A 71118-nucleotide genomic window follows, 5' to 3' on the forward strand; every position below is an offset into this window, starting at 1 on the left:
TCTCACCTGGTGCACTGTGTCATCATCATGACAGCAGAGATGAATGAATGAATGAATGAATGAATGAATGAATGAATGAATGAATGAATGCCTTTATTTGTCATTACACAGCTGTACGACGAAATTAAATGCAACTCCCCTGTGGTACAAAATAGATAGATAAATAAACACACACACACACACACACACACACATACATATATACACATAGTCAAAATACAAATAGACACACATGTGCAGCACGATCAACCTATAGATAATGTCTGCGTAAGTGTAAAAATAAGTGTAATATCTATTATTGCACTAGGTAAGTAGTCTGCGTATCCCACTAACCCGAGTCCGCATATTATTTATTTATTTGTTTTGTATAAGTTTTGTTGCACAGCATCACGACATTATTGTGACCTTAAAGTTGGTTAAGAGTTCAGTTCTTTGGTGGCACTTGGGTAGAAACTGTTCCCGTGTCTGGAAGGACCCGTGCGTCCTCCGTGCGTCTCTGACGAGCGCGTGTGCTCGTGCGCGTGGTGGCGGAGCTTCCTGCGGAGCGCAGAGCTGCAGGCTATGTGAGCACGGCGGAGCTGGGAACCAGACGCCGCTGCTCGTGATTGGCTCAGCGCTCCAATCAGTGGCCAGCAGTGATTTTACGCACCGATCCCAGTGGATTGGCAGGAGAGCGCGTTTGTTCGCTTGTATGCGGAGCGGCGACAAAGCTTCCGACTTTCCCTCATCATGCGGATTTACGCTTAAAATTGGCGCCAGTCCTGACGTGAAACGGGAGAAGAGGGATTCAGAAAACAAGAGGAGGACGCTTCCATAAGCTCTCGCGTCATATGCCGGATGAAAGTGTGAGAGGATTAACAACAATTTAATGGATTTAAACGACTTTGTCAGACAAAAGGACGACTAACGGGGTTTCTGGACGAGAGATCGGGGCACTCCTCTGTTCCGGCGTGATGTTGGTTTGATTCATCCCTAGCCTGGCGGTTTGAATGAGGATGAGTCCCCTCCAAGATGTGCTGCTCCTGTGCGCCGCGCTGACGTGCTTCATCCAGCCCTCGTCTGCTCAGACCCAGGAAGGTAAAGCCACACTGAGGACACAGCCTGTGTCCTCGGCTGTAGTACCGTATCCCTCACAGCCAAAACTATCAGCTTTATTTAATCAACCCCCTCGTACAGGAACAGGGTAACCAGAAGCCGGTGCTCTGTGTTATCCGTGCGGGGGGCTTATCCAGAAGGAGTCTCGGTGCGAGGCAGCGCCGCTGAACCCTGCCTGGCGCGGTACAGTCGCGAAGCCCGCACACACATAACCAGTTCTGCACATGTAGAACTGGTTGTGAGTCAACTGCACCTCTCCCATGTTTGGGTGTGGGTGTGTGTGTGCGTGTGTCCGTGTGTGTCAATTGTATTAATGTGACTTCTGTGGTATTGGGCTGGTGCGCCTTTCACCATCTGCTGATAACACCGCTCAGAGAAAGAACACAATGCTCCACTTGTGTATGAAGTGACTTATTTCATGCTGCGGGGTAAGGAGGGGGGAGGGAGGGGGGAGACATGTGAATAAATCCGCGCTGTCGTTGCAGTGACTCACGGGTGTGCGTGTCGCGCCGGAGACGGGTGTTGTGATTCGAGTCCCAGAGTAACCGCGTGAACTTTGGCTCTAACGCGGCTGTTGTCACCCGCCAGGTGAGCAGGTGAATAAGGCGGTGCTCCGAGCTCGAGACAAACAGCGTCACGATCAGGTCACGTCGCTGGCGCCTGGCCGACAAACAGACTCCACAACGAGGAAGTCGCCACCATTAACAGACCTGCGCGTTCAAGCGAAGCTGCACAAAAAGGACACCTGTGCTGTTGACGCGCAGGGGTGTCGGTGGTACGACACGTGTCCTCCTCGCGGTTGCAGCGGGGATGCGTTATTGCGCCATTGTATCAACATTAAACGTTGTTTTATTAAAACTGATAACAGATTGAGTGCTCGTGTGGCGTGCACTGCGCCCTGCGGAGTTTATGGCCACTCGTTTGTCACGTGATTTGCTCGATGGCAGCCTGAAATGCAATGGTTAAAGTGATGCAACATGGTACAATTAGCAACTTTTTCCATAATTTGCTAAAGAACAAAAAAAATTTTTTTAAAAGTGGTGTTAGGTTTGAAATTGATTGATTTGGAAACGTGTTGCTAGATGTGAATACTACTTGGTGCCGTCAACCTCCGGTTTCTTTGGTTTTGTGTTGTTGGTTTTTACCATGGGTTACCAGTAAGAATGATTTGCAGCAGCCAGTCAGCAGAGAAGCGTTACAGGCATGCTTTGCTTCTGCACAACAAAAACTAGTTTTTGTGGAGCAGTTTTGGCACTGACACATTAGTACGAATAGATAAGGTTAACACAAAAAACCACAAAAAAAACCTAAGTTATGATAGACTTTTGGGGTTGCGGTGAAGCTGCCGGGGGTTAAACACACGTCCTTTCATACGACCCACATTCATGTGATTGCTTCAGATGTGACCTTGTGCACAGGATGATTTTTTTTTAACCACAATTTCTGTCTGCTTGGAAACTACATCACATTTAAAGGCAAATGTAAACATGTAAAAAATACTTTTAGTTGCATTTTTAGTTCAGTATTTTTTTCTCCGGAGTTGCTCAAGAATTTGTGGAAGGAACTATGAGCATGAGGATGGAGGAAGAGTTCGATTTTTGTCTGTCATGCTGTACTTGTGTAATGCCAGTGCAGCACTATAAGTTTACACTATATGTTACACTATATGTTACACTGTTGCACTATATGTTACACTATATGTTACACTTACACGAAGTTACACTATACGTTCCACTATATGTTATACTATATTACACTATACGTTACACCATATGTTACACTGTTGCACTATATGTTACACTGTTGCGCTATATGTTACACTATATGTTACACTGTTGCGCTATATGTTACACTATATGTTACACTTACACTAAGTTACACTATACGTTACACAATATGTTATACTATATTACACTATACGTTACACTATATGTCACACTATAGTTACACTATATGTCACACAATATGTTATATACATTACACAATATGTTAAACTATATGTTACACTATATGTTACACTATACGTTATACTGTATGTTACCCTACACATTACACTATGTTACACTATATGTTACACTATATGTCACACTATAGTTACAGTATATGTCACACTGTTGCGCTATATGGTACACTTACACTAAGTTACACTATACGTTACACTATATGTTATACTATATTACACTATACGTTACACGAAATGTCACACTATATGTCACATTATATGTTATATACATTACACTATATGTTAAACTATATGTTACACTATACATTATACTGTATGTTACCCTATACATTACACTACGTTACACTATATGTTACACTATAGTTACACTATATGTTATACTATATTACACTATACGTTGCACTATATGTCACACTGTGTGTTATATACATTACACTATATGTTAAACTATATGTTACACTATATGTTATACTATATGTTACCCTATACATTACACTATGTTACAATATACGTTATACTATATGTTACCCCACACATTACACTATATGTTACACTATACGTTATACTATACGGTACACTATACGGTATACTATATGTTACCCTATACATTGCACTATATGTTACACTATATGTTACACTATACGTTATACTATAATTACACTATACGTTACACTATACGTTACACTATACGGTGTTGATCGCTTCTATGATAGTGGCTGTAAAGGTGTGACAAAGTGATGTGTTTCTACTAACTAGTCCGCCAAAAAGCAAATATGTTGTCGCCCCTGTTGTGAAAGCATGTAGCATGATGTGAAAAAAACAGAAAATATGTTGTCGCCCCTGTTACGTGTGCATGTAGCATGATGTGAAGCAACCTGTGCTCTGTCCTTTGCATATTGACCTGAGTCTGTTCAACTAGAATTTCACGTCGCAGCTCTACACGAACACTGGTCTTAAACCAGTCAATGTGCCTTCACATGGAGATACTGTGGAGCACAGGTGCTTGGGTGTGTGTGTGTGTGTGTGTGTGTGTGTGTGTGTGTGTGTGTGTGTGTGTGTGTGTGTGTGTGTGTGCGTGCATGCTTAGTTGTGCAAGAGAGGTATGCATTAATCTTTGGGCCTCCTGTGCCAAGTTTCTGTTTACCTCTCTCATCGCCTCTGCTGCTGCACTGGACATGTTTATCTCCTCCTACCTCCGTTCTTTTGCCTTCTCCCTCGTCCTGTCTGTGGTCTCGAAGCCTCAAGTTAACAGCCGAAATAAAATGACCGCTAAAACCCAGTCTGTCCGCCTGCACTGTGTCATGCATCCTCTGTGTGTAACATTACACTCGAGTACAAGAGACAATAAAGCTGTTAGGCTGCGAGTTGCTGAATATGACAAAATAAGTCAGGTGAAAGTGGGCTCCAGGAGTATTTGTGTGGAGAGACCCCACTGTTTATGTCGAGGGTGAGAAGAAACACCCCGCAGAGACGGCTGAGATAGAGAAAGAGTGGAAGAAAGAGACTTGACTGCAGCAGGCACTTGCTCTGCACTCTTTCAAAATAGGGCCTTTGTGAGTGTATGTATATTGCCTCGATATCCTCCACCCCATTCCTCTTTTTCTCCTCTGCACCATCCATCTGCCAACACTGAAAGTACCTCTTTGAGCCAGACGACCCACCCGGCCTGTCGAGATTTTAAGCTCCTGCAGCTGCGACGTGTGTGTCATCTGTTTGTCTGCAGCTCTTTTCTCGGAGATAAGCGTGTGTGTGTGTGTGTGTGTGTGTGTGTGTGTTCCCACTTGTTGTGTTCAAGTCTGTACTGCTGACTGTGTGCTGTGGACCGTGCTCACATCAGCTTCCCGTGTAGCACTTTTAACATGTGTGTTGGTGGGCAGGGAGTCAGGAGTATTTCCCAACAGGCAGCTCCAGTGCGTCAGGGTGAAGGCCTCCACTGATAGCACCCAACTGCTCTGTGATCTAAACCTAGGTGGGGGGGGGGGGTAAAAACCTTCACCTTTGAGCGACACATACATCAACGTCGTCTCAGTCAAAAAGTTTCTAATGAGGCATCCGGGTAGCGTGGCGGTCTATCCCGTTGCCTACCAACACGGGGATCGTCGGTTCGAATCCCCGTGTTACCTCCGGCTTGGTCGGGAGTCCCTACAGACACAATTGGCTGTGTCTGCGGGTGGGAAGCCGGATGTGGCTATGTGTCCTGGTCGCTGCACTAGCGCCTCCTCTGGTCGGTCGGGGCGCCTGTTCAGGGGGCAGGGGGACCCAGATAGCAAAGAATCTTTGGCCCAAATATGGCCCACATGTGCAGTTATCTTATGGCTCACATCTGGCCTTGAATGACTCAGGGTGAGTGGGGCTGCCTCAACTCAGCCACACTCGGGCCACATCTGGGCCACATCTGGTCCACATAGTATGTGCTGTAACCCAAGTCAAACCCCGGTTCATCACATGTGGGCCATGTCTGGCCCACGCAACACTTGCCGTAACCCAAGTCAGGCCCGGATTATGACATCTGGGCCACGTCTGGCTCACACAACAGTTGCTAGTGCCGTAACTGTGCCGTAAGTACCAAAACTTGCCCCAGACTAGGCCCAAATTTGTCTGCTACCTGGGGAACTGAGGGGAATAGCGTGATCGTCCCACGCGCTATGTCCCCCTGGTGAAACTCCTCACTGTCAGGTGAAAAGAAGCGGCTGGTGACTCCGCATGTATCGGAGGAGGCATGTGGTAGCCTGCAGCCCTAAATAAATAAATAAAAGACATGTGAAACGTCACCAAAAAAGAGAGAGAGAGAGAGAGAGGGAGAGAAAAGTTGCTAACGAGTGAATGCTACAGAAAACCATTTCAAGAATGCCAAGAGCCCTGAAAGGTGCACTGTGGTATTGGTACCACCCTGACAGAGAGCATCCTGAGGGCCCCGGACACTTGAGGAAAAGCCTGTTTTTAGCAGGCACCACTGGGTACTTTGGAGACAGATCAGTACGCGTCTGTTCATACTGTTTCGTCCTGCGGCGGGTCACATACATTCTTTTCTCAGAAACGCAATAAAACGAGCGTTATCTTAACTTTATTGTGGTCAGGAATGCTCATTGTGCTTTTGTCAATCATTCCCTGACCGGACTGAACTGCTCTGGGTATTTATTCCCCTGTGAGGTGAACTAATGGCACTAGTTTATGCCTTTGTTTTTGACGCTGTTGTTCAGAGAAGGTTGACTCAGTTCATCTGGATACAGAGTTTATTGGCCGATACGTTTCATCGTTCATCTAAGTGATATCAGAGACTTAAGAGGTCACTTAGATGAGTGATGAAACGTCTCAATAAACACTGTATCCAACAAACCGCTGGTAAACATTGTATCCAGATGAACTGATTCAACCCTCTCTGATGTTCTGACCCGGATTCCTGAGCATGCGTCAAGATGCTGTTGTCGTTTACTTATTTCTGTTCGGACAGACGCCTCTGCGTGGAATTAGTGTACAATGCATGCATGTGTGTGTGTGTATAGGGTTGTGTACTGGCGAGAATCTGACGATACGATACGTATCACCATACAGGGGTTATGATTCGATATATCGCCGATATATCGTGAAAGGCGATATATTGCAGTTTCATAGGCCCGTGTTCCTCGTGCTCATGCTACTTCCTGTCTCAGTTTACGTCGTCGGGTTGGAGTGGACGAGTCAAATGGCTGAAAATAGATCACAACACTGCCGTCTAGCGGTCGTGGGGTTACACACAACACAAAATGTTTGTCACGAACCTTTACACAAACAACTAAAAATCCATATAGTGGTTTTGAGAATCGATACAGTGTCACAAAAGATAATATCGCGATACTCCCGTCTATCGATATCCCCCCCTTGTGTATACATGCGTGTGCGCGTGCGCGTTCACGGAAGCCCCAATTCCTGGACGACTCAGATAACCAACAGATCTTTCCTGTTCCCCCTGACGTTTGAATAGCAAACCAGCGTCTCCCAGTGGCAGTGAATGACCGGAGTCAAGTCAAGTCTGTAGAACAAGGCGCTGTGTGTGCTTGTCTCAGAGAGGCAGGACACAGTCCTTTCCTCGTCCCACACTGCCACACTGCTTTCACTGACGCTTCCTGAGCAGCACAGAGTGGTTTGCAGAAATCAGCATAAGCAGCATTTATAACGGTTGTCGCTGTTCCTTCGTAAGCAGCTTTAGTGTGATCATATTGTAGCGAAGGCGTGTGATTTGCACTTAATTTAAGTTGTGTGCGGAGTGTTGGACTTTCAATCTCTGTTTCTTGTCATTGTGCAAATCAGAATCAGAAAAAAACCCCCAGGGACATTGATGTGTCATTTCATCTCATGCACTTGCACAAATGAAATGAAATGACACATGGTTTCCCCCCAGCCCACAGCAGTGCAACACAAAGACAAAAACACACATCCAAAAACTGCAAGAACTACAAGAACACATATATACAAACTAACACATATTTTTTTTAAATCACTGTCCAGGAGAACGAACTCCAGCCAGCATGACTGTTGGAACTGCCGGTCTGCATGGGCTAGCAGTTAGCTTAGCAGTTAGCTTAGCCTGTGCACGTCCTGTCAGATAGCCCTCGGTGTTTCCTCTTCGGCCGCAGCTCCGGTCAGGGCCGTGGTCCGTGGGCCCACAGGACGCAGCAGACCAGGCTCCCACAGCCGACCCAACGCCAGCTCTCCCAGCCAGATACCTTCAACAACACCTCCCCACACTCCACACGACGACACTAAAATGTGTTGGATTACCCTTTATGAGCACTTATTAATGAGAACATTTCCCTCTTTCTCCTAGTGGTGGTTTGTTCGGGCACCCAGAACAGTCTGAGCGTGACGGGAAACTCCGAGATGGAGTACAAGTTAAAGAAGGAGATGTACACTGGCTGCGAGATCGTAATGGGTAACCTGGAGATCATCATGATGGAGCACTGGAGGGACTTCTCATTCCTCAAGGTAAGGACAAATGGAAACCACTGGGGTAGCAGGTTGAGAAAAAACATTACCCAGCAGTGCTGCATGTGTCTGCAGCAACCTGTCAATGAAAGAGTGTGTTACCAATTTGGACAGGGATATGTATGCATGTAGAATAACGGACGAGTCATTTCATAGCACAAAACTGCCAGAAGGAATTCCCCATTTGCTTCTTCAGACTTCCTGGTGGCACACAGAGATACCATCTACACCAAGCTTCTTATCACTGTCTCAAGTCAATAATGTCACTAGTGTGTGCACACCGAGCTTCCTTGCAGAACTAAACCTGCTCGCCATTACACACTGCAATCCAGTCACAATGACAAGCAACACAGTAAAAAATATCTATTCCCAGATTGGGATATTGATACCAGCTAATATATATTACCAACCCCAAGGCAAGGTGGGGTTACTGATACAATATACAATATATCAAGGTGGGGTTACCGATACAATATATCAAGGTAGGGTTACTGATACAATATATAATATATCAAGGTGGGGTTACCGATACAATATACAATATATCAAGGTGGGGTTACCGATACAATACACAATATATCAAGGTGGGGTTACCGATACAATACACAATATATCAAGGTGGGGTTACCGATACAATATATCAAGGTGGGGTTACTGATACAATATACAATATATCAAGGTGGGGCTACTGATACAATATTACCATCAACACCTGCGCTGGTGGTTCCTGTACTTCATAACTGTATAACTTTATTTATCGGGGCGGCACAGTGGCCCAACGGTTAGCACTGTTGCCTCACAACAAGAAGGTCCTGGGTTCGACCTCCAGGCCATCCCAGATGCTTTCTGTGTGGAGTTTGCATGTTCTCCCTGTGGGTTTCCTCCGGGTGCCCCGGTTTCCTCCCACCATCAAAAAGACATGCATGCTAGGGTTAATACCCCTGTCTGTGCCCCTGAGCAAGGCAATGGAAAGAATAACTGGAGCTGGTACCCGGGCGCTGCAGCTGCCCACTGCTCCTATATAATAGCATGGGTTACAGGCAGAGAACACATTTCATTGTAACCTACAATGTCAAATAAATTGGCTTTCTTTCTTCTATTGCTTTAATTCCCATCCATCCATCCATTATCCAAACCACTTATCCTGCTCTCAGGGTCACGGGGATGCTGCAGCCTATCCTAGCAGTCATTGGGCGGCAGGCCGGGAGGTACCCTGGACAGGCTGCCAGGCCATCACAGTTCTATAATAAGATCTCTTCTTAATCAAACATGAAAATATATCACGAATTGTGTCTTTCCTGCAGTCTATCAGAGAGGTGACGGGCTACATCCTGATCGCTGTGAACCAGTTCAGCCGTCTGCCCCTGGACCACCTGCGCGTCATCAGAGGTACAACGCTGTATGAAGGCCGCTTCGCCTTGGCTGTGCTTGTCAATTACCAGAAAGATGGGCGGTATGGCCTACAGGAGCTGGGCCTCACACACCTGACAGGTACGCACACAACCAGGCACACACACACACATCTACACATGCAGATCCACATGACTTACCACCCTGCACTTGATACAGGTAGACCGCATTCACCTGTTCTCACACAGCCGTGAATGTTAGACGTCCTACAGGTAAAACAGTCCTACAGGTAGAACAGTCCTACAGGTAGAACAGCCGTACAGGTAGAACAACCCTAGACGTAGAACAGTCCTACAGGTAGAACAGTCCTACAGGTAAAACAGCCCTACAGGTAGAACAGCCCTACAGGTAGAACAAACCTACAAGGTAAAACAGCCCTACAGGTAAAACAGCCCTACAGATAGAACAGTCCTATGGGTAGAACAGTCCTACAGGTAAAACAGCCCTAGACGTAGAAAAGTCCTACAGGTAAAACAGTCCTACAGGTAAAACAGCCCTACGGGTAAAACAGTCCTACAGGTAGAACAGCCCTAGACATAGAACAGCCCTACAGGTAAAACAGCCCTACAGGTAAAACAGTCCTACAGGTAGAACAGCCCTAGACGTAGAACAGTCCTACAGGTAGAACAGCCCTACAGGTAGAACAGCTCTAGACATAGAACAGCCCTACAGGAAAAACAGCGCTACAGGTAAAACAGTCCTACAGGTAGAACAGCCCTAGACGTAGAATAGCCCTACAGGTAGATCAGCCCTAGACGTAGAACAGTCCTACAGGTAGAACAGCCCTACAGATAAAACAGCCCTAGACGTAGAACAGTCCTACAGGTAGAACCGTCCTACAGGTAAAACAGCCCTACAGGTAGAACAGCTCTACAGGTAAAACAGCCCTACAGGTAGAACAGTCCTACAGGTAAAACAGTCCTACAGGTAGAACAGCCCTAGACGTAGAACAGTCCTACAGGTAGAACAGCCCTAGACGTAGAACAGTCCTACAGGTAGAACAGCCCTACAGGTAGAACAGCTCTAGACATAGAACAGCCCTACAGGAAAAACAGCGCTACAGGTAAAACAGTCCTACAGGTAGAACAGCCCTAGACGTAGAACAGCCCTACAGGTAGATCGGCCCTAGACGTAGAACAGTCATCAGAGGTACAACGCTGTATGAAGGCCGCTTCGCCTTGGCTATGCTTGTCAATTACCAGAAAGATGGGCGGTATGGCCTACAGGAGCTGGGCCTCACACACCTGACAGGTACGCACACAACCAGGCACACACACACACATCTACACATGACGATCCACATGACTTACCACCCTGCACTTGATACAGGTAGACCGCATTCACCTGTTCTCACACAGCCGTGAATGTTAGACGTCCTACAGGTAAAACAGTCCTACAGGTAGAACAGTCCTACAGGTAGAATAGCCCTGGATGTAGAACAGCCCTACAGGTAGAACAACCCTACAAGGTAAAACAGCCCTTCAGGTAGAACAGCCCTAGACGTAGAACAGTCCTACAGGTAGAACAGTCCTACAGGTAAAACAGCCCTACAGGTAGAACAGCCCTACAGGTAGAACAAACCTACAAGGTAAAACAGCCCTACAGGTAAAACAGCCCTACAGGTAGAACAGTCCTATGAGTAGAACAGTCCTACAGGTAAAACAGCCCTAGACGTAGAAAAGTCCTACAGGTAAAACAGTTCTACAGGTAAAACAGCCCTAGACGTAGAACAGTCCTACAGGTAGAACAGTCCTACAGGTAAAACAGCCCTAGATGTAGAACAGCCCTACAGGTAAAACAGCCCTACAGGTAAAACAGCCCTAGACGTAGAACAGTCCTACAGGTAAAACAGCCCTAGACGTAGAAAAGTCCTACAGGTAAAACAGTCCTACAGGTAAAACAGCCCTACAGGTAGAACAGTCCTACAGGTAAAACAGCCCTAGACGTAGAACAGTCCTACAGGTAGAACAGTCCTACAGGTAAAACAGCCCTAGACGTAGAACAGCCCGACAGGTAAAACAGCCCTACAGGTAAAACAGCCCTACAGGTAAAACAGTCCTACAGGTAGAACAGTCCTAGACGTAGAACAGTCCTACAGGTAGAACAGTCCTACAGGTAAAACAGCCCTAGACGTAGAACAGCCCTACCGGTAAAACAGCCCTAGACGTAGAACAGCCCTACAGGTAAAACAGCCCTACGGGTAAAACAGTCCTACAGGTAGAACAGCCCTAGACGTAGAACAGCCCTACAGGTAAAACAGCCCTACGGGTAAAACAGTCCTACAGGTAGAATAGCCCTGGATGTAGAACAGCTCTACAGGTAGAACAACCCTACAAGGTAAAACAGCCCTTCAGGTAGAACAGCCCTAGACGTAGAACAGTCCTACAGGTAGAACAGTCCTACAGGTAAAACAGCCCTACAGGTAGAACAGCCCTACAGGTAGAACAAACCTACAAGGTAAAACAGCCCTACAGGTAAAACAGCCCTACAGGTAGAACAGTCCTATGAGTAGAACAGTCCTACAGGTAAAACAGCCCTAGACGTAGAAAAGTCCTACAGGTAAAACAGTTCTACAGGTAAAACAGCCCTAGACGTAGAACAGTCCTACAGGTAGAACAGTCCTACAGGTAAAACAGCCCTAGATGTAGAACAGCCCTACAGGTAAAACAGCCCTACAGGTAAAACAGCCCTAGACGTAGAACAGTCCTACAGGTAAAACAGCCCTAGACGTAGAAAAGTCCTACAGGTAAAACAGTCCTACAGGTAAAACAGCCCTACAGGTAGAACAGTCCTACAGGTAAAACAGCCCTAGACGTAGAACAGTCCTACAGGTAGAACAGTCCTACAGGTAAAACAGCCCTAGACGTAGAACAGCCCGACAGGTAAAACAGCCCTACAGGTAAAACAGCCCTACAGGTAAAACAGTCCTACAGGTAGAACAGTCCTAGACGTAGAACAGTCCTACAGGTAGAACAGTCCTACAGGTAAAACAGCCCTAGACGTAGAACAGCCCTACCGGTAAAACAGCCCTAGACGTAGAACAGCCCTACAGGTAAAACAGCCCTACGGGTAAAACAGTCCTACAGGTAGAACAGCCCTAGACGTAGAACAGCCCTACAGGTAAAACAGCCCTACGGGTAAAACAGTCCTACAGGTAGAACAGCCCTAGACATAGAACAGCCCTACAGGTAAAACAGCCCTACAGGTAAAACAGTCCTACAGGTAGAACAGCCCTAGACGTAGAACAGTCCTACAGGTAGAACAGCCCTACAGGTAGAACAGCTCTAGACATAGAACAGCCCTACAGGAAAAACAGCGCTACAGGTAAAACAGTCCTACAGGTAGAACAGCCCTAGACGTAGAATAGCCCTACAGGTAGATCAGCCCTAGACGTAGACCAGTCCTACAGGTAGAACAGCCCTACAGATAAAACAGCCCTAGACGTAGAACAGTCCTACAGGTAGAACAGTCCTACAGGTAAAACAGCCCTACAGGTAGAACAGCTCTACAGGTAAAACAGCCCTACAGGTAGAACAGTCCTACAGGTAAAACAGTCCTACAGGTAGAACAGCCCTACAGGTAGAACAGTCCTACAGGTAAAACAGCCCTACAGGTAGAACAGTCCTAAGGGCCAGTCTGCTGTCATGTTAGTGACAACTGAACTGAATGACCAGGAATCAGTCTGACATGTTGGAGTCAATACACTCTGATATGAACTGCTGGAATGTGTGTAAGTGTGCATGTTGTGTGTGTGTGTGTGTGGGGGGGGTGTTGGTGCTGCCAGCCACACCCACGTAGCTCCACCGCACCTTCAGACCTGTCAGCTGCAGGAATGCTTTGATGTGCTGGGACGTCACGGTGGGAAGAAGCCGAGATGTGGCTCGTGTGCTCGGCTCTGTGCCGTCACTGCAACCTGAGCTGCACAACTGTTGTGTTACGCTCACATCTAGTAAACACAACACCACAGTTTCATAGTGTGACTCACAGGCTTGTTGTGACTCATATTGGGAATTACTATTAATCTGTGTGTGTGTGTGTGTGTGTGTGTGTGTGTGTGTGTGTGTGTGTGTGTGTGTGTGTGTGTGTGTGTGTGTGTGTGTGCTATTTGCAGAGATACTGGAAGGAGGGGTCCAGATTAAGCAAAACAAGTTCCTGAGCTTTGCTCCTCAGATCAACTGGCTGGACATAATGAAGGACCAGACGTCCGAGATCATCATCGACGACAACGGGCCTCAGGGTGAGTAAGACAGGACGAGTATTGCCATCGAAAAGGGCAGACACACAAAACATCTTGGCTACCAAAAGAGCAAAGGATATGTGGTCCCTGTCGGCAGGTGAGGTGGAGACAGAGATGCACTTCCTGCTAAATTGTGAGAAATTCCAGAACATAAGAGGAAAACACCAGGAGACATTTGAAAACCAGATTCAAATGTTCTACTGCTGGATGAGAAACTGTAATGTATGCAGCCATGCCAATATAGCATCACTGAAGTGAACTGAACTGGACTAAACTGAACTGAACTGGACTGGACTGAATTGAATTGAACTGGATATGAAGAGGCTTCACAGGAATGAGCAACTGTATAAACTCTGTATCCATCAACTGGCTATGCTTGCATGGGCAACAAATTTGCTTTGTTTTGTTCTTTATTTCGTGAAATAATTCAATGCATTTGATAATTATCTTATTTTCATGATCTCAGAGTCCTGTGATGAAAAATGTGGCGATGTTCCATGTTGGGGTCCTGGGAATGACACGTGTCAGATCTGTAAGTCCAATAAACATCCCTCCTCCGAATGAACAAAACTCGGATCAGTCAGTCAACACAGTATTGACCCCCCCCCATCTCTCTCGTTCTCTCTCCCTCTCTCTCTCTATCCCCCCCCCCCTCTTAGTGACCAAGAGTGTGTGCGCCCCCCAGTGTAACGGCCGCTGTTTTGGACGAAGCCCCAGTGAGTGCTGTCATATGGAGTGTGCAGGAGGCTGCAGTGGACCGCTAGACACAGACTGCTTTGTGAGTTTACAGCTGAAGTCACGGACACAAAAACATGCAGACAGACACGAACACGATGCACAGTCTGAAGAAAAGTCTTTGACTATGAGCTGTTCGGTTTATGCAGTGGGTGTGACTCTGTGCAGGTTTGCCGCAACTTCAACAACTCGGGCTCCTGTGTGCCCGTGTGTCCACAGACTCTGATCTACAACAAGCACACATTCAAACTGGAACCCAACCCTAGTGCCAAATACCAGTATGGATCCATCTGTGTGACCCAGTGCCCAAGTGAGTCCCTGTACAAGCAGCTTTACACACAACCCCACATTTACACAGTCACACCTCACACAGCTACAGGGAAGCTTATATATGTCCCACCGCTTCTCCGCGGTCGGGTCGCGATGGCAGCGAGCTAAGTAGGGCACTCCAGATGTCCCTCTCCCCAGCAACACCCTCGAGCTCCTCCTGCGGGATCCCAAGGCGTTCCCAGGCCAGACTGGGCACATAGTCCCTCCAGCGAGTTATGGGTCTACCCCGGGGTCTCCCCCTAGTTGGACGTGCCCAGTAAACCTCCAAAGGAAGGCGCCCAGGAGGCATCCTAATCAGATGCCCGATTACCTCAACTGGCTCCTTTCGACGGAAAGGAGCAGAGGCTCTACTCCGAGCTCCCTCCGTATGTCAGAGCTCCTCACCCGATCTCTAAGGCTGAGCCCAGACACCCTACGAAGGAAACTAATTTCAGCCGCTTGTACCCTTTCGGTCACTACCCAAAGCTCCCGACCATAGGTGAGGGTTGGAACGAAGATTGACTGGTAAATTGAGAGCTTTACCTTCCGCCTCAGCTCCCTCTGCACCACAACGGCCCGGTACAACGTCAATCTCCCGCTCCATCCTACCCTCACTCGTGAACAAGACCCCGAGATACTTGAACTCCTTCACTTGAGGCAACAACTCATCCCCAACCCGGAGGGAGCAATCCACCATGTTCCAGTAGAGAACCATGGCCTCAGACTTGGAGGTGCTGACTCTCATCCCAGCCATTTCACACTCGGCTGCAAACCGCCCCAGTGCGCGCTGGAGGTCGCGTTCTGATGAAGCCAACAAAACCACATCATCTGCGAAGAGCAGAGGTGCAATTCGGAGGTTCCCAAAACGGACACACTCCTCGCCTTGGCTGCACCTTGAGATCCTGTCCATGAATATCACAAACAGAATCGGAGACAAGGGACAACCTTGGCGGAGTCCGACACCCACCGAAAACGCGTTTGACTTTGTGCCGAGAATGCGGACACAGCTCTCACTTTGGTTATACAAGGACAGGATGGCTTGTAGCAACTGCCCCCCAGAGAATGCCCCAGTGTACATGGCTGTAAGCCTTCTTCAAGTCTAAAAAACACATTTAGACTGGGGGATCAAACTCCCATTCCCCCCTCAGCACTTCCGCAAGGGTAAAGAGTTCGTCCGTTGTTCCACGGCCAGGACGGAATCCGCATTGTTCCTCCTGGATCTGAGGTTCGACAATCGGTTGGAGCCTCCTTTCCATCACCCTAGAATAGACTTTTCTAGGAAGGCTAAACAGTGTGGTGCCCCGATAATTGGAGCTCACTCTCCGGTCCCCCATCCCTTATAAACATACATGCAGTCAGTTTAGACTGAAGGGGTCATTTAGTTGAGTGATGGAACGTACCCGTCATTAAACGTTCTGTCCAGATGAACTGATTCAACCTTCTTTTGTTTTCTTACCTGGATTACTGAGCATGCATCAAGACAGTGAAACGGAAGGTTTACAAGGTGATAGTGAGACCAGCTATGTTATATGGTTTGGAGACAGTGGCACTGATGAAAAGACAGGAGGTGGAGCTGGAGGTGGCAGCGTTGAAGATGCTAAGATTTTCATTGGGAGTGATGAAGAAGGACAGGATTAGGAACGAGTATATTAGAGGGACCGCTCAGGTTGGGTGGTTTGGAGACAAAGCAAGAGAGACAAGATTGAGATGGTTTGGACATGTGTGGAGGAGAGATGCTGGGTATATTGGGAGAAGGATGCTGAATATGGAGCTGCCAGGGAAGAGGAGAAGAGGAAGGCCAAAGAGGAGGTTTATGGATGTGGTGAGGGAGGACTATATTCATATGTCAAGGCATTCCTTAGTTACCCACTACATTTGCTTTTAACTTCATACATCAGAACATTGTTGAGATGAATTGAAAATGATCTGTGTAACTTCATATCAAGCTTTTGTCAACAATTATCACCTCTTTAAATTCAGTTTTTATAAAACTGCTTTCATATTCCCTTTATTTTTATGGGTATTTTTCGTTTTAAATGTCACTTTATCATAAAATAATAACCTCATCATCTCAGAGCTAGTCTTTATGCTGCGTCTTATGCTTTTCCTATTTCTTGTACTTTGTCAACGTTCCACAGCAAACTTTGTTGTAGATGGCAGCTCGTGTGTGAGCAGCTGCCCCTCTCATAAGACGGAAGTGGAGAAAGAAGGAGTGAAAAGATGTGAGCCGTGCGGAGGCCTTTGTCCAAAAGGTACTTGATGCAGAGGTCACTTCCCATTTCAATTAATGGTGACTTATTCGTTTCCTGTTGTGACCCATATTCCACTGCAAAGGAACCTAATAGTCCCCCAACTCACATCGAAACTGCTTCACCCATCTTCACTCTCCTCCTCCTCCTCCTCCTCCTCCCAGCTTGCCTTGGAACAGGATCTGCCAACAGGCAGACTGTAGATGCCCTGAACATCGACAGTTTCATCAACTGCACAAAGATCCAGGGCAGCCTTCACTTCCTGGTGACCGGGATCCAAGGGTGAGCAAGGCTGCGCGACCAGCATGACCCCATTTACAGCTGGCATTAACATCCGGTCTGTATTCAGGTGTCTTATCTGCATAATGGAGAACGCATGTTAATAAAAAGTGCGAACACACGCAGCACACGTTGACATGGCAGTGGGGTCAGATGTCGGTCAGTCAGCCAGGTGTAAATGCAATGCGTCCAGCGTGTCCGGATCTGTTCACACTGCGTGCCGAGTCCCTGTGCCAAAGTTTACACTCGAAGGGAATCCTGGTTAGTACCCCTTCCTCGGCAGAAGTAAAAACAAGTTGTACAATAGGCCTAGCATAAAGTCATCTTGACTCTACAACCGTCATGTGTCTTTTTTAAATGTGTCTGCTGACTTCCCACCACCCACCTGCGCAAGAGAGAGACGAATCAGAAACACTTTATTTGTCATTTCATGCACTTGCGCACATTAAATGGAACCAACCGTCGTTTCCTGCAGCCCACAGCAGTGCAGCACAAAGACAAAACACATATCCCAAAACTGCAAGAACACAAACATCCAAACTCACATATATAGCTAAAAAAAAAATAAAGAAATAAAATCACTGTCCAGGAGAACGAAAGCCAGCCAGGATGACTGTCAGAACTGCCGGTCTGCGAGGGGCTAGCAGTTAGCTTAGCCTGCCCCGCTTCCGCCTCCTCTCAGACCTCTTCGGGTGCAGCTCCAGGCAGGGGCCTTGGTCCCTGGGCCCACCAGACGCGGCACACCAAGCTCTCCCAGCCGATCCAGCGCCAGCTCTCCCAGCCATCAAACGAGGACGAACTTAGACGCAGACGTGGACAAACACACTGCATGGACGGTGCTGGGTGAGGCCGCCGCAAACGTGATTCACACCGCCATCTTCTTCCCACACCGGAAGCGGAAGAAGATGAAGATCCGATCCCAAAGAGGACATAACGCGGACAACAGGGATGCATATTAATTAAAAACCAGGTATAAATGTAAGGCGCGAGAGCGTATTGTTTACTATCAGATGAGACGTCCGGGTGCAGATCACATGTTAATGCCTGGTGGAACTGGTGTCCATGAGTCAGTACAGTAAGCAGTATTCCTTGAAGAAAGTGTTTAGCTTGTGGCTCTTTTGTTTCTCACAGTTATGAGTGTCCCCTCCACTAATACTCACTTTCTTTCATTATTTCTCTGTGTAAAGGGACGTTTACAAAAACATCCCGGCCCTGGACCCAGAGAAACTAAAAATCTTCAGAACTGTGCGGGAGATTACAGGTGTGCAACTATGTGTTGTTTCTTAGTTTTGCAATACTTCAGATTGAAAAACGGTGTCTTGCGTGGTTAGTGCAGCTGGAAAATGATGCATGTGGTTGCAGATATCCTCTGTATCCAGTCATGGCCAGCCAACGTGTCCGACCTGTCCGTCTTCTCCAACCTCCAAACCATTCAGGGCAGAACACTTTACAGGTGACTGATCACCTTTCGGGCTGTTTTTGTTCATTGTTACTCATATTTTCTTTCCCATAGTTTGTCTTATTAGCTTGTGTCACCTCTCTGTTTAACTCTTTAACGCAGGGGTGTCAAACTCCAGGCCTCGAGGGCCGCAGTGTCTGCAGGTATTTGTTGCAATCATGCACTGCACCACCCGATTAAACTAGTTCCTTTCCCTCCTTGATCCAGGAGGTGAGCTAATTAGTTAAATCAGGTGGTGTAGTGCACGGTTGCAACAAATACCTGCAGACACTGCGGCCCTCGAGGCCTGGAGTTTGACACCCCTGCTTTAATGTATGTTTAACTGCATTTTAGACTAGACCACTTGCATTAGTGTCATTGTCCTTACTGTTTTGCATCTCTTCACCCCCCCCCCCTCATACTTCCCTTTGTCACATTGCCTGGTTCTCCTTTCCATTTTCACCCCATTCAGAGGCGTGAGCTCTCGAAGGTAAAAGAAAATATTTGATTTCTTTGTGTCTGTCTTTCTTTGTCTCTCTCTGTGTAACATTTCACGCATCCGTTTTAATAAACACAGATAAAACGATTAACACATTTCCTCGTGCCAAATAAAATGCATGCTGCTTGTTATTAAGTGTTTGTATTTGGGGGTTCATCAGATGGTGGCGGGGGACACAATTGAAGGCAATATTGTTTGTTCAGGTTTACACGATCTCTTGCAAGGGTATTTATGCCTGTAATTGGGTTGGTCTGTCGTACTTTGAGCAGAATCATAATTATGGACACTGATTGGTCGCGGGCATTCCCTTCCCGATTAAACGCCCCCCATTCTGCCCGCTTTTAGGGGCTACTCTCTGCTGGTGATGAAGAGTCCCTCTCTGACCTCCCTGGGACTTCGCTCGCTGCGGAGGATCAACGACGGCGGCGTCTACATCACGGGGAACAAGCTGCTGTGCTACCACAACACCGTCAACTGGACCCGCCTCTTCAGCAGCAGCGGCTCCCGCCCCCAGCAGCGCCAGAAGATCATCGACGTCAAGAACAACCGCTCGCCGAACCGATGCGGTGAGAGACAGGCCGAGGGGGTGTTCAGACTGGCACTGGAGCGACGGGCCTTGTTAGGCTTGCTAGTGTAAACTACTAATAAGACACGTTAGTCCCAAGCTAACGGGTCTGATCCTGTAGCCGAGCGGTTAGTGATGTCGCCTTGTGGTGCAGTACATCCCGTATCGAATCCCGTACCGGGCAAGAAAATAACCGGTTACATTGGTGGCAGCGGTGGGATCCGGAAGTGTGCAGATCCTCAGAAGTCTCTTCGGGGCGCGGGAATAACAAAGCGCGAGGGCGCGCTTCCGGGGAGGGTGACGACTGTATACTACTAATAAGACACGTTAGTCCCTAGCTAACGAGTCTGACCCTTTAGTCGAGCGGTTAGTGATGTCGCCTTGTGGTGCAGTACACCCGTATCGAATCCCGCACCGGGCAAGAAAATAACCGGTGGGATCCGGAAGTGTGCAGATCCTCAGAAGTCTCTTCGGAGCGCGGGAGTAACAAAGCGCGAGGGCGCGCTTCCGGGGAGGGTGACGACTGTAAACTACTAATAAGACACGTTAGCCCCCTAGCTAACGGGTCTGACGCTTTAGCCGAGCGGTTAGCGATGTTGCCTTGTGGTGCAGTACACCCGTATCGAATCCCGCACCGGGCAAGAAAATAACCGTTTACACTAGATTAGCAACATGTGTTTCCGGTTTGCTTTTCAGGTCGTTGGTATTCACGTTCGACCATGTCTCTCTGAAGTTGAAATTGTTTAACATAGTATTACAGCTGTTAAAATGTTAATTTTTGGTGTCAGTTAGTTTCTTAACAGGCATTCTAACACATGCAACGCGTTAATATCTCAATTGGGTATTTATCTTGACAGGATATTGAGTTTAAAAACTGGCCGTCATTTTGACCGCTCATTGTCGTTTTAGGTAGGAGTGAAATCCCGGTCGTTCTAGTTTAGCTGGCTTGGTGTTAACTGTAATCTTCATCTGGTGTGTGTGTGTGTGTTGCAGTTGCAAAGGGCCGTGTTTGTGACCCCCTGTGCTCCTCTGATGGATGTTGGGGTCCTGGGCCGAACCAATGTCTGTCCTGCAAGAATTACAGCAGGGGGGGGACCTGTGTCCCGCAGTGCAAGTTCCTCACGGGGTCAGTTTTCAGAAAGCAACGACGGTCCACATGGAGTATGCTTGCTGCCTCGCTGAGTTTCACTGTAAACGTGTTGTTCTCTCTTTGTGTGTGCAGGGAGAGACGCGAGTTTGCTACTGTGAAAAGGGAGTGTATGCCCTGCCACGCAGAGTGTGAGGTTCAGGAGGGGAAGCCGACCTGCACTGGCCCGGTATGCTCCTCTCCAGCCTTTGGCTGGCTGAATACTACTACAATACTGATATAATAATACTAGAAACATCGACACACATTCTGGCGAGATGACACTAATGTTAAGCGCTGGAAGTCAGCTGCTGCCATCTAGTGGTGAATTGCTTCCACCCTGTCAGTTCACATTCGGCTCTACCGTTGAGACAGGACGGGAACAGAATGGTATGAGTGAAACAGTAGGGGGGGGGGGACGGAAGGAAAAGTTCTGTGGTATTCAACGCAGGGCCAGGAGCGGCCTGCACATGACTCCAGACACAAAGGACCAAACAAACTAAACTACATAAAGCTGCATCTCCTTCTCCACAGGGAGCCGATGAGTGTGTGGCATGTGCCAGTTTCAAGGACGGTCCACACTGTGTGTCCACGTGTCCAGAGGGAGTGATGGGAGGGGAGGGAGTTATCTTTAAGTACCCCAACAAACAACACCACTGTGAACCCTGCCACGTCAACTGTACCCAGGGGTAAGGGAGGAGGAAAGATGTGTGTGTGCGTGTGTGTCTGTGTTTGTTCACTTTCATACATGTCGTGAATGTCCCTACTGTCTGTGTCCTCTGTACAGGTGCGTTGGCCGTACATTACGGGACTGCATTGGGGACCCTCGAGGAGCCATCTCTAGGTACAGTTTTCTTTTTGAACTGAATCACTTTTAACTATTTCCTTTTCGGAGAACGATAGCCAGCGTCCCATGATAATAATCTAACTTCTCTGCTTTGTGCATGTCCAGCCAAACCACCACAGGCATCATACTGGGAGTGATTGTACTTCTGTTTGTTGGAGTCTCCGTTTTTGCGTTGTGCTTTTTGTACCGCCGCAATCTCGCCATCCGCCGCAAGCGAGCCATGAGGAGATATTTGGAGAGTGGCGAGGTCAGTCAGAGTCAGTGGTTAAAGTGTTGTGACGGTGCTGGTCTCACACCCGGTTTGTTTGAGCGTGCAGTCTGTGTGCCTTCAGAGCTTTGATCCTCTGGACCCTGCTGAGAAAGGGGAGAACGTTCACGCTCGCCTCCTGAAGCCCGCGGAGCTGCGCAAGACCAAGCTGCTTGGTACCGGAGTGTTCGGATCGGTCCACAAGGTAGCAACATCAGCAGCAGCAGCTGCTTGCACCATCGTCCTTTAGGACTCTGGTCACCAGTTCAACATATGTGTGTGTATCTCTGTTGAATAAACTGGTCTTTTTTCTCGCCACCTGAAAGGGTGTTTGGATTCCTGAAGGAGACACGCTGAAGATTCCCGTTGCCATAAAGACGATTCATGATCGCACTGGGCGGCAGACCTTCCATGAAGTTACAGATGTGAGACAACACAATTTGAGACCCAATGTCTCGTTGAACACCCGTTCGTCATCTGTCATATTCTCAGTTAAACCCTTTCCCCCCCTTAATTCTCACTGCAGCACATGTTGGCAATGGGGAGCTTGGACCATACCAATGTTGTCAGGATCTTGGGTATCTGTCCAGGCAGCAGCCTGCAACTTGTCAGCCAGCTCAGCAACCAGGGCTCCTTATTGGAGTACATCAGGCACCACAAGAACAAACTCAGCCCTCAGAGGCTGCTCAACTGGTGTGTGCAAATTGCAAAGGTACAAGGCCATTATTTTTTTATTTTTTTTAATTTGATGTGCGTGCATTCATTTTTCCATGCATGTGTCCTGCTTGTGTCATTCAAGGAGACAGCACAGACTTTCAACATGCATGTCTTTGACTTTCCCGACAGGGTATGTATTACTTGGAGGAACATAGGATGGTCCATAGAAACCTGGCTGCCAGAAATGTTCTCCTGAAGACGGATAACGTGGTCCAGATCTCAGGCTACGGCATTGCAGACCTGTTTTATCCCGACGAAAAGAAATATGTTTACAACGAGGTCAAGGTCTGTCATGTTCCAATAAAGATATAGTTATCTAAGGTTGCAGATACTTGCGTTAGAGGATCAAGGTCCATTAACAGAGGCTTGTCGTGGATTTTCCATTAAAAAAATACTGTGCGGAGGCTGCAGCTCTAGGCTAAAATTGTCTAGCCACCTAATTTTTATTTCTGTCTGCTCACATTCGTTGACCAATTTGCTGCCAGCATGAAAAATGGTTCATTTTCAGTGTTTTTGTAAATGCGATCAAGAGACACCAAATCATATTTATTATTTTATGTATTTTTCCCCCCATTTCTTCATTCTAGACACCAATAAAATGGATGGCACTAGAGAGCATCTTGTTTCGCAGATACACCCATCAGAGTGATGTCTGGAGTTACGGTGAGTTTTCTGCAGATGTTTGAAATGACATTTATCACACGAGCATCCCTCGTAAGATTTAAAAATTGCAGGAAACGGTGGGCTTGTGTGCTTTTGCGCAACTATATCAATCCCCTTGCTGTAGGTGTGACAATATGGGAGATGATGTCTTACGGGGCAGAGCCGTACGCAAACATGAGGTCACAGGAGGTACCTGATCTGTTGGAGAAGGGCGAACGTCTCTCCCAGCCTCACATCTGCACTATAGATGTCTACATGGTCATGGTCAAGTGTAAGTACCTGTACTGCTCTGTAGCTCAGTCTTATCTGCTCTGAAACAAAGTATAGCACCACTGAGATTGCATTAGTACACAATAACACCACCGCCTGACCTCATAATATTGAACCGTGAATTGATTCGATTCTGCTTCTGTTATTTTGAATTGCTTATTCAAAAACTCCATGACACTTGAGCATGTTGCAACCTGCAACAACAACTTTGTTTTGTAGAGCGCCTTTCAAGGAACCCAAGCATGCTTTACACTAGATAAGAAAAAAAAGAAGAAGATTAAAACAAAGCTCAAAAGACTAAACACCACAGGCCTTAGTAAAAAGGGAGGTTTTCAGTAGTATTTTAAAATTGTCCAAAGAAGCAGCGTTGCAGATCTCTGCTGGAATAGAGCTCCAGAGGGTGGGGGCTGCCACATTAAAGGCTTTATCCCCTTAAGTCTACAGGCTGGTGCGGGGGATGGAAAACAGGCCCGTTTCTGCGGACCGCAGATTCCGGGATGGAATATAGGGGTTGAGGAGGTCTGATAGGGACTGGGGGGTATGGGCATGGAGGGATTTATAGGTGAGGAGGAAGATTTTATAATAAATGCAGGATTTGACTGGGAGCCAGTGAAGGTGGACAAGGGTGGGAGTGATGTGTTGCCAGGGCTTAGTGCGGATGAGCACCCTGGCAGCTGAATTCTGCATGTACTGAAGCCTCCCTAGGGCTCTTCTAGGTATCCCAAACAGGACTCCATTGCAATAATCCAGACGGGAGTTGATGAAGGCATGGATGAGGTCTCTACCACGGAGTCTGAGAGTAATAGCCAGAGTCGGGAGGTGTTTTTGAGGTGAAAGAAAGCAGATTTGGTGACAGATTTGATGTGTGACTGGAATGAGAGGTTGGAGTCCATAATGACACAAAGGTTGTGGACTTCTGGGGATAGGCAGATGGAGCAGCCATCCACATGTAGGAGAAGATCTCCAACCTTCCAGAGCAGTGCCTTGGAAGCCAAAACTATGAGCTCAGTCTTATTGGTATTTAGCTTGAGTAGATTTGATTACATCCAGATTTTTATTTGGTGGAAGCAGTTAACAAGGGATTGTGGGGGGAGCTGAGACGATGGTCTAGTGCTGAGATAAAGCTGCATGTCATCAGCATAGTAATGGAAACTTAAACCTAAACTTAGAACTTAATGGAAACTTAAACTAGGACTCTTGACCTCCCTCCCCAGGTTGGATGATTGACGAGAATGTCCGCCCGACCTTTAAGGAGCTGGCCAGTGAGTTCACTAAAATGGCCAGAGACCCGACCCGCTATCTTGTGATCAGGGTAAGGCTGTCTCTGCCTATGTCAATATAGATGTAATTTAGCTATATAGAATCATGGATTGAGACCAGAAATTTGACATTTCACGACTGATTATATCTTTTTTCCACCAGGAGGACTGCGGCCCTCAAGAGTCTTCTCTAGATGAGCTTCACCAGAGAAGCACAGACCTGGTCGGGTTAGATGGTGAGCTGGAGGAGCAGGAGGTGGATGGGTTGAAGGACGGGACGAACCCACATGCCCTCTCTTGCCCTCAGTCCAGGAGCCTCTCTCACCTATCCAAGATGGACAGTCACAAAGTAGGAGGATGACACATTTTTAGAGAGGCCTATGCTCATAGTGTCCTTTCCTGAATTAATGTTGCTTTTTCATCTTTTCTTCTAAAGGTGGTCCTGACATCATCAAGCCTGGCTGGTTACCTGCCCATGACTCCAGGTGTTGATAGCCCAGGACAGGTTAGACTATTAGGCTATTGTGTGTTTTAATAGGGTTAGATCTCCAGCCACTGAGGCTGCACAAGCCAGTGCATCCTTAGTGCCGGTCCCAAGCCCAGACAAATGGGGAGGGTTGCGTCAGGAAGGGCATCCGGCGTAAAATCTTTGCCAAATCAAATATGCGGATCATAAATAAGACTTGCATACCGGATCGGTCGAGGCCCGGGTTACCAACGACCGCCACCGGTACTGTTAACCAGCAGGGTGTCGGTGGAAACTATGCTACTGTTGGGCGAAGGAGAAGGAGAGGGGGAAAGCATGTCCAGAGGCAGCTAGAGAGGAGGAAGAGTAGGCATGTGGAGGTGAGAGTTGGAACTTTGAATGTTGGCACTATGACTGGTAAAGGGAGAGAGCTGGCTGACATGATGGAAAGAAGAAAGGTAGGCATACTGTGTGTGCAAGAGACCAGGTGGAAGGGGAGTAAAGCCAGGAGTATCGGAGGTGGCTTCAAACTCTTCTACCATGGTGTGAATGGGAGGAGTAATGGGGTAGGGGTAATTCTGAAGGAAGAGTATGTCAAGAGCGTGTTGGAGGTGAAGAGAGTGTCAGACAGAGTGATGAGTATGAAGCTGGAAATTGAAGGTTTATTGCTGAATGTTATCAGCGCATATGCCCCGCAAGTTGGGTGTGAGATGGATGAAAAAGAAGAATTCTGAAGTGAGTTGGACGACATGGTGGAGAGGGTACCCAAGGAGGAGAGAGTGGTGATTGGAGCGGACTTCAATGGACATGTTGGTGAAGGGAACAGAGGTGATGAGGGGGTGATGGGAAGGTATGGAGTCAAGAAGAGAAATGTGGAAGGACAGATGGTGGTGGATTTTGCGAAAAGGATGGAAATGGCTGTGGTGAATACATATTTCAAGAAGAGGGAGGAACACAGGGTGACATACAAGAGTGGAGGAAAGTGCACACAGGTGGACTATATCTTATGTAGAAGGCGCCATCTAAAAGGGATTGGAGACTGCAAGGTGGTGACAGGGGAGAACGTAGCTAGGCAGCATCGGATGGTGGTCTGTAGGATGACTTTGGAGACCAAGAAGAGGAAGCGAGTGAAGACACAGCCGAAGATCAAATGGTGGAAGTTGAAGAAGGAAGACTGTTGTGTGGAGTTCAGGCAGGAGTTAAGACAGGCACTGGGTGGTAGTGAAGAGTTGCCAGATGGCTGGACAACCACTGCAGAAATAGTGAGGGAGACAGCTAGGAAGGTACTTGGTGTGTTATCAGGACAGAGGAAGGAAGACAAGGAGACTTGGCGGTGGAATGAGGAAGTACAGCAAATTATACAGAGGAAAAGGTTGGCAAAGAAGAAGTGGGATAGTAAGAGAGATGAAGAAAGTAGACAGGAGTACAAGGAGATGCAGCGTAAAGCAAAGAGAGAGGTGGCAAAGGCAAAGGAAAAGGCGTATGGTGAGTTGTATGACAGATTAGACACTAAGGAAGGAGAAAAGGACTTGTACCGATTGGCTAGACAGAGGGACCAAGCTGCAAAGGATGTGCAGCAAGTTAGGGCAATCAAGGATAGAGATGGAAATATGCTGACAAGCGAGGAGAGTGTGCTAAGAAAGTGGAAGGAATACTTTGAGGGGCTGATGAATGAAGAAAATGAGAGAGAGAGAAGGTTGGATGATGTAGGGATAGTGAATCAGGAAGTTCAGCGGATTAGCAAGGAGGAAGTGAGGGCAGCTATGAAGAGGATGAAGAGTGGAAAGGCAGTTGGTCCTGATGACATACCTGTGGAGGCATGGAGATGTTTAGGAGAGATGACAGTGGAGTTTTTAACTAGATTGTTTAACACAATGCTGGAAAGTGAGAGGGATGCCTGAGGAGTGGAGAAGAAGCATACTGGTACCGATTTTCAAGAACAAGGGTGATGTGCAGAACTGTAACAACTACAGAGGTATAAAGTTGATCAGCCACAGCATGAAGATTTGGGAAAGAGTAATAGAAGCTAGGTTAAGAGGAGAGGTGATGATCAGCGAGCAGCAGTATGGGTTCATGCCACGAAAGAGTACCACAGATGCGATGTTTGCTTTGAGAATGTTGATTGAGAAGTATAGAGAAGGCCAGAGAGAGTTGCATTGTGTCTTTGTAGATTTAGAGAAAGCTTATGACAGAGTGCCGAGAGAGGAGGTGTGGTATTGTATGAGGAAGTCAGGAGTTGCAGAGAAGTATGTAGGAGTGGTGCAGGATACGTATGAGGGCAGTGTGACAGGGGTGAGGTGTGCGGTTGGAATGACAGATGGGTTCAAGGTGGATTCAAGATTCAAAAAAGGACTGGTTGTTAAAATCCCTAGTGTTTACACTGCAACAGATTCAGTGGAGATCAAACTGGAGATGTCTGCCAAGGTGACATTGCCACCACCAGGACACATCATCAGTTGTGTACCTCAGCATCACAGGGTGTTTCGGCCTTTTATCACAAGACGCCCTCCGCTGAGGCAGGCCCACCACAGGTTGATCGGTCCTGGGTGTGTGACCTGTGGTTAGCTGTTCACCCTGGCAGCCCAGACGGCGTCTCTCCTTTTGAGCCAGATCCAGTGGCTAGTCCTCTCAGCAGTGTTGGCTAGCTCTTTGATCACTCTCCTGTGGGCCTGCCCCCTGACTCCTAGTTCCCTCAGGAGTTTTGCTGTGGAGCTGGCAACAAAGCCCCTACAACCCACCTCCACAGGGCGCACCTTCACCTTCCAGCCTCTGTCCTCTGCTTCGGCTGCTAGGTTGGCGTACCGCAGCTTCTTACGCTCGTACGCTTCATCGACTGCATCCTCCCAGGGGACTGTGAGCTCAATGATGTAAGCGAGCTGGTTAGAATTGGACCAGAGGACGAGGTCTGGTCGCAAGGTGGTTGTTGTGATCTCTGTCGGGAAGATGAGCTTCTGGCCTAAGTCCACTTGCATTTCCCAATCCCTGGCTGAGTTTAGTGAGCCTAAGTTGGGAAGTGAAGGGTTGGCCTTCAGTTTATCCCCCTCTCGGATGAAAGCTGGAAACCGCCGGGGCCCTTCCTGGTTGTTGAAGGGTTGGGCATTGATGGAAACCCTCTTGCAATCGAGTTCAGCTGCCAAGCACCTGAGCACCTGATTGTGTCACCAGGTGTATCTGCCTTGGGTAAGGCTGGTCTTGCAGCCAACCAAGATATGCCTGAGGGTTGCTGGGGCTGTACACAGGGAGCAAGATGGATTCTCTCCAAACCAGAGATCTAGATTTATGGGAGAGGGCAGGACATCATATGTGGCCTTGATGATGAAACTCAGCCTGTTTGATTCCATGCTCCAGAGCTCACTCCATGTGAGTTTCCTCTTTTCAACACCCTCCCACCTCATCCAGCGACCCTGTTTGGCTTGTGCTACGGCTTTAGCACATCTGGCTGCTTCTTCCTGTCGGCGGACCTCCTCAACCACCATAGTTCGCCGTTCGGTAGTAGTCGCCTTTTGCCAGGTAGGTGTTTTTATTCCCAGGCCAAGGCCGCCTCTGCCTTGTTGAACATGGCCTACTACGTCTCGGTGGCGGAGGGCAGATTTCCCCTCCAGTACAGCTGCAGCCGGGGTCCATTTCTTCCCTGTTGCTAGGGTTGGAGCAACTCCTCTCACTATTGGGTCTCAGGATTCTGTGAGGGACATGTCCAGCCTGGAGGTGGGATTACATTAGGATCGGCTCTGAGCCCTTTCTTGTTTGCAATGGTGATGGACAGGTTGACGGACAAGATCAGGCAGGAGTCTCCATGGACGATGATGTTCGCGGATGACATTGTGATCTGTAGTGAGAGTAGGGTGCAGGTTGAGGAGAGCCTGGAGAGGTGGAGGTATGCACTGGAGAGAAGAGGAATGAAAGTCAGTAGGAGCAAGACAGAATACCTATGCGTGAATGAGAGAGAGGACAGTGGAATGGTCAGGATGCAAGGAGTGGAGGTGACAAAGGCATTTGAGTTTAAATACTTGGGGTCAACTGTCCAAAGTAACAGGGAGTGCAGTAGAGAGGTGAAAAAGAGAGTGCAGGCAGGTTGGAGTGGGTGGAGAAGTGTGTCAGGAGTGATTTGCGACAGAAGGGTACCAGCAAGAGTTAAAGGGAAAGTTTACAAGATGGTTGTGAGACCAGCTATGTTATATGGTTTGGAGACAGTGGCACTGGCGAAAAGACAGGAGGCGGAGCTGGAGGTGGCAGAGTTGAAGATGCTAAGATTTTCACTGGGAGTAACGAAGAAGGACAGGATTAGGAACGATTATATTAGAGGGACCGCTCAGGTTGGACAGTTTGGAGACAAAGCAAGAGAGGCAAGATTGAGATGGCTTGGACATGTGTGGAGGAGAGATGCTGAGTATATTGGGAGAAGGATGCTGAATATGGAGCTGCCAGGGAAGAGGAGAAGAGGAAGGCCAAAGAGGAGGTTTATGGATGTGGTAAGAGAAGACATGCAGGTGGCTGGTGTGACAGAGGAAGACGCAGAAGACAGGAAGAAATGGAAACGGATGATCCGCTGTGGCGACCCCTAACGGGAGCAGCCGAAAGTAGTAGTAGTAGTAGATCTGGTGGGGCAGTAAGTCCCTGCACATTGAAAATCCTCAAACTGTGAGCGAACTGATTTACATCTGAATCAGTGAGGCCATATGTGATGATTTTGCCTAATTGGTATTTAAATTATGCATGCAGTTTAGTGTTCCCAAATTTCAATGACCACTGATAACAAACAAAGCAGAAATATTTGTTGTCCTTACAAAACATATCCAAACCAGCTTTCTGCACCCCAACCTGTTTGCACCCTAATATCATCTTCAGATACCATTTTTTACTGAACACAGTGCTGTTTGTGTTTACTTTGTGCAGGTGATGTGGCAGTCACGCTCACGGCTAAACTCGGCCCGGACGGTGTCTGAGAGCTCAGAAGGCCATGGCATGGTGGTGGAACTAGAACTGAATGAGGACCTCTCATTAGCTGGAAGTCTGAAGAGGAAACGTCATCGCACGGACAGCGCTTATATGTCACAGAGGGATAGCATGTCTGGCGAGCCTCCTGAAACTCCGTCTCCAGACATGGAGGATGAGGAAGACCAGAATGGATATGTGCTCCCTGGAGACAGCCCAGAACGAGGTAATATTGTTGATGGCATATCATGTGCATTTCTCTACCAGGCTTTCAGTCAGAAACAGTCTAGGACCCTTTTTCCACTCTCCCATTGCCTCAGCAAGAAAGGAAAACACTAAAGATGAGTGGACTGTCCATTCTCCTTATAAAAACACCATCATTATACCTTGCCCTAGCTGGTCTCTTGCCTAGAAAAGGGGGACATTTATAAGAAACCTAAAATGTTGTTGTTTTTTTTACTCAGAATTACTTATTAACCTTCAAGATGCATTGCTTTAGCACAAAGTAGAGTTCCACCTGTGCAAGAAATCAGAACTTTTCTTGCTAGACCAACACCTCACTGCTATTTGTAAAAGAGGTCTTGCTTTCCAGGATAATTGCAGAAACAATCAGTCTGTATGCAAATATGAGTTTTGAACCCTTACTAAATCTAGACAACTCTCAATTACTTTCTAGACACCATCCTGTCCACTTGTCGAGGCATTCGGTCACATGACAGGATGCGCAAGGCTCACTCATCAGAACTCTTGGGAGGTCCAGACAATGATGAATACGAGTACATGAACAAACAGACGTGCCGACCATCTCCCCCAACCAGGCAGGGCAGCACTCTCAAAGACAACACCCTGTGGCTGAAGATGAGTAAGAGGCAAGCTTCCTCACAAGTGACCGCAGGCTCAGGTGACACCACATGGTCTGCAGAGGATAGGGAAGGGTGCACAAGACACGAGGATTCAAATCCAGATCCAAAAGACCAGGACTCTCACAATGTTCAATATGAATACATGGACATAAGAGGCTGTGAAATAGAGGACTACGGTCCCCCAACGTATAACCCCCCTCACCAAGCATCAATGGTAAATGAACAAGCGGGAGTTAGAGGAGGAGAGGCAGAGGATGAAGAGGAGGAAGACTATGTGGAGGACAGTAACTATCAGTACACCAACAAACAGCCAAAGTTGCGGCAGGCTCTCCAAAGCAGGAAGGAGCAGAGGGTGCAGGGAAGGAGTAAGGGCGAAGCCTGCGAGTATGAAGAAATGGACTCCCTCGTAGGTGCAGGAGCTTGGGATGAGGCAGTTTACCAGAATGTTCAAGGGCAGGTGGAGGGGGCTACAGGGGGCACAGAGACACAGCAGTGTGAATTGGACCCCTATGTAAAGGTGCAAACCGGAGTTGGAATCAGGGAACCTCGGGGTGGAGACCAGTCTTTTGACAATCCAGGTTACTGGCACAGCAGGATGTTCCTTAAGACAAAGGCATGAAGAAAAATGTCCCAACAACCATGAAACAATGTTTCATTTAAAGCTATCATCTTCCCTTTGACATCTATTCAATGAAGGACCTTGGAAGGGCAAATGCAATCAAAGGCCATCTTAAGAATGTAGCCTATGACACAAAAACAACAACAATGCATTATTCTTTTAACACTGTCCTGTCTGTTACAGGTTGACATGTTATGTCTTTAGACATTACACCTCTTGGGTATCCTCTGTAATGAGGATGGCACTGAATGTTGGAAACAATATCAAATATGACCAGATTACAAGCTCTATTTTCAGTTTACTTATTGAAAAACGAACAAAATGTGTGTGTGTGTGTTATTTTTGTAAAAACAAACAATTTCTTCTTTCGGAGTTTGGATTTCCATGCGTTGAAATGTCTTCTAGTGATTACGGCTCATATCCAACATATTTTCCACACACTGGAATAAAAGATGTTTAATTTCTGTAAAGACCGATTAGGGTTTATATCCAACATATTTTCTGCACACTGGAATAAAAGAAGTTTAATTTCCCTAAAGACCATTTTTGTTTGATCCGTGCGGCGACAGATTAACCCATCTAATGCATGAAACGACAAGAATATGATCTTCTATATGAAATTGGGTTTTTTTGAAAAGTGCAGCATGCGGACTTTGATCACTGATTCGGGAAAGTCGGGTGTTTAGTGCAAGACAAACTCCACATCAACGTACGGCGGTTCCTGCCCTGGCGCGTCTTTCATGTTGCTGTGGTTTCTTATCAGAGCAGAGAACTGCAGTGGGCTAACGGTCCCATGCAGCCTGACCAAACAGCCTCCCTGACAGGTGAACAATGAAAGCTGGCGGAGGCGGCAGTCCCATGCAGCCTTACCCAACAGCCTCCCCTGAACGCTGGCGGAGGCGGCACATTCAAACACAATGCAACGTATTCAAATGAACAAGACCACGTGCCTCGTCTGGGTCGCGCGCACCCGCCGCATTTTGGCGGCTGTGGGAGCGTGACGCGCTCTGCGTCATGACGTGGAGGGGGTTTAGCGAGGCTGGAGGCCGCAAGCCGGAGCACATCGGGGGAGCCGAGGCGGGGGGGATGACCGAGCTGATTTAGGCGCTTCGCTTAAGGCGACCGTTGTGTAATTAAAGAAGAAGAAGCCCGCCGAGAAGATGTCCGACGAGGAGCAAGAGCAGACCGTTGCCGAGGACCTGGTCGTTACCAAGTACAAAATGGGGGGTGATATCGCCAACCGTAAGTAGCCGCCGGCGACTGTGGGTGAGGTGACCCGTTCTGCTGTGCTCGGCCTGCCTTGTGCTAAGCGGCGGAGCCATGTGCTTTGACACGCCAGTCACACGGCTTTAGCAGAAATACCGACCACGACTCCGATTTGATCCCAGCAAAGAGGGTGCAACCGGTCCAGGCTAGCTAGCTAGCCCACTGTTGTTACCTAACGCTTAGGAGCAGCGCAGCAAGGTTAATGATCAAACCCAGGGCTTCACCCCCCTACCCCCCTAGTTTAACGGTAACCTGACGCTAGCAGCCCCCTCAGCCCGACTAGCTAAGCTTGTGGCGTTAATTAACCCACGCCAGTTAACGAGTTGAGCGGTAACTAGCTTAGCGAATCGGCTGCCGGTGCGCAGTCAAACGGCCCGCCACACTGCAACTTCACCTTTTTTAAATTGTTTCTCTCCGGTCGAGGTTTGGACTTTTGTGGTTGACTCGGACATGAATGAAGTCTGTTAAGCTCGTGCGGCGGCGACCACAGTAGGTTAGAGACCCACCAGCGCCCCTTCGGATGTCAGGGAGCAGCAGGATCCGCTGACCCCAAGATGAGAGACGGACGGGTCTAACTACTGGGAACATGTGCTGGGTCACGTGTTGCCGGGTTCCGTTTTCTTGTTTTGTCATTGCACCTGTTCCCTCTGTGGATGACGCTGGAATGGAAGCTGATTATAAACGTTAGCTAGTCCTGCATGCTGATACTGCTGTGCCTGTGCAGACATGGTCCCATCTTACAGTCACTTTTTCTATCCTCTGGCCTAGAGTTGGGCATTATAATATTGGTATCGTGATATGAAACTACAAGTCATCTGGGATTTTGGTAATGGTAATGATACTTCACATGACTTAAATGTTTTCATTCCCTGGTTTGAACCCTGCATTACAGCAAAGTTATACAGTATTCTGAACGTATTGGACTGTTGTAGCTGAGTAAAACGAGCCGCTATACCTGCCTGGTCATCTCATCCACATGGCCAGTGTTGTAATGAGCATCCCTCAAAAATGTCTTGTGAGTTGGTAGCTTATGAAACCACCAGCAGTCACCCCCCCCCCCAAATATGTTCTCAACGTCAAAGTATCCAGTCAAAAGTGTAGTGATGCCCTACTCTGTCCGCTTTATAAGCCGACTGACGCCTCTGGGTCAAGTTTAGTATTGCATTATATTGTAAACATTGGGGTTTGTAATGTCAAGCCATAAAAAAAAAATCAGTCAAATTACCTACATGGTAATTTAGAAATTAGATGACCCTTCGTTTACCTAATTTCCTTTGAGAGCCCTCCTGGCCTCTAAACTTCTTAATCCTCTGCTGTGTCTCACTCATCGCCCAGAGGCTCTTCGCATGGTGGTGGAGGCAGCCAAGGCTGGGGTATCTGTGCTTGGCCTCTGTGAGAAGGGGGATGCTTACATCATGGCCGAGACTGGGAAGGTCTTCAAGAAGGAGAAGGAAATGAAAAAAGGTGAGGCCAGAGTCAGCTTGAGAAGTCATTAGTCAGGCAAATAATCAATTTGAAAACGGAGCTTTGCAATTATAAGGTGATTGTAATTAGTATATATTAGATCACTGTGTCTCCTGTGTGTAATTTAGGTCAGATCAGGTGACAGTGTTAAAAAGACCCTCGAGGCAGTTATGGGGCTCAATGTTGGAAGAGCTTTTGTGCCATCGCCCACATTTTAGATAAACTTTCACCAGAAAATTGACTTCATAATGTACTTGAGTGCTAAAGCATGACCGTGTATGGGGTATGAAATCAGAACATGTCATGATTATTTGAAGTGTCACAGCCTCTGTCTCGTTGGCAGGATGTCTTGCTAATACTGTGAATGATTTCCAAATGAAGATTTTGTGGTTCTCTTTTCCCTCTTTTAGGCATTGCCTTTCCCACCAGCGTCTCCGTCAATAACTGTGTTTGCCACTTCTCTCCCCTGAAGAGTGACCCTGACTACACACTTAAAGATGGTGATCTGGTAAAAATGTAGGCGCCACAATCTACTGTACCGTTCCCCTCTCCTCTGTATGTCGTGAGTCTCCCAAATGTGTTTTCCCCCTTCTCTCCTTATGCACTTAGTGTCGTGTCTTGTCTTCAGTGCTATATAGTATGTGGGGGCTGGTTTGCTCATTTATATGTATGGTGTTTATGCTGACTGCTTCTTTAGCAAGGTCTTGTCTGGCAGTCTCTCATGTGGCAAATGACAAGTAAGCTTGCAGGTGTTTCATTAAGTCTTTTTTCAGTACTTTTTTTTTTTTTTTTTGCTAACTTTTAACTGATTGATTGGATTTTAGCAGTGATGCATAGCCTTCTGCTAAATCCAATTCATCATGATTTGACAATGTAATGTTGTTTGCTGCCGAAGTTGGCTCATTTATCTTGGTTGTTGTTTTGCCACTTGTCCTCGTGTCTCTGACTCTTTTTCTGTTGTTTGTCCCGTGCCGTCATTGAATGTAGATTTTACAGTGTTATTTAAATTGTGTGGGGCAGCCGTTCATCAGGTTTATGTGGCCTTACATTTCACAAACCAAACGTCTCGCCTTCTCGACTGCTACAACAGGCTCCGTCTGCCTGTCGTCACAATCTCTAGCAATGGGATTTATAACAGGTGTAGACCCAGAGGTTACAGAACTTCACCTTCAAGTGTTTCCCTCTTTTTAACCACAGCGAAATCAATTGTTCATATTTGTCTCACTTTCTCTTATAATAGAGAGAAAGTTAGACAAATATTAACAACAGGAATACCAACACATCCTGTTGGAAGAATGAATGAATGAGATGCAGACCATAACTCTCTCTTATGATCTGCATCTTAAATGGTGTGATTTTTCTGAAGTGAAATTTGTTCATTTGCTCTCCGAGGATAATTTAATTGCCCAAATTGTACTCGGCCAATTACCCTATTTTCTGAGCCGACCCGGTCTTTGCTCCACCCCCTCTGCCATTCCGGGGAGGGCTGCAGACTACCACATGCCTCCTCTGATACATTTCTTTGGCTATATACCGCGTTACACCGTCTGTTAACGTGCACCACCTAGTACTGTCACGTTTATATTTAGACACTCGTCCGAAAGCTTCAGGAACAGCCAATAGCCTGGGTGCATAAGATGGCGTTGTTCGACTTCCGACGTACGAGTACTTGCACAAGAACTTCCGGTCTGGTTTGTTGAGAGAAGAGATGGTTTTGTTTTACACTCGCCGTTTGCAGGACCTCCCTAAAACCACGGTCAACGATGTACATCGCGTCGTGAGTGCTTCCTTGGTAGTTCAGACGAGCAAAAAAAGGAAAGGGGTTTAAGATGTATATTTCGAGCTACATTGGCAACTACTAGGGCGAGTAACGGCATCACTGGAACTACGCTAGCACTAGCTAACTTAAATTACCTTGCTACTTTGTTTCCATTTGGCAAAGGAAATTAAATGAAATGATACAAATCGGACGTACCTGGTGTAAAACCGAGTGTCGTCATCGGAACCTACAAATCGCCTTAGGCTGAATTTGGACTGTAGCTGGACGGTCTCTAGTTGTTTCTGGAGCACTTCTATTTGTTCCCTCAGTGACTCGTTTTGGGCCAGGGCATCGTCCAAAGCGGCAGGATTAGGAGCCACGCAATAGTCCTGCTCTTGCAGGCAGCTGCTGACATCCATCTCGTTATCAGAGGAGTCCGGAGCTGGCAGAGGGGCGACAGCAGGACGCTCCCACACACCTAGCCTGGGTGCGGGTTTGGAGTACTCATTCCACACAGAGTGTGGGGACAGCTCCCCTCTTGAGCCTCCTTAACACACCTGTAGCTGGCACGGCGAAAACACCCGGTTCAAAATACTGTAACGTAACATGCATGGATAAGTAGACACGTTGGCCGCTGGCTCGTGGGTCTGACCCTTTAGTCGAGCGGTTAGCGATGTCTCCTGCGGTGCGGGCGACACGGGTTCGCTTCCCGGCCGCGGCAGTTCCTGTGGCTGCGTTGTCCCCCGAATTCGCTACAATACCAACTACACACCTTTAGCGAAGATTCGGATTAAAAGAGAATTATAGCGCGCTGAATTCGCACACTTTGCCGCACAACGGTGCTCAGTGGAGCCTGACTTACGGCGTTGATACTTGAACGCCCCCCTTTGCCCAAGTTTTCGGACGGATAAGTTAGCAGCTAACTAATGATTCAGTAAGACGTAAGCATCCGGTTGTACAGGAAGTTCTCATGCAAACAGACACACCCGGAAGTTCCGCAGCGTGTCCCTAATGCGCCGAGCCTAGCGCCGGGATGGAACTGCGGCGGTGGCGCTTTCCAAGTTCGGTGAATTGGTTGGGGTGGTGGAGCCGTAGATTGTTTTTTTAAATGTGTGGTATCAGCGCTTTTTGACCGCCACCTTTTTGCTGCAAATCCGGCAAATGGCCTCCTCCAAGTTCTCGGGCTCTCCTTTGTCATCTGGCGTAAAACTGGCATGTACCCATAGCGGCTCCGCGACGACGTCCATGATGTTGACGTCAGCACATGCTCGTCCAAATGCAGTCGTCGAATATTCTGGAATAAGCGTCTCAAGATAAACGGTTTGTTGCCGCTAATTCACCACTCGCGTGCCACGGGCGCCACAAGATGACGTCATTAAAAGAGCGCCAGTCAAACAAGCAGTGGGAAACGGCGTGGAACTAGTGATGGAAACATTCTTCCAGCTGTTTTATACAAATGAATGGGAACGATTCAAACCATGATGCAAAATGATCGCGATCAGGCGATTATATAATATGTTTGACAGCCCTAGTCCAATATTTACATTTTACTTCATAGCTACATAAACGAAAGTTGGTGTAAGGATGTCACAGTGCTAAAGGAATCATGCAGCCCTCACTTAGAGACCTTTGTCATCGACTGTAAACCATTCTATTCACCGTGGGAATTTTCATCGATTATTCCGCTCGTTGTCTATCCCACCCCAGGCCCGTGTTAAAGAGGCGTTAAAACACCTGGCTGTTCAAATTACAAACATGGAGCACAAACATACAGACTCCCTACTCATTATCCTTGGGGATTTTAACAGAGAAAGCCTCAGCTCCAAACTGCCAAAAGACAGACGGCATGTTCAATGTCCCACCAGAGATAAAAACACTGTGGATTATTGCTACACAGTGTTAAAGGACGCCTGTCACTTTGTCCCCCCCTGTAGCCTCGGGCCTCTCTGATCACAGTCTGATTCATCTTATCCCAGCCTACAGGCAGAAACTGAAATCTGCAAAGCCTGCGGTTAAAACTGTGAGGAAATGTACCAGTAATTCAAAACTGGGGCTCCAGGCCTGCCTCGACTGCACCGACTGGAGTGTTTTTGAGGCCGCATCTACAGACCTGGATGAACATCTGACACCGTGACGTCTTACTTCGGCTTTTGTGAGGACATGTATGGGCCCACCAAAACTTTCGTACCTTCAACAACAATAAGCCCTGGTTCACAGCAAAACTCGGGCAGCTTCGTCAGGCGAAAGGGGAAGCCTAGAAGAGTGGAGGTGGGATCCGGTATAACAAAGCCAGAAATACGCTCACAAAGGAGATCAGAGGGGCAAAAAGGTGCTCCTCTGAAAAGTTGAAAAACAGGTTTTCTGCCAGCGACCCAGCATCAGTCTGGAGAAGTTCGAAAGACATTACCAACTACAGGAGACCACTGCCCCCCCCCCACACACACACACTGCAGGGAACCATCAATTGGCTGACGACCTAAATGGGTTTTACTGCAGGTTTGAAAAGCAAACTTTCACACCCCTCTCCAGTCACAACCAACTACACTCCCTGCCAGCCACTCTCCCTTCCCCACCAAACCCCAACCCACACTAAGGATCTGTGTTGAGGACATGTGCCAGCTCTTCCAGAGACAGAAGACCAGGAAGGCACCAGGCCCGGATGGCGTGTCACCCTCCTGTCTTAAAGTCTGTGCTGACCAGCTGGCCCCCATTTTCACACTGATCTTCAACAGATCACAGGAGCTGTGTGAAGTCCCCTCCTGCTTCAAGAGCTCCTCTATCATCCTGGTCCCCAAGATACCCCACATCACAGGATTAAATGACTACGGGCCTGTTGCCCTAACGTCTGTGGTCATGAGATCCTTCGAGAGACTGGTATTGGCTCACCTGAAGGAAATCGCAGGCCCCCTGCTTATCCCCCCGCAGTTTGCCTACCGAGCAAACAGGTCAGTGGAGGATGTAGTCAACATGGGATTGCACTACATCTTCCAACACCTCGACTGCCCAGGGATATAAGCAAGAGTCCTGTGTGTGGGCTTCAGCTCAGTGTTCAACACAATCGTCTCAGATATCCTCCACTCCAAACTCACCCGGCTCACTGTACCAGCCCCCATCTGCCAGTGGATTAAAAACTTCCTGACAGACAGGAGGCAGCTGGTGAGGCTGGGTGAAAAAAATCACATCCAGCATCCGAACAATCGGCACTGGCGCCCCCCAGGGATGTGCGCTCTCCCCTCTACTCTTCTCCCTCTACACAAATGACTGCACCCCAGGTGACCCGTCTGTTAAACTCTTGAAGTTTGCGGGCGACACAACCATGATTGGCCTAATCTGGGATGGTGATGAGTCTGCATTTAGAATGGGAGGTTGATCAGCTGACCCTCTGGTGCGGCCATAACAACCTGGAGCTGAACACGCTCAAAACTGTGGACATGACAGTGGACTTCAGGAGGAGTCCCCCAACACTGCCCCCCCCCCCCACGGTGTCTACGGGGAAAACCTACAGATTTCTGGGTTCCACAATATCCCAGGACCTCAGGTGGGCACCCAACATGGACACAGTCATCAAAAAGGCCCAGCTGAGGATGTACTTTCTCCGCCAGCTCAAGAAGTCAAACCTGCCTCAGGAACTGCTGATTCATTTCTACACTGCAATAATCCAGTCTGTCCTCTGCACATCCATCACTGTTTGGTTTGGGTTGGCCACTAAACAGGACAGGGACAGACTACAACAGACAGTTAAGTCTGCAGAGAAAATCACTGGTGCCAACCTGCCCTTCAGTCAGGACTTATACACCTCCAGACTCAGGAAACGGGCAGCCAATATCACTGCAGACCCGTCACATCCTGGTCACAACCTGTTCCAACTCCTCCCCTCTGGTAGGCGCTACAGAGCACTGTACCCCAAAACAACCAACTACTATAAAAACAGTTTTTTTCTGCAGGCTATCATTCAAATGAATGCTTAACACTGTCAATATATCCAACCATGTTGTATATACTGCACCGTGCATGTTGTATATACCGTGCTGTACATTGTACATATACTGGTACGTTCTGTCATGTACATCTACTTCAGGCATGTGTGTAAGTAACCTGCTAACATGTATTTCAGCATCTCTGATATATTCTCTGCACCATTGCACTTTATCACCTCTTATTTCTCCTGTATAAGTCAGTCCTTGTGTATATACTATGTGAAGACTGTTGTGTTGTAGTGTTGCTATTCTATGTTAAGTACACTGAGAGAGCCACAAAAGCGGAGTCACCTTCCAAGTATGTGGAAACCTAACTGGCCAATAAACCTGATTCTGAATATTGAAGAAAAAGCACGGCCGCTCCTGTGGTGCGCTGGTCAAGACGCATACTTCTGAAACACAACGCCCACAGTTTGAATCCGGCAGTTGACTTTCGTTGCATGCTGCCCCCTATCTCTCTTTCCCTTTATTTTTTTATCAGTCATATCTACACTGTCCCTATAATGAAGACACAAACTGCCCAAAAAATATAATTCTGAAAATATCTTAATATTTACTCCACTTCTGTCAGTGCTGGACCACTAGCTGCCACAGGACTGACACTAGATATGCCACACTCTTTACTAATATTTACTTCTCTAGCCATTTATAACAAATATTTGCTTTACTGCCAGATACACTAATGAAAAACAAGGTGAAATTGATGTGTAAATGTAACTGAGTAAACACAGGTTTAAAATAACTGAGCAAACATAAGTTTAGTGACATGTAGGCTGCTTGACGGATAAAAAAAATTAAAAGTCGGCCACATGTTTTCACATTTTTATTTACAAACTAAAAACATAGTACAAACGTATTTACGTGTTGGTAGGCAACAGAATAGAATTTTATCTTTTATGAAGTGTTGCTAAACTATACGTGTTACTAAACTTGTGTTTGCTCAGTTACGTTTTACGTAACGCAATTTTACTCTTGCAATAATAAAACGGGTGGCGCAGTGGTTGGTGTGATCACCTCACAGCAAGGAGGTCCTGGGTTCGAGCCTCGAGGTAGTCCAACCTTCGGGGTCGTCCTCTGTGTGGAGTTTGCATGTTCTCCCCGTGTCTGCGTGGGTTTCCTCCCACAGTCCAAAGGTCAGGTGCAGGTCAGGTGAATCGGCCGTACTAGATTGTCCCTAGCTGTGTGTTGGTTGGGGGGGGGGGGCACTGTGTTGGCCTTGTGGCCTGTCCAGGGTGTCTCCCTATCTGCCGCCCAATGACTGCTGGGATAGGCTCCAGCATCCCCATGACCCTGAGAGCAGGATAAGCGGTTTAGATAAAGGATGGATGGAATAATAAACGGAGGATGATGTTTACATGCCACAGTTTCACTCTTACAATAATAATCACACGGAGGACGCGTAAAGAGTGCATTTTTGTGCCTTTTTATTCAAAACGGGCGAAATCATAACCTCCTTGGTGGAGGTAGTTACATAAAATGAATGAAAAACGAAAGTAGAAGGTGGTTGCTCAACAACCATCCTAAATAAAGTACCAGTAAAGCACATCTTAACGTCTCTTATCACCTAAAACAGACTTACAAATAAAAAAGAACATCTTATTGTCTCAACATCTAAAACAGACTTATGAAAGAAAAAAAAGACTTGTGGCCGCTGACTTGTCTCGATAACAAACCTGGAAATTTGGCCTCGCCCTAGTGGTACTGGCAGGTAGTGGCACTGCAGGCTGGAGTCGCCCTAGTGGTACTGGCAGGTAGTGGCTCTGCAGGCTGGAGTCGCCCTAGTGGTACTGGCAGGTAGTGGCTCTGCAGGCTGGAGTCGCCCTAGTGGTACTGGCAGGTAGTGGCACTGCAGGCTGGAGTGCCTACTTAGCTTGCTGTCACCATGACCCGACCCCGGAGAAGCGGCTGGAGATGAATGAGTGAATGAATGAACAATAGTGCTTTAAAATATAAAAACTGACCAGAGAGAGGGAACACTCCGAAGACTAACACATGAGCTTCTTCTGCTCCTTCAGATTTATTTTTAAGTGTCTTATCATGTTTACGCATGTTGGAAGTAGCTTGGTGCGACTGCCTCGCCAGCCGCTGGCGCTGCAGACATCACGGGCAGCCACTGGGATGCGTTGGCATTCCTGTTGGAAGAGGTTCCTCACTGAACACGTTTCAGCCACTTGACTTAGACGTTAAAAACGTGCCTCGCTGCTGCAGGTTGTGGATAATGTCAGTTTATGGCTCCAGGACAGAGCACTGTGGGGCATGTGAGACACCTGTAGATGGCGTAGCTGGACAGTAAAGCGTTAAAAGGATTAGAACGTTATCGGGTTCAGTATAACTGGTACTTATCAATTACAATAAGCCTTGGTCGGCTCTGATACCGATGTCGCGTAACGGATTGAGACACCCCTAATATTCTCACACAGTCTTATTAAAATTCAGCAATTGGGGGGCATCCGAGTAGTGTAGCGGTCTTTTCCGTTGCCTACCAACATGGGGATCGTCGGTTTGAATCCCCATGTTACCTCCAGCTTGGTTGAGCGTTCTTACAGACACAATTGGTGGTGTGGTGTGTCTGAGAGTGGGAAGCCGGATGTGGGTATGTGTCCTGGTCGCTGCAGAGCACCTCTTCTGGTGGGTCGGGGCGCCTATTCGGGGGGGGGCTGGGGGGAATAGCATGATCCTCCCAGGGAACCTACGTCCTCCTGGCAAATTGCCTCACTGTCAGGTGAAAAGAAGCGATTGGTGACTCCACATGTATTGGAGGAGGCATGTGGTAGTCTGCAGCCCTCCCCGGATTAGCAGAGGGGGGGGGGGCAGCGACCGGGACGGCTCGGAAGAGTGGAGTAATTGGCCAAGTACCACTGGGGAGAAAAGGGGGGGGGATCAGCAATAGGTTTGAAACATAAACTTGAATTTGATGTGACAAGTTGAAAATTTTACATAATTTGTATCTCATTATGCACTGTTCTGTCCTCTCCCTCTTCTTCTGTGACTTTGCAGAGATCTTGGCGTCCATGTTGATGGTTTCATTGCAAACGTCGCCCACAGCTTTGTTATCGGAGCCACGAAGGTATTGGCCATTTTGTTGTTGTGTTGCTTTGCCTTATACACACTGTTGTCTTGTCAGCCCTGTTCTGACCACATCCCACTTGTGTAGGAGAATCCCATCACAGGACGCAAAGCTGACGTCATCAAAGCAGCCCACCTGTGTGCAGAAGCTGCTCTTCGCCTTGTCAAACCAGGGAACCAGGTAAGTCTGGTCCCCTCCTCCTCCTCTCCGCCAACCCTGATATGTCACGCCTTTCAGCAGAAACAAGGTTTGAGGTATTACCCTAGCTGCTGAGATTACTCAGCCAAATCCAGAACCACCGATGGGTATCTGGGGACACTGAGTAGTAACCACTCTCCCTTCCCATAACTATTACTGCGCAAGTGTCCATGAGCAAGGCTGATGCTGCAGTTGCCTAAAGACCACATGAAAAGGCATTTAGGGCATCCTGAGCCTCTGCAATGTGACACACTTCCGAAAGAAACGGACCGCTGTGGTGGGGTTTACTTTTGGACAGGCGGGCGGTTTTACTGACATGAGTGGTCTCCGACCGGGGTTTTCACACAGCCGCAGGTTCGGGGAGAGGAAGGCGTGTTTTCACATGTGACCTGCAGAAGGTGCAGCTGTGTCACATGATGTTGCAGCGTGTCGATGGAGGGTTTTTTCTTTTTCTTTTCAATTTTCCCCCTTTTTTCTCCCCAATCGTATCTGGCCAATTACCCCACTCCTCTTTTTTTTTGAGCCGTCCCGGTTGCTGCTCCACCCCCTCTCTGCTGATCCGGGGGGGGGGGTGCGCGCAACCGGCCAGAAGAGGCGCTAGTGCGGTGACCAGGACACATACCCACATCAGGCTTCCCACCCGCAGACATGGCCAATTGTGTCTGCAGGGATGCCCAACCAAGCCGGAGGTAACGCGGGGATTCGAACCGATGAGCTCCGTGTTGGTAGCCAACGGACTAGAGCGCTACGCTACCCGGGCGCCCTGAATGTGATTCTTGATGCCCACCCACACATGCAAACAGATGTAACTATGAATTTGATGCCTTTTCCAGGAACAGAACCCAGAAGATTCTGTAGATGCGGAGAGAGGAGCAATATTTTTTGTGATTTTTGTTTTTTCCCCTTTTTTGGGGGGGGGGGGGCGGTGTAATGATAGACAACTGAGAACTTGATGCAGACAAAAGGGGTAAAGTGGAGGAAAAGACATGTTTCGTTTTGTGGGGTCATGAAGTGGTGGAGATGTAAAGGTCCGGGCAGCTTGCAGGCGTGATGGTAACTGTGTTGTGCTGTTGAAACAGAGCACACGTGAACGTGATCTCTCTTTTTAATTCATCATGAAAGCACATCTTTTCTCTTTCTCTTTCCTTCCCTCAGAATACTCAAGTAACAGAAGCCTGGAACAAGATTGCTCAGTCGTTCAAATGCTCACCTATTGAGGGTAAGGGTGGTTTTTCTTGGGAGTCTTTTTTTCTCTTTTATTTGGCCTCAAGTCTGGTTTTGTCCATGAATATCCTTCCTGAATCTCTCTGAGTTTGTTCAAACAGGAAACAGCTAGTGGACTAGTTTCCTACCATGCCAGCGTACACGTTTTAGAGGGGGGGGGGGACGAACTAACTGGAGGTTCAGAGAGATAAAATTGTGGATTTTGTGTGTGATGTTGTCTGGTTGGTTTTGTGTCAGGGATGCTGTCTCATCAGCTGAAGCAGCACATCATAGATGGAGAAAAGACCATCATTCAAAACCCCACAGACCAGCAAAGGTACCGTCATTCCCTCAGTGTGTCACGTGTTGAGGAAGACTTGCTGTTCTGTAGCTGTTCAGCTTAGCCGTTTGGCACTGACCGGCAAGCGTTTTCAGATCTCTTCTATTATTTCAGTTCTTCTTTTTTTTTTGGATCCCCCCCCCCCCCCCCCCCAACAATTGTACTTGGCAAATGACCCTATTTTCCGAGCCATCCTGGTCGCTGCTCGACCCCCTCTGCCGCTCTGGGGAGGGCTGCAGACTACCACATGCCTCCTCCAATACATGTGGAGTCACCAGTCGCTTCTTTTCACCTGACAGTGAGGAGTTTCGGGGATGTAGCACGTGGGAGGGTCGCGCTATTCCCCCCAGTTCCCCCTCCCCCCACAAACAGGCGCCCTGACCGACCAGAGGAGGCGCTAGTGCAGCGACCAGGACACGTACCCACATCCAGCTTCCCACCCGCAGACACGGCCGATTGTGTCTGTAGGGATGCCTGACCAAGCCGGAGGTAACATGGGGATTTGAACCACCGATCCCCGTGTTGGTAGGCAACAGAATAGACAGCCATGCAGCCCAGACGCGCCCCTATTATTTCAATTCTAACAAAAATCCATATCTGCTAGTTTCACACAGCAGCAGCCGTGTTGCTGAAGATGTGTTAGTGAGTGAAACGCATAAAATGATGAAGGGTTTCCAGCCGATGCACTAAAGACACACTTGTGTTGCTAAGAGATGTTGCTGGTCTTGACTGTTGTGTTGACTGACTGCTGTTGCCTCCTCACTGGCAGGAAGGACCACGAGAAGGCGGAGTTCGAGGTGCATGAAGTCTATGCCGTGGACGTGCTGATCAGCACTGGCGAGGGGAAGGTCAGCCATGTCCTGTTTTTATTTTACTTCTCTTCATCCTCTGACGGTCCACGTACATAAAGTTCCAGTACAGCTCATCACTTCCAAATCTTAAAGAAACAGCCCGTCTGTCCCCTTTAACCTGCATTTTCAGCATGTTTGATTTCAGCTAGGTTTACGCCTGTTGTTTCAATGCAACCCGGTGCAACCGAACTGCCAGATCCGATCTCAGCTCGGGTTTTGTTGCTGTGTCCTCTAGGGTAGGGAAAAAAATTGATTCACTCGGGTACCGTTATTCTTTTTTTTTGCGGTTTGATTTTGTTTTTTTAATTCCTGAATCGGGAAAGGACAGTTTAAGTTCAATTTCAGATGTGAAGGATGTGACTTAAAGGCTCACATTTGTGCTGTGCAGTTTTCAGGGGCTCTATTCATTTTGGCCCAACATTTTATTTAATTTAATTTCTTACGGCACTAGCGGGATGATCACAAACAATTAAACGTAACACTTGACTTCGGAAAGTATTTTATTTACCACTTTTATATGCAGTATAGCAGTGATGCTGCTGGACTAAAACTCAGGAAGACTGAGATGTGATGTGCATGGTTTTTGGAAATAATAACTCATGGTTTACAGTCTCTAGAAGTGTGTGATTAACTGTTTCCCGTGATCTAGTGTTAAAAAAAAAAGCAAATTGTAGTATCGAATCGCAGTACTTGTAAAGTTGAAATACTTAAGAATTGCAATACATATTGAATTGGCACCCAGGTGTCGCGACAGTGTGGGATTGGGAGATGAGCACATCTTCCCCGCCCTCGTGTCCACATGCGACACGTGGGTATGAGCTCTGGTCAGCTGTGAGATGGGGTTTATATTTCCTGCATGTTGAGCTAGTGAAGAAAAATGTTGCTGGGGTTCTTCCTGTAGGAGCCTTGCAGTTTGGGCTGCACAGTGCCATCCAGAGTCTCGGGAGTGGAACAGCAGCAATTTCCTCTCCTTACTCCAAGCATTCTGCTGTTACTCCGCTCGCTGCTGCACTCCAGCTCTCACGTTCACATTTAACTGACCTTCAGTGCACATGAAAACACATTCTGTTAAATAGGCTCCTATAAACAACACACGGAATGAGCCAGTTCTAAATTGTAGAGGAGTTGTGAGCTTATTTTTACAGATTGGGTGTTTCAGTGGTTCGCATTTTTGCCAGCAGCTCAGGTTTAAGGTTGTTTTTTTTATTCCGATTCAAGTTAAGACCGTTGTGAACCCAAGACTTCACTGATCTGAATCTAATGGTGGTAAAGATTCAAGACAATAGCTTACAGTGTAGGTTAGTCTATTTAATGATGAGAAATGTTATTAACAAAATGAATGTAGTTGAATTTCATGCCTTTATGTGAAGCACTGAACTGCCTCGGTGTAGGAAATGTGCTGTATAAATAAACTTGTCTTGCCTCGGCTGGGATTATAGGCTGGGATGGAGCGGCGTCGGAGCGAGGGAGAACACCAGTGTGCTCAAAAAGCCGCTCCTCGGGCGTCCGGGTAGCGTAGCAGTCTACTTCGTTGCATACCAATGCAGGGATCGTCGGTTCGAATCCCTGTGTTACCTCCAGCTTGGTCGGGCGTCCCTACAGACACATTGGCTGTGTCTGCGGGTGGGAAACTGGATTTGGGCATGTGTCCTGGTCGCTGCACTAGCGCCTCCTCTGGTCGGTCGGGGTGCCTGTTCAGGGGGGAGGGGGAACTGGGGGGAATAGTGTGATCCTCCCACGCGCTACGGCCCCCTGGTGAAACTCCTCACTGTCAGGTGAAAAGAAGCGGCTGGTGACTCCGCATTTATGGGAGGAGGCATGTGGTAGTCTGCAGCCCTCCCCGGATCGGCAGAGGGGGTGGAGCAGTGACTGGGATGGCTCGGAAGAATGGGGTAATTGGCTGGATACAATTGGGGAGAAAAGGGGGGGAAATTCCAAATTTAAAAAAAAAAGCCGCTCCTCACCCCCAGGCAAAAGCAGGCTGCTCTGCTCTGCTCACATATTCTGGTCGACTCTGACCACAGCATTGTGAGGCACCAGGTCTGTGGATCACACCTACATTTCTTTTCCTCCATGCTTGTCCATGTTCGTGGGGGTGGAGACAGGAAACTAATAGGAAACAGGTGGGGGTGTTAAGATTGTGGCCAGATTTACATCCACACATAACTAAGATCCTTTAACAATGTGAGCCAGGCCACCTCAAGACGTGGCTTTTCAGGTTGAATCCCAGTGTAGCCAGATCCATCTGGAGGGCGACACCAGATGTGTTCTGGTGTCATCAGATGCATCAGGCTGCACTGAAAGGACAGGTGTAACCCTGGCCTCTGATATCCTCAACACTTCTATTCTCTGCTTCTTGTTCACTGTTTGATTCCTGCCCAGGCTAGGGATGGAGGACAGAGGACCACCATCTACAAGAGGGACCCCAGCAAACAGTACGGTTTGAAGATGAAGACCTCCCGTATGTTCTTCAGTGAAGTCGAGCGACGCTTTGACGCCATGCCCTTCACTCTTCGGTAGTAACAACACGTTTTTTCTGTGAATTTTATTATTTCAAATAAAACTGGTTTGATGGAAACCGCAAATGTTGAACAAAATCCCCCAAATCTGCATAGAAGTTATTAAGCCCGTTTGCGGTAAATACACTTTTTATTTGATCAAAAGAAATGCAAAAATTGCAATGTAAAAGAATAATTGAATGAAAAAATGAAATGCAAATAGAACTGAATCCATCCATCCATCCATTCCCCAAACCGATTATCCTGCTCTCAGGGTCGCGGGGATGCTGGAGCCTATCCCAGCAGTCACTGGATGGCAGGCGGGGGAGACACCCTGGACAGGCTGCCATTATTGTCTATTTCTTAATCTTAACCTCATGTAGGTGATGGCAGATAGTAAGAGATACAGGTAGATGGAGGAGGAAAGAAAATCCTGCCAGCTTGAACCACAAGAGCAACACACTGGGTCAAAATGTATGCATCTGGGCCGTGTGTTGTCAGTGTCGAAACAGTGGCCAGTTTGTTCCAGTGTCAGTGGTGGTGTCTACGATGTGAATTCCTGGATATCAGATGTTCATCTGCAGTTTCTGTTGTGGACCATTAATATTTGTTGTTGAAGTGTACTGAAATAGCATATCACATGGTTCAGCTACACATATGTTCAAGTTAAAAGAAAAAAGGTTATGAGTGCGGCTGCAAGAACGATACTTTCCACTCATATCTTGGGATGTTTGATTTGAAAGAGAAATTAATTTAATCGTAATTATAACTTGGGTGGGCGATATAGACAAAGTCAAGTATCATGATATTTTTGGACCAAATACCTCGATATTGATATTGTGGGGATGACTATTGGCGCGCTCACCAAACATTTACACACTCAGATTTTTCATAAATAATCATTGTTAATGCTTATATAGTAACTAAGTGGGTAAAGGTAAATAACAGAACAGCTAGAACAGTCTGGTAAGTTAAGAAAGCTACACCACTTTACTGTGATGCCGCCTTTAAAACCAGGAAAAGACAACATTTATGCCGTATCCCAATATTACCATATCCAAACTCCCTGATGATATCTAGTTTCATACCGCGATATCAATATGACATCAATATGTTGCCCAGCCCTAATTTAACTGTTCTATCTGTTACCCCCCCCTGCTCTTACATCTGTTTCTATCCGTTACCTCCCCCTCCTCTTCCATCTGTTTCATCCGTTATCCCCCTCCTCTTCCATCTGTTTCTATCTGTTATCCCCCTCCTCCATCTGTTTCTATCCGTTACCTCCCCCTCCTCTTCCATTTGTTTCTATCTGTTATCCCCCTCTTCCATCTGTTTCTATCTGTTATCCCCCCTCCTCTTCCATCCGTTTCTATCTGTTATCTCCATCCTCTTTCATCTGTTTCTGTTATCCCCCTCCTCTTTCATCTGTTTCTGTTATCCCCCTCCTCTTCCATCTGTTTCTATCTGTTATCCCCCTCCTCTTCCATCTGTTTCTATCTGTTATCCCCCTCCTCTTTCATCTGTTTCTATCTGTTATCCCCCTCCTCTTCCATCTGTTTCTATCTGTTATCCCCTTCCTCTTCCATCTGTTTCTATCTGTTATCCCCCTCCTCTTCCATCTGTTTCTATCTGTTATCCCCTCCTCTTCCATCTGTTTCTATCTGTTATCCCCCTCCTCTTCCATCTGTTTCTATCTGTTATCCCCTTCCTCTTCCATCTGTTTCTATCTGTTAACTCCCCCTCCTTTTTCATCTGTTTCTCTCTGTTACCGCCCCCTCTTTCATCTGTTTCTACCTGCGGATGTCTCTTGTTTTTCTAAGACTCCCTCTGTACTGATGGGTGAATTCAAAAAGAATGGATTACAGCTGCTGATAGTGCCGTGAATTGTGCATCACTTGTAACGCTTTCTGCCCTGTCTCAAGGTCCCCTTCACAAAAGATCCTGCACTCCCTTGTGTTGATGCAGTTGCACACGGGACCGGGGTTCGCACCCTGGTCTTGTCAGATCTGGCTATGACCGGACTCGACGAAGCAGCAATAATTGGCAGTGCTGTCTTCGGGGGGGGGGGGGGCGAGTCAGCTTGTGTTCATCACATGAATACGTCTCTGTGTGTGTGGGGAAAAAGCAGTGGTTCAGCCTGGATTCACCTTGTCACCAAAGTGGCGAGGCGTCTCCTTTGAGACTGCTGGCCGGAGAGATGCAGTTGGCGAATGCATGCAGTATGAGGGTGGGTGTTTGAACTAAAATAGGGATCGATTGGCCACTAAATTGGGAGAAAAAGGGCAAAATCAGAAATAAATTTATATGTATATATATAAGAAAAGATCCTGCACTAATGATATTACAGAACAAATATGCCTGTAAAGTTTTGCAGCCGAGTACAGTTTGCCCTTGTTTTGCGTCTGATTGCGACTACCCGTGTGGCAAAGTATGAATGGTGGCTTTACGCCAAGAACGCAGTAGGCAGGTTCAGTGTCATCGGTGGTGTCATCAAGCGTAGCAAGAATTGTTTGAGCTGGCGGCCTGTGTCTGTGAATGATTCAGTCTCAATTAAATCAAAGGGTGATGTTCTCCTTCCAAATATCCACTCATGAGCACGCCTGGCGTGACGACACCTTCGCCTGGCTGCAGTCGCCGCTGCCGTGATCACTGGGAAGGCAGTTACCACCAGCTCTCTGAACACACTAGTAATACTCACCCTAACTGTGTGTGGCTTTTAGTGCTGCTGTTTTTGAATCAGACTTTTTTTGCAATGAGGCTCATTTGTGTAGAAAGGGGCCAATTTTGTGCCAGATGTACGCATATTACCTGGTTTGAATATGTGCACATAGCACCGGAGCACCAAAACGCTATTTGCTGGGCAGCACAGTTCGGGGTGTGTGTCACCCTTTGGGGGCACTTTGAGCGTTACTCGGTTTCTTTTGTCTTATTTGTACAGGGTAGCGGCCGCAAAAGCCACGCAGTCCTGTTGTGAGTTCGCCAGTGGGTGTTTTGTCAGTGATCTTTATTTGGGGAGCTTTAACTGTGAGCCCTCCCTCATGCCTCTTGGCGCTTGGCCGACCAATCGTGGAACTTCAGTGACGCTGGTCACCTGATCCGGCGGTCCAGTCATGTCAAACTGATCAGTCCGTCAGCAACACTGGCATTTGTAGGGCGGGCCTGCTGCTCTGGTCCAGCCAAAAAACAAAAGAACTTGTGTGATACTAATGAATTCTTGTTAGACGCCATCCGTATTTGTCGTGGCTGTGTGAGTACAGACGTTTAAACACGTCTGATGGAAATGAGCCTCACCTCACATGATTTCGTTTTGGTGACAAAGTTGGATGGAAACGTGACTACAAAAATGTAGCTTGGGTTCTGAGAGCTCACCCCTCATGCACTTTGTTTTCAGGGCTTTTGAGGACGAGGCCAAGGCGCGTCTTGGTGTCGTGGAGTGTGCCAAACATGAGTTGCTGCAGCCTTTCAGCGTGTTGAATGAGAAGGAAGGTGAGTGTGCATCTGTCGCCTGTGTGTGCTGCGTGCAGTCTGGCTTTTTATTATTTCTCAGCCCCTCCAACGAGTCCACCACCTTCTGTGTTTCCAGGAGAGTTTGTAGCCCAGTTTAAGTTCACGGTACTGCTGATGGCCAATGGGCCCCACAGAATCACAAACGGACCCTTTGAGCCCGAGCTCTACAAGTCAGAGTACCAAGTCCAGGATCAAGAGCTGAGGGTAAGGTGGAGAACTCTCCCAGCTCCTTTTGTCACATGCTGGCTGCATGGAATATCTAGTTGAAATGGCGAGCATGTAGAATATGAACTACAACTGAACTGTCTCCTCTCCTCTGCTCCAGACTTTACTACAGAGCTCTGCGAGCCGCAAGACGCAGAAGAAAAAGAAAAAGAAGGTATGTGTCCGTTTAAAAGAAAATTGGTTTCCTCCGGCTTGGTCGGGCATCCCTACAGACACAATTGGCCGTGTCTGTGGGTGGGAAGCCATGGGTATGTGTCCTGGTCGCTGCACTACTGCCTCCTGTCGTCGGTCGGGGCGCCTGTTCGGGGGGGAGGGGGACTGGGGGGGAATAGCGTGATCCTCCCATGCGCTACGTCCCCCTGGTGAAACTCCTCACTGTCCGGTGAAAAGAAGCGGCTGGCGACTCCACATGTATGGGAGGAGGCATGTGGTAGTCTGCAGCTCTCCCCGGATCAGCAGAGGGGGTGGCGCAGCGCCCGGGACAGCTCGGAAGAGTGGGGTAACTGGCCAAGTACAATTGGGGAGAGAAATGGGGGGGGGGGGGGGGGATCCACAAAAAAAAAAGAAATTTTTTTAAAAATGTGCTCTGAATATCAACGGACTTAGGCAAATAACCATAATCACATTACCCCTTCATAAACACATTACCCCTTCATAAACACATTACCCCGTCATAATCACATTTCCTCTTCATAAACACATTTCCTCTTCATAATCACATTACCCCTTCATAAACACATTACCCCTTCATAAACACATTACCCCTTCATAATCACATTTCCTCTTCATAATCACATTTCCCCTTCATAAACACATTATCCCTTCATAATCACATTACCCCTTCATAATCACATTATCCCTTCATAAACATCCCTTCATAAACACATTACCCCTTCATAGACACCTTACCCCTTTATAGACACATTACCCCTTCATAAACACATTTCCCCTTCATAATCACATTACCCCTTCATAAACACATTTCCCCTTCATAATCACATTACCCCTTCATAAACACATTACCCCTTCATAATCACATTACCCCTTCATAAACACCTTACCCCTTCATAAACACATTTCCCCTTCATAAACACCCCACCCCTTCTTCCCCAGCCTCACCCGTTCCTCTCCTTTCATAGTGTTACTAGTAAACCATATGAAAGTGTATGTGTCGGGGGGTTTCAGAATGTTATGTTCGGGTCAATGACAACCCTGTCTTATTCCTCCGTCTTTACAACCTGTAGGCCTCTAAGACAGCGGAAAACGCCACTGGACAGCCGACGGAGGACGCCAAGACGGCAGAGTAACTGCTGCCCCTCCACCCATACTTATACATACGCAACACCCCAAAGAAAGGCAGAAGACAAGACGACCATGACCAACACCTCCCCAGACTTTTACTTCTCGATGCCACCACACGTTTAGAGGACTGGGATTTTTAAATGAATCATTCTGTTACTGCTGAAATTGATGGAACCCTCAAAAACCTGAGTTTGTGCTTAACCCTTTACTGCATTTCAAAGAAGCATGGAAGAAATTGTCTTTTTTTTTTTTACTAAAGCGGCCTAATAGCACAAAGATTTTTCACAATTTTGTATATTAGTGATAACGATTTTACATATTTATGTTGCCAAGCGGTGAAAATGTGCAACAACAGTTTAGTGTTGTTAAAGCGAAAATAAGCAAAAAAAAATAATTGCTGTGAAATGGAACAAATCGGCGGCTTTTCTTCCTCCACCGATTTAATTGCAACCCGCGATCTTAAATACGATGGCCGACATGCAAATCACGGAGGCCGCGAGTCTGCAGAACCTCCTTGTTTTGCGGTTACTTGATGGGGTGTTTTGGTTTCTGTTGCGGCGTAATATTTTACTTTGGCAGCTGCGCAGACGTGCACAACCGATGAGACGAACCAACCGGATGTTTGCGAACAGCGGAAGGGACGTTGCACCAATCATTCACGTTGTTTGTGTATGCCGCCGCATACACGTGGCCGCCGCGTGGCGGAAGTGCAGTAAAGGGTTAAACTGCGCATGATCGCGTTTCAACAGGAAGCGCAGCCTTGTGTCGACGTCTTGCCCACGTTGTTTTGTACCCGACTCATGAAATGTTACGATGCAGGCGAGGTGGTCTGAACCTTTTTCTTTTTTTTTAATTAAAGAGGCAAAAGTTTTCAGAAGATTAAATAGTAAGTAAACGGCAGCGCGCCTGCGCCTCAGCCTCGCAGCCTGGCTGTGGTGGTTACCCGGATATGGCGTGAGCAGTTTTCAGTTTGGTTTTGCTTTGCTTTGCTGAGGTAACCTTTAAACATGCGATTGGAAGAACGAGATGAAATTGGAAAAGATGAACCAATGAACTTTTTTTTATATATATATATTGGAACAAACTGCCAGATGTACTGCCATCCCCCTGACACGCATACGTTGTGGGAAGACGCGTGCTCCGGAGACGCGCGCTTCACCGTCAGTGGAAAACGTTTTTTTTACTCGTCCGAACGACGACGGCTCTGCGCTTTACTTCCCAGCATCCTTCGGGGTGTGGCGCGCACGGCGGCGAGGTTTACGAGCCGTCGGGGACCTGCGCCGCGAGGCGCGTTACCCCCCCGAGTCGCGTGAGAGCGCGCGCCGGAAGGGACGGGAGCGTCCGCGGAGTCGGCATCTCGAGAATGATCCGGTCTTGTTCTATAGCCACGTCACTGGGAGGAGGAACTTTATATCCAATGAAATAAAAAAAAACATTTTAATATTTTTTTTTGTTTGATTTCTTCAGTAAGGCCCCGCGTGAGCCGGATTGTGCTTGTTATTTACTGCGCGCGCGCGCAGCCCTCCCGGAAACCACTTGTGTGGAAGAATGTCAAAAGCGTCAGCATCCGGACGGGTTCTAGACCCGGACCAAGGGAAGGGGGGCGAGGGGGACTGTAATGGTCTGTGTTAGCTGTAGTCATCTTAACAGACTGAGAATGTGATGCCGAGCCACAGTGTGAACAATTATGGGAAACGGGTTGTCGAGTAGTCCATATGATGTACGATGTGAACACTTTTCTAATCTTACCGTTTGAAAATAAAATTTAATAATTTTTTTACATTGGCAGTGAAATGGTCCAGATGAATCAGAGTTTCGTATTCAAAACAGGTTTTGACAGGTAAGCCAAATGCGGTACATTTGTTGTATTGAAGAAGCAGGAGGTAGGATAAGTCGTACTTGTTAACGTGTACTATTACTTAATTTTTTAGGATATTATTTTATGTTTTCTACAAGTGTGTGTGTGTGTGTATGCATATCTGTATTATGTATAGTATGCTATATGTATGCAAGGAGTAGAGGTGACAAAGGTATATGAGTTTAAACACTTGGGGTCAACTGTCCAAAGTAACAGGGAGTGCAGGAGAGAGGCGAGGAAGAGAGTGCAGGCAGGGTGGAGTGGGTGGAGAAGAGCGTCAGGAGTGATGTGTGACAGAAGGGCACCATCAAGACTTAAAGGGAAGGTTTACAAGATGGTAGTGAGACCAGCTATGTTGTATGGTTTGGAGACAGTGGCACTGATGAAAAGACAGGAGGAGGTGGCAGAGATGAAGATAAGATTTTCATTGGGAGTGATGAAGAAGGACAGGATTAGGAAGGAGTATATTAGAGGGACAGCTCAGGTTGGACGGTTTGGAGACAAAGCAAGAGAGGCAAGATTGAGATGGCTTGGACATGTGTGGAGGAGAGATGCTGGGTATATTGGGAGAAGGATGCTGAATATGGAGCTGCCAGGAAAGAGGAGAAGAGGAAGGCCAGAGAGGAGGTTTATGGATGTGGTGAGGGAGGACGTGCAGGTGGCTGGTGTGACAGATGCAGAAGACCGGAAGAGATGGAAACGGATGATCCGCTGTGGCGCCCCCTAACGGGAGCAACTGAAAGTAGCAGTAGTTGTGAGATTGAGTTTCTGTGATATATAATAGGGTAAGCGATGTAATCAAACATAGTCATAATTGTTTTGTTTGGGAGTTTGAGTCCATTAAAATCACAGCCTCCGACCAAAGACGGGCTGATAGGAGCGGAGTCGGTTAAGATTCCTTTAATGAGACATAAGACAGAATTGGGGACTGCTTTAACTATGGATATAAATGTGTTACGAGTGCCAATCAAATCATATTTAAGGCAGAAATTCCCACATGACGAGACTGCCGCTGCTGTCAACTGACTCGCCGGCAACTTCCCCATGACTACATTTCCCAGTATAGCAACGCAGGGATGACGGGCGATTGAATATGACGTAACACCCTGTATAAGTACCGCCTTCGTGTTGCGTCACATCCTCTTTCAGTTGCGCTCCTCGCTCGTCGAGGTAAGGTGGAAAACAGTCCGCGGACGATTTCGAAAATAATTTGCTAAATGTGAGCCATCCTCAACCACTAACGCGCTTTCCCCACCTCTCTTCCACAGACCCATCTCCACAGATGAGAGCCAAGGTTTGTGACGCAACGTTTCCGTCGCCTTTTGGCGGTTTTCCCGTATCGCCGTCGGAACCCGTTAACAATACAGCTAGCTAGCTAGCACGCTGCGAAGCGGCTGGCTAACGCTAGCCCAGCGTGGCTAACGGCTAGCCCAGTGTGTCTGATCCCACAAACTGAACTTCTGTTAGATTTTGTGAAGCGTTATTACATGTGCTCTGCTAGGGTTAGGCTGGATTAATGTTAGTGATACCTTAGAGCCGACGGGGTTTGGCGCATTGATGCTAACGTTTTAGGCCGGCGCTGCGCCCCGTGCGGGCTCCATGCCGCTGGTCCGCATTCGGGCTCCTGGCCATGTGTAAGTGACGCCACAGGCCTAGTCAAACGAAGCGCCACAGTTGCGGCGCTGCGAACGGTCGTCTTGTTTTTCACTAGCTTTCTAAGCATTTACTGCTGTACTGTGCCACTGCTACACTAACTGCTCCTTTATTTTTCTTGCAGTGGAGGAAGAAGCGTATGCGCAGGTAAGAGTTGTTTGAAATACGAGCCCTTTAAAACGTCATTAGGACGTGTCTGCAACACATCACACGCAATAGTCGCATACACGTAAAGACGAGACTATTGCGTGGCCCTTAAGACTATGCAAATTATGATGTGCACATGTTGTGAATTTCAATTTGGCTGATGTGTAACCTGGCCAAGCCAGCTGTAAACCTTTCACTACAGTCATTGGATCATTATTTCCATAAATCACCATTAGATGACTCATGTAGTTGTCCTTTTTGGATGTATGCATAGTAAGTGTGTAGCTGTGCACACTTTTGCACTTAAGTGGCAATGTTTGTCTTGCAGCAGTTGTGCTGTAATTGCTCTTGCACCAGGCAATGAGTATTTACACCAGATTGAATGTTCAAATACTGTTGATGGGAAATTTGACTTTCAGGTGGAATCTAAAAGCAAGGGCAGTTGGTGTGGTTCACTGACAAGGGTCTTGTCTTCAAGCCACAAGTTTTTTAACATGGGGGACCTAACAGATATCACATGCAACCTAACACATGTTTGCTGTTGAACTCCGGGCCACGCCACAACCTTTGTCTTAATGGTCTTCCTCCTGCATACCTGCCATCTTTTTTTTTCCAACTGGCCCTCAGTGGCTATGCTATGTCTATGTTGTTGCATTGATTTCTCAAAACGTTTCTCCTCACAGGCTGAAGCGTAAAAGGAGAAAGATGAGGCAGAGGTCAAAGTAGGCTGCCCCGGTTGCCCACAGCTGTGATCCTGTCAACCTTCCCTGATGGCTGATGCTTCACAGCCCATGAATGCTCCCAAGAGCTGAAGTGGACCGCATGGTGCCAGACCTCATTAAAGAAGCAAAGATGAATCCCTTGTTCAGGACAGCCAGCTGTGGGTGTCTTCGTTTGGAAGTTGGCCCAGATGCATAAATCATCACTCGACACCAGAACCACACCTGCTTTAAGATGATAATAAATTTTGGTTGCCAACATAATTGTTCATGTGGTTTATTTTACACGCTTCATTAATGGTTTAGATTTGCCAGAAGTTAGTCTTGTGGTCAGGGTAGGATAGCGCAGACTGCTCCATAACTGGGTTAGCCAAGATGAGTACAGGGTATGCTAGTTAGTCCATGGGTAGCCATTGTGTAGACTCTAGTCACACTAGAATAAAGTAAAATGTGGGTGACATTGACAGCAGATCTTGATGGAATGTGCAAAGGAAAAGAAAATGGCAGGGGTCCTTGTATAAAATCTGGGTATTTACTAGGCACAACTAGCTGTCAAGTTAGGTATTGCATTTTAAACCTGGCCAATGCAGAGTGTAAATTCAAGGCTGAACAGATGGTCAGTCATGCAACCTGATAAGATGTGCACTTTAATACAAGGCTTTAATTTGGTTTTTTGGTCCTGGCAAGCTTGTTATTTCAGACAACGTCGGCCCCAAAGGGTTACCCATACCTACACTGAACGGTTTCTTCCATCTCGGCTTACTGGGGACACCTTGAGCATCCTGTGCTCTGAGGAACGGGTAGATTTTGAATTGCATGCAAACCAGTCTGCAGCACAAGTAAAGGACTTGGTGCTTTTTCCAGGGATGGGCTGTGTTGCTAAGCATTCAGCCAAACGGTACCTACACGCAGCACACCGCACCCAGTGTTGGTGAGGTGGCAAGTTGTGAATAAAAGTGACCCTATATCCAGCTGCAAACACTTTTATCAATAAAACAATTCCAAGTGTTGACATGTCTGACGAAGTAGGGTCAGAAAAGTGTTAGTAGCTCCTTACAGAACGTTATGCCACACGCTGCCAAGTACCTACAATGTGCTACCTCATCCTCATGCTCGAGGTTATTTGCATTACAAATGATTTTTGGGAAATATTTCCTGCGTGAATCCAGTATTTTACAATGTAAAGTGGTTGTTTTTCATGGGTTTGGTTACATGCTGAAGTTCCCACTGTCCTTATCAAACATAGGGTCTACATTCTTTGCAGCATTGTCACTATTCAAAAACAATGGACAGTATTTATACTATAGTATTTATAATATGGTATTTAGTTACGCTTTAATTTTGGGCTACAACACGAGAAAGACATTTGTTTCACGCCCCCCCCCCCCGGTGACCTGGTGGCACTGGGGGGAAATTTAAGCAACAATTAAAGAACTTACCCATCCATACCTCGGTTTACAGGGAGCAATGAATACAACTGAATTTTTATGACGACATTATTAAAGAGTAACCGAGCCCTAGAGTATTTTAATGAGTTTGTTGGCATCTCCAGGTTAAAAACCATGCAAAGGTTAAAAACATGACAGGCTGGGCTTGGCACTCTGTGGTGTAAGCATAGCAGGATAAACACAGCAGATAATAACAATAATGTACCTGTTTGATGAACCAGCATCGACAGTACTTTTTTTGTTGCTTCTTTTCCTCCCTTTTCTCCCCAATCGACTCTGTGCATAATTGTAGTCCACGGACTTCCGGTTTCTACTGCAGCGGTCATAACAGTTTCCTGTTGGTTGGCGCGTGGTACTGAGAATGGCAAATTTTTCGCGATGCCTGCAAGATTTACCGCGGATAAATGTCAACGACATGCACAGAATTGCCGACAAACTTGCACCTGCACCTACCGGCACACGGGTGAAAAGTTTCAGGTTGTACAATTGTGGGTTGTAGTATCTTGACTACATGAAACAAGCACACACACAGGATTTGTTTACTTATATGTTGATGAAAACTTCGGGAGCACTACACAGCGCAGCCATCTCGGCAGGCATTCATTACACCAGTGTTTCTCAACCGCGGGTCCGCGGACCCCTAGTGGTCCGTGGTGTAATTGCAAGGGGTCCGTGAAAATAAAATATCTTTAAAAAAAAGATCCTATGACATTTATAGAAATAGGATTATTTTACTCAAATGTGACTGAGACCTTTATCTACCTAAACTATAAAGGGTAACAGGACTTTTTTCTCTAATTACATCTGTTTCACAAGTGTAATTTATTGTATTTTAATAAGAGATCTCGCTCCCATTTGCATTGTTAAAAGTTACTGCATAAAAATTCTGTTGTTACATATATCTGAAAGTTACTGAATACATATTCTGTTTTGTTACATATATCTGAAAGTTACTGCATAAGAATTCTGTTTTGTTAACTATATCTAAGTTACAACTGAAAGCTCTTATTTTTGCCCCAAAGAGTGAATAAATGCTATAATGCAATTTAAAATGCAGTTTTTACTGTTTCTATCAAGTTGCAACCCCCCTCCCCCAAGATCAGGTGGAGGGGTCCTCAGGGTAGATCAAAAATACGCAGGGGGTCCAGGACCCCAAAAAGGTTGAGAACCGCTGCATTACACAACAGAACTACACCTGGGGGAAGGTCCTAGATTGTAATGGGTAAATGATTTTTACTGCTACTGCCACCTAGTGGACATACAGGTAAGTTTCTCTGGTTCATTACACAAGTTACTACATGGGTGCAGGTGAAAGTTTGTCGACAGTTGTGTGCATGTCGTTGACATTGATCCATGGTAAATCTTGCAGAAATCGCGAAAAATGTGCCATTGTCAATAGCACGCGCCAACAAACAGGAAACTGGTATGACCGCTGCAGTAGAAACCGGAAGTCAGTGGACAACAGCTATGCACAGAGCCGATTACCCCACTCCACCTCTTCTGCCGATCCGGGGAGGGCTGCAAACAACCACATGCCTCGTCCGATACATGTGGGATCGCCAGCTGCAGCTTTTCACCTGACAGTGAGGAGTTTCACCAGGGGGACGTTGCGCGTGGGAGGATGACGCTACCCCCCCCAAGTCCCCCCCCCGAATAGACGCCCCGACCGACCAGAGGAGGCGCTAGTACAGCGACCAGGACACATACCCACATCCGGCTTCCCACCCGCAGACACTGCCAATTGTGTCAGTAGGGACGCCCGACCAAGCCGGAAGTAACACGGGGATCGACAGCACTACTGACAGTTGTTAGTGCGCTCTGTCTGACAGGGGAGTTGGCTCTTGTGATTGGTGGATTGGGAACAGGTAGCAAAGTGGTCAGATCACGTGATCTCGACAAACCAGCTTCATTATAAAGTACTGTTCTGAAACATTACAAAGTTTTAGTGGTTCGATGCAAAGGGGTCGAGCTCACAGTGGACCCATGTCACGTGTACGGCAACTGCTGGTTCTGAATCAGCTGTGAAAACGTATGCTCAGGCTGACTGACTGATGGTGGTACTGAGCTGAGTTTGACTGAACGACTTTGGTCTGATAAGCCGTCAGGGATTCCAGGTTCGCTGCTGATCACCTGCGCTACAACCCAGACACTGTCAGCCATTAATCTGTTTAGGAGAAATAGAGGGAATAAGGGGAGAGAGCAAGGTCTGTTGTATGACAACATATCCAGGTTATTCAACACAGGCTTGTAAAATGCACAGTGTGAGCCACATCTACCGCAATGACACCTGACCAATGCTGAGACACCTTCAGCTGACAGCCTCCTGCAGGTGGAACTGAAGCCTCAGGTGTGCCTCGATAAGGTCTGGGTTGTTTCATTTGTCAATCTGTTTAATTTATTTAGGCATATAGATTTTGCATATTGTTTGTTCTGAGGTAGTTTCAATTCATTAATAGATTACTACTACTACTACTACTGCTACTACTACTACTACTACTACTACTACTACTACTACTACTTTCGGCTGCTCCCATTAGGGGGCGCCACAGCGTATCATCCATTTCCATCTCTTCCTGTCCTCTGCATCTTCCTCTGTCACACCAGCCACCCGCATGTCCTCCCTCACCACATCCATAAACCTCCTCTTTGGCCTTCCTCTTCTCCTCTTCCCTGGCAGCACCATATTCAGCATCCTTCTCCCAATATACTCAGCATCTCTCCTCCACACATGCTCTTTCGTGGCATGAACCCATACTGCTGTTCGCTGATCATCACCTCTCCTCCTCTTAACCTAGCTTCTATTACTCTTTCCCATATCTTCATGCTGTGGCTGATCAACTTTATACCTCTGTAGTTGTTACAGTTCTGCACATTGCCCTTGTTCTTGAAAATCGGTATCAGTATGCTTCTTCTCCACTCCTCGGGCATCCTCTCCCTTTCCAAGATTGTGTTAAACAGTCTAATTAAAAACCCCACTGCCATCTCTCCTAAACACCTCCATGCCTCCACAGGCATTTATTAATAGATTAACAGGGAATAAAATTAATGTGTGTTTAATTCAGTAGGAAGACAAAAGGACCTTGATGGTGGAGATGGTTATCACGGATTCAGATGAGGCCATCTACCCTCATCCGTTCAGTTCGGCAAAGAAGTATATCTACATCCCATCTGTGCCCTGTGAGAGAATATTCTCCAAAGTACGGCGAGTTCTCAGCAAAAAATAACAACGAATAAACAGGGGAAAAAAACTTTCACATTCCAGAACATTTAAGCAAATTGTTCTCGATCAAAATTCCCGATAACACTGCTTCCCTCTTCTTTTTAAAAAAAAAAATTATTTCTGATTTTTCCCTTTTTTCTCCCAATTTAGTGGCCAATTGATCCCTATTTTAATTCCAACACCCACCCTCGTATTGCATGCGTTCGCCAACTGCATCTCTCCGGCCGGCAGTCTCGAAGGAGACGCCTCCCCACTTTCGTGACAAGGCGAATCCAAGCCGAACCACTGTTTTTCCGACACACACAGAAACGCATTCACGTGACGAACAAAAGCCGACTCCGCCCCCCTCCCGAAGACAGCGTTGCCAATGATTGCTGCTTCATCGAGTCCGGCCATAGTCGGATCTGACGAGACCGGGGCGCGAACCCCAGTCCCCAGTGGGCAACTGCATCGACACCAAGCCGATGCTTAGACCGCTACGCCACCGCGGACGCCTGCTTCCCACTTCTAGCCCATTAAACAAGCACTCCCCATCACAGAATCTCCTCTTCCGTACTCACCCTTCATGCACAAAGGAAGTTGGTTTCATGCACAAATTAAGGTATATGCAAATAAATGCCTTCTTATATATTCCTTTTCAAATAAATCAAATACTTTATATATGCCATGTCACACATGCTTTATTGATACACAAATGACGATGAAAACGTTTACAATCAATGAGTGCAAAGGCCCTACAAATAAATGAAGACCAACATATTCTGCATGAATTCAGGTCCGTTTATTTCAGCAAACAAAAATACATGTAAATTACTTCCACACTGTTTGAATCTTTATAGGCGTTTTGGCTTTTGGGGGTTCTTCTGTTGCATTTGCGCACGTCGGCCAGCAGATATTGCCAGCGAGTGGTGCTTCAAGTGCTTCAAGACAGTGGATCGTTTCCCCAAGCGGTTGGTTCAAAGCCTCAGAAAACCTGGTTTCTCCCCATAACTCAAGGAAAATGTGAGTTTTATTTTCTATGCAAACGTATCGCATACGGTTTATCATCCGCTACAGTTATTTATGTTTGAGCACAGTAGCACGTGACTGCTTCTGTGTCACCATTTTTTTTTTCTTTGAAAATGATTCAAAGGCGGATGTATCATCACATCAAAGATACACCCTTGGATGCACTGGGACACATCATCAGTGATGTTTCCTGAGGTCCTCGGGTGCTCTGGGTCTTTCAACGTCATACACCCTCGCTCCGGTGACCCAGCCAGGGTTGATCAGGCCCTGGCTTGTATCCCAGCAGCATTGGCCCACAGATCACTCCTTCTGATCCAACGCCGTCTGCAGGCCCTCTCTGCAGCCTCCATGATAGACTTGATGACTCTCCTTTTTGCAGCCCCAGTGATGCCAAGTAGAGTGTAGACCTTGCACAGTGGGCGGCCAGTAAAGCCTCTACACCCCACTTCAGTGGGCTCACAACACGCCTTCCAGCCTCTCCTCTGGCACTGATCCACAAGCTGCTGGTACTTGGACCACTTCCGCTCATTTGCCTCTTCCATCCGGTCCACCCAGGGAACAGTCCGCTCTATAAGTAGCACTTGCTTTGAAGAGGCTGATGACAGCATTGCATTTGGCCTCAAGGAAGTTGTCATAATGGAGCTCAGCCAGTGGTGGTTTCTCCTCCTCAGTGGCTATCTTGAACTTCCTTGCCAGAATCTGAAGCTCTCTCTACAATTGGTGGAGCTTGTCTGCACTTCAGTTCATGGTGTAGTTGGGTCTGGTGATCTTGCCCTCTCCAACACCAAACTTCTCTGCTGCAAAACTGACAATGATAGTTGTCATCATCAGAAGCCATCTGTCTGCGTCTCCCTCTGCTTTTGATTTGATGATCCTGGCCGCGTCCTCGTCAAACTGGTGCCACTCTTTCTGCTGGCTTGCTGGAGGCTGCTTGAGCCGATTCTGCTGAATGACTCTGCAGAGAGCTAGAGAGCTTAGCAGATGGAGGTTCTGGGCTCTGTGGGGTGTCTCCAGGCCAGGCTCCTCCTGCATCTCACCAGGAGTGGATCCTGTATGCTCTGCTGCTCCCCCCTTGCACCAAGCATTTCATTCAGGCCTGATGGATTTTAAGGCTGTGCTCATTCTTGCAGAACTTGCCACAAATGCATCTTTGAGTTGTCGTCGTTGATAATCCGTTTGCAAAGGTCATCATTGTTAGGGCCGTCCTATTGGGGTGCTCATTCTTCCCCCCCACCTCGGGTGCCCCTGGGGGTATATCTCAGTGTGTGTGTCTGTAGCTTATGTGGGTTCTTCCTCACAAAAGATGCAGGTTGGGCTGCTACCCCTTCCTGCCCCAGTTGCCGTCTCTCCGAGCTGTCAACTGTCTTCCCAGTCATTACCAATCTGTTCTTGGTGGTCACCCAGCCTGGGCGTCACTGGCTGAACCAGTTTGAATGATTCAAAGATACATCCTAGGATGCACAGGGACACATCATCAGTGATGTTACCTGAGGTCCTCAGGTGTTACGGGTCTTTCAACATCATATACCCTCGCTCAGGTGACCCAGCCAGGGTTGATCAGGCCCTGGCTTCTGTCCCAGCAGCATTGGCCCACAGATCACTCCTTCTGATCCAAAGCCATCTGGAGGCCCGCTCTGCAGCCGCCATGATAGACTTGATGACTCACCTTTTTGCAGCTCCAGTGATGCCAAGTAGGGTATACACCTTGGACAGTGAGCAGCCAGCAAAGCCTCTACACCCCACTTCAATTGGCTCACAACACGCCTTCCAGCCTCTCCTCCAGCACTTATCCACCAGCTGCTGGTACTTGGACCGCTTCCGCTCATTTCCTTCTTCCATCCGGTCCTCCCAGGGAACTGTCAGCTCTATAAGTAGCACCTACTTTGAAGAGGTTGATGATAGCACTACGTTTGGCCTCAAGGAAGTTGTCATAATGGCGCTCAGCCAGTGGTGGTTTCTCCTCCTCGGTTGCTACCTTGAACTGCCTTACCAGAGTCCGAAGCTCTTGCCGCAATTGGTGGATATTGTCTGCCCTTGGTCTGGTGGTCCAGCCCTCTCCAACATCAAACCTCTCTACTGCACAATTGACAATGATGGTTGTCATCCTCAGAAGCCATCTGTCTGTATCTCCTTTTGCTGTTGATTTGATGATTCAGGCTACATACTCGTCAAACTGGTGCCACTCTCTGTGCTGGCTTGCTGGAGGCCACTTGATCCGATTCTGCTGAACTACTCTGCTGGGAGCCAGACAGCTTAGCACATGGAGGTTCTGGGCTCTGTGGGGTGTCTCCAGGTCGGGCTCCTCCTGCATCTCACTAGGAGTGGATCCTGTACGCTGCGCTGCTCCCCCCTGCACCAAGCATTTCATTCAGGCCTGATGGATTTTAAGGCCGTGCTCATTCTTGCAGACCTTGCCGTAAATGCATCTTCGAGTTGTCGTCATTGATAAAAAAAATCGTTTCCAACTGTTAATTGCATTTCCCCTTTGACACACCCAAATCAAACAGATCCATTATTCATGTCATTATCTGCAGCTGTGTTTATCCTGCTATGCTAACATCCCCAAGACTAGCCTGCCATGTTCTACCTCATCAGCAACCTCACTGAAATGGTCTAGGGATCGGTTACTCTTTGACTACGCCCTCCTTCTGCGCTTTTATTGATTAACTATCAATTATTATTGTTCCCGGCCTCCATAAAGTGAGCCTCATTTTTATTCTAATTCTACTGAACTGATGTGCCGTCCACGTCCGCGTGTGCATATCCGACCCCTTGTGTCATGCACGTACAGTGATGTGGCCACGCATATTGTGGTATGCAATGGCATATCACACATTACTCCACAGTGGGTTTCCTCCGGGGGCTCCAGTTTCCTCCCACAGTCCAAAGACGATGTAGGTCAGGTGAATCAGCCGTACTAAATTGTCCCTAGATGTGAATGTGTGTGTGTGTGTGTGTGGGGGGGCTTTGATGGCCCGGCGGCCTGTCCAGGGTGTCTCCCCGCCTGCCGCCCAATGACTGCTGGGGTAGGCTGCAGCATCCCGCAACCCTGAGAGCAGGATAAGCGGTTTAGACAATGGATGGATGGATGATGTGCCGCTGAATGCGATGCCATGCTGATACTGCGTTGAAAGATAACTGTAAACACTGCAATAAAAAGCATAATGGGGGGGGGGACAATGATGAACTGGAAATCCTCATGTCCATTTTGTTATTACTATTTCTCAACCGTTGAAAAGAGAATATCTTTCTGACAGGGTGGACCACGGTCCAGGCGGCGGCGGCGCAACGCGGCGTCTCTGCCGCCAGGGGGCGAACACGAGCTCGGTATGAGTGCGTGTGTGGTGGAATACAGGCGAAGAAGAACGAGTCCGGTTGTAAACACAGGGATATGGCTGACGAGAGGGCTGGAGGTGACAACTACATTGACGACAACATGGGCAATCAGTTACAGCTGCTACCGGGTAACCAGCTCCCCCCCCCCCCCCAATTCATGCCAGACGCGTTAGCCGTCCGCGCGCGGGTTCGGACCGTAACGCGTCAGCGAGGCGTTCGCGCGCGCCCCGGCGCGAGAGGCCAGTGTCGGTGACGACGGGCTGACCGGGCAGGCGTTTGGGGAAAGCTAACGTTATAACGCTCTCCCTCCCTTTGCTTTGCGGAGCCCGGCTATGTCCGCCCGCGCGCTAGGTCACAAGGCCGGCAACGGCAGGCGTAGCCGAGTTAGAAGAGGGGGGCCTGGTCGGCGTTACCCCGTTTCAGATCTTATCGACCTTGTTTTGTCTTCCATTCAGGGTGGTTGTGAGTAAATGGGCGGTGTCGTCATTGGTTCTGTTGCAGAAAACGAAGAAGAAGAGGAGGAGGAGGAGGCGGAGGAGGGCGACATGGACACCGGAGACCGCGACAGCGAGGACGCGGTGAAGTCCAGCATCATCAACTTTGACCCGAGTCTTCCTACGTCACATGCTGTGGGTGAAGCGTCCCGATCGCCTTAGCAGATTTTTTTTGCCCATGAGCCAGGCATCTATCCTATCTGGCTGTATCTGGCCATGCCGTGGTGTAGTTTTCTCTACCTTTGCAGACACGATTTAATGCGCTATAGTTGATGATGACCCCAGCTGTGCCCTCCTTATTCCTCGCCTGCCCGAGTGCCTCACGGTTCTGCGGCTGGCCTGGCTTTGCGCTGTTGGTGACTTAACCCTGTCCTCTCTGGCAACAGTACCTAGGTTCAGACATGGAGGAGTTTCACGGCCGTACAGTGCACGACGACGACAGTTGCCAGACCATCCCGGTGTTACCCCACACAGCTGTGATGTTGGTGCCGGGCCAGACGCTGCCCCTGCAGCTTTTCAGGCCACAGGAAGTCAGCATGATGCGCAGCGTCATCCAGAGGGACCGCACGTTCGCCGTGCTCGCGCACAGGTATCCACCGCTGGCACTTGGAGGCAGGGGCGGATCTACAGGGTGGCAACAGGGGTGGCGGCTGCCACCTCTGGGACACAGTCTTGCCACCCCTGTTGCCACCCCGTTTATAAATCAGATAATATGTTTTTAAAGTATATTTTATGCACATGCATGGTGAAGGTCAATGAGATCCGCGCCAAACTCATCTCAAACAGAGGTCGCTGATTTAGAATCCCCCTCCCCCTCACGGGCGCGGATCTACAGGGTGGCAAAGGGGTGGCAGCTGCCACCTCTGAGACACAGTCTTGCCACCCCTGTTGCCACCCCGTTTATAAATCAGATAATATGTTTTTAAAGTATATTTTATGCACATGCATGGTGAAGGTCAATGAGATCCGCGCCAAACTCATCTCAAACAGAAGTCGCCGATTTAGAATCCCCCCTCCCCCTCACCAGGCGCGGATCTACGGGGTGGCAAAGGGGTGGCAGCTGCCACCTCTGGGACACAGTCTTGCCACCCCATTTATAAATCAGATAATATGTTTTTAAAGTATATTTTATGTACATGCATGGTGAAGGTCAATGAGACCCGCGCCAAACTCATCTCAAACAGAAGTCGCCGATTTAGAATCCCCCTCCCCCTCACCAGGCGCGGATCTACAGGTGGCAAGGGGGTGGCAGCTGCCACCTCTGGGACACAGTCTTGCCACCCCTGTTGCCACCCCAGGAAAAAATCTCTAGATCCACCACTGCTTGGAGGGCATTAAAAAGTAGGAAGGGTCTAGTGTTCACCTTGGATATGTTTGGTGTAAAAAAAAAAAAAAGAACCTATTCTTTTGTCTGATAATGGAACGATTGTATAAGACTTGGATGTCTTTGTCCGTTATCCCTCCCTCCAGTGATGCAGGTGAGCCAGAGCCAGAGTTTGGGACAACCGCTGAGATCTATGCATACCGGGAAGAGCAGGAGTACGGCATCGAGACGGTCAAAGTGAAAGCTGTAGGGAGACAGAGGTTCAAGGTCCACGAGATAAGAACTCAGGCAGATGGGTGAGTTAAAATGAAACCAACGCTCAAAGGAAATGAGAGACCTTAAAAAGCATGTGGACATGCAAATAGGAGTTGCCGTCACTCTGTGAAGACAGGCAACATTGTGGGCCCCATTTAAACCATCGATAGGGCATGGTCTAAAGCAGTGGTTCTCAACCTTTTTGGGGTCCTGGACCCCCTGCGTATTTTTGATCTACCCTGAGGACCCCTCCACCTGATCTTGGGGGAGGGGGGTTGCAATTTGTAGAAACAGTAGAAACTGCATTTTAAATTGCATTATAGCATTTATTCACTCTTTGGGGCAAAAATAAGAGCTTTCAGTTGTAACTTAGATATAGTTAACAAAACAGAATTCTTATGCAGTAACTTTCAGATATATGTAACAAAACAGAATATGTATTCAGTAACTTTCAGATATATGTAACGACAGAATTTTTATGCAGTAACTTTTAATAATGCAAACGGGAGCGAGATCTCTTATTAAAATACAATAAATTACACTTGTGAAACAGATGTAATTAGAGAAAAAAGTCCTGTTACCCTTTATAGTTTAGGTAGATAAAGGTCTCAGTCACATTTGAGTAAAATAATCCTATTTCTATAAATGTCATAGGATCTTTTTTTTAAAGATATTTTATTTTCACGGACCCCTTGCAATTACACCACGGACCACTAGGGGTCCGCGGACCCCCGGTTGAGAAACACTGGTCTAAAGCACATGGTGCAGGTGAATTTAAGGCGTGTCCAAATCCACTTTTGGTAGTTAAACAGCAGTAATCTGGGCGTGCGAGGTGCCTGGCGGACTTTAAGTTCAACTTTTATTTGTATGGTCCAATATCTTTACTGTCATATGTATTAGAACACAGTGAAATGCTTGTGCTCTGGCTCTATCTGCCTTAACACAAGGGACACAAGGACAGAGGACAAAAGGACACACCATCCCAAAAAAAAAAGGCAACACTACAGACCTACATAGACTATGTACACCATTTTTTATGCACATAATCTACTATTTATGGACTATGTACACAATGAATTCATATATACACAATATACAGTACACGATAACACAACAATATAAGGTGCATACGGGTGTGTTGGCTGTTCAGCAACCTGACTGCCTGTGGAAAGAAACTATTACTGAGACATTGGAGTGTGATGAGACTCTCCGGTAACGTTTTTTAGATGGAAGGAGCGAGAACAGAACGTGAGCGGGGTGGCTGGTGTCATTAGTGGTGTTTTGGGCTTTCCTTTTGCAGTGAGTGGTGTAAATTTTGTGAAGTTGTGGTAGTTCCATGCGAATGATTTTTGCTGCTGTCTTTACAGTCCTATGGAGCAGTCTGCAGTCCTGAGCAGTCAGGCTGCCAAACCACACTGATACAGCCTGTCAACACACACTCCATGGTACTGAGATAAAAGATCATAAGAGATTTGGTCCTCATACCAAAACTCTTGCGATGCCTCAGAAAATACCGTCTCTGCTGTGCCTTCTTGAGGATGCAGTTAGTGGTGAGAGACCATGTGAGGGTGTCTGTGATGTGTAAACAGAAATCTAAACCATCCACAGTTTCAACACATAATCCATTGATGGAAATAGGAATGTGAGTTCCTCTGATCTTTCTAAAGTCAGCAATGATTTCTTTTGTCTTATTGACATTTAGAGAGAGGTTGTTATTATGGCACCATATGATTAAATCTTCCACTTCCGGCGCCCGGGTGGCATGGCGGTCTATTCCGTTGCCTATCAACATGGAGATCGGTGGTTTAAATTCCTGTGTTACCTCTGGCTTGGTCAGGCGTCCCTACAGACACAATTGGCCGTGTCTGCGAGTGGGAAGTCAGATATGGGTGTGTGTCCTGGTTGCTACACTAGCGCCTCCTCTGGTCAGTCGGGGCACCCGTTGGGGGGGGGGGGGGGCTGGGGGGTGAATAGCGTGATCCTCCCACATGCTATGTCCCCCTGGTGAAACTCCTCACTGTCAGGTGAAAAGAAACGGCTGGCGACTCCATATGTTGGACGAGGCATTTGGTAGTCTGCAGCCCTCCCCGGCTCAGCAGAGGGGTTAGAGCAGAGATCGTGATGGCTCGGAAGAGTGGGGTAATTGGCCGGATACAATTGAGGAGAAAAAGGGGGAAAGAAATCCCCCCCCCCAAAAAAATCTTCCACTTACCTCCTATAGGCCCTCTCATTATTGTCGCTTATTAGTT

The 71118-nt window shown here is 47.5% G+C and overlaps 3 protein-coding genes across 3 annotated transcripts in view; all 3 read left to right on the forward strand.

Moving 5' to 3' along the window:
* Positions 1-652: 652 nt before the first annotated feature.
* On the forward strand, positions 653-32288 carry LOC130133801 (receptor tyrosine-protein kinase erbB-3-like). Its single transcript, XM_056302103.1, has 30 exons — positions 653-1077; positions 7863-8020; positions 9325-9511; positions 13542-13667; positions 14134-14199; positions 14327-14445; positions 14571-14712; positions 16850-16963; positions 17125-17242; positions 18427-18500; positions 18602-18692; positions 19150-19167; positions 19522-19742; positions 20735-20867; positions 20964-21057; positions 21402-21556; positions 21655-21711; positions 21820-21961; positions 22047-22166; positions 22288-22386; positions 22488-22673; positions 22808-22963; positions 23266-23341; positions 23466-23612; positions 24826-24923; positions 25034-25219; positions 25307-25375; positions 28356-28367; positions 30230-30494; positions 30945-32288. The coding sequence occupies exons 1-30, from the start codon at positions 990-992 to the stop codon at positions 31748-31750; spliced, it is 4323 nt and encodes a 1440-aa protein (XP_056158078.1). The 5' UTR covers positions 653-989; the 3' UTR covers positions 31751-32288.
* A 473-nt stretch (positions 32289-32761) lies between these two features.
* pa2g4a (proliferation-associated 2G4, a) lies at positions 32762-58048 on the forward strand. Its single transcript, XM_056273664.1, has 18 exons — positions 32762-32992; positions 34352-34480; positions 34891-34996; positions 43214-43283; positions 43371-43463; positions 44637-44700; positions 44943-45021; positions 45794-45872; positions 48258-48391; positions 51765-51859; positions 51957-52084; positions 52206-52259; positions 53350-54293; positions 55197-55247; positions 56249-56435; positions 56534-56559; positions 57043-57065; positions 57749-58048. Exons 1-13 carry the CDS (start codon positions 32911-32913, stop codon positions 53410-53412), a joined length of 1176 nt encoding a protein of 391 aa, XP_056129639.1. The 5' UTR covers positions 32762-32910; the 3' UTR covers positions 53413-54293; positions 55197-55247; positions 56249-56435; positions 56534-56559; positions 57043-57065; positions 57749-58048.
* An 8803-nt stretch (positions 58049-66851) lies between these two features.
* The window catches only part of crbn (cereblon), a 23394-nt gene continuing 19127 nt past the window's right edge, over positions 66852-71118 (forward strand). Inside the window, exons 1-4 of the mRNA XM_056274118.1 lie at positions 66852-66924; positions 67298-67425; positions 67677-67879; positions 68761-68910. Of these exons, the coding sequence (XP_056130093.1) occupies positions 66852-66924; positions 67298-67425; positions 67677-67879; positions 68761-68910 (554 nt within the window). The remainder of the gene's footprint in view (positions 66925-67297; positions 67426-67676; positions 67880-68760; positions 68911-71118) is intronic.

This window comes from Lampris incognitus, chromosome 2 (assembly GCF_029633865.1).
Source record: "Lampris incognitus isolate fLamInc1 chromosome 2, fLamInc1.hap2, whole genome shotgun sequence".
Taxonomy (NCBI): Eukaryota; Metazoa; Chordata; class Actinopteri; order Lampriformes; family Lampridae; genus Lampris; species Lampris incognitus.

Excerpts from the sequence above, each read along its gene's own strand:
- LOC130133801 (XM_056302103.1), top strand. The coding sequence starts at position 990 with ATGAGGATGAGTCCCCTCCAAGATGTGCTGCTCCTGTGCGCCGCGCTG. Across the intron at positions 1,078-7,862 it reads GTCTGCTCAGACCCAGGAAG|TGGTGGTTTGTTCGGGCACC; the intron begins GTAAAGCCACAC and ends TCTTTCTCCTAG. Across the intron at positions 21,058-21,401 it reads AGCCGACCTGCACTGGCCCG|GGAGCCGATGAGTGTGTGGC; the intron begins GTATGCTCCTCT and ends CCTTCTCCACAG.
- pa2g4a (XM_056273664.1), top strand. The coding sequence starts at position 32,911 with ATGTCCGACGAGGAGCAAGAGCAGACCGTTGCCGAGGACCTGGTCGTT. Across the intron at positions 48,392-51,764 it reads GCCATGCCCTTCACTCTTCG|GGCTTTTGAGGACGAGGCCA; the intron begins GTAGTAACAACA and ends CTTTGTTTTCAG. Across the intron at positions 52,085-52,205 it reads TCCAGGATCAAGAGCTGAGG|ACTTTACTACAGAGCTCTGC; the intron begins GTAAGGTGGAGA and ends CCTCTGCTCCAG.